The sequence below is a fragment of the Oncorhynchus nerka genome, linkage group LG10, assembly GCF_034236695.1.
Source record: "Oncorhynchus nerka isolate Pitt River linkage group LG10, Oner_Uvic_2.0, whole genome shotgun sequence".
NCBI lineage: Eukaryota > Metazoa > Chordata > Actinopteri > Salmoniformes > Salmonidae > Oncorhynchus > Oncorhynchus nerka.
In genome coordinates this window covers 78,144,229-78,216,317 of record NC_088405.1, presented here as the reverse complement: position 1 = coordinate 78,216,317, position 72,089 = coordinate 78,144,229, and the positions used below count along the sequence as shown (strand labels likewise).

The 72,089-nt window shown below is 41.5% G+C and overlaps 1 protein-coding gene across 4 annotated transcripts; it reads left to right on the top strand.

Moving 5' to 3' along the window:
* Positions 1-25,258: 25,258 nt before the first annotated feature.
* On the top strand, positions 25,259-71,527 carry LOC115136033 (HMG box transcription factor BBX-like). 4 transcript variants are annotated; one of them, XM_029671372.2, is made up of 17 exons: positions 25,259-25,386; positions 27,345-27,426; positions 48,196-48,352; positions 49,608-49,844; positions 58,682-58,883; positions 59,012-59,079; positions 59,371-59,451; positions 59,748-59,828; positions 60,195-60,275; positions 60,393-60,470; positions 61,551-62,337; positions 62,493-62,625; positions 63,468-63,619; positions 63,824-63,913; positions 64,400-64,615; positions 64,784-64,976; positions 66,964-71,527. In XM_029671372.2, the coding sequence occupies exons 3-17, from the start codon at positions 48,209-48,211 to the stop codon at positions 67,040-67,042; spliced, it is 2,622 nt and encodes an 873-aa protein (XP_029527232.1). In that variant the 5' UTR covers positions 25,259-25,386; positions 27,345-27,426; positions 48,196-48,208; the 3' UTR covers positions 67,043-71,527. The 4 variants fall into 4 exon arrangements, with proteins under 4 accessions (XP_029527232.1, XP_029527229.1, XP_029527230.1 ...); XM_029671369.2 differs by having other exon boundaries at positions 60,390-60,470; XM_029671370.2 differs by lacking the exon at positions 25,259-25,386 and adding an exon at positions 25,724-25,968 and having other exon boundaries at positions 60,390-60,470.
* The last annotated feature ends 562 nt before the right edge of the window (positions 71,528-72,089 follow it).

The following is a 72,089-nucleotide window of genomic DNA, read 5'->3' as shown; positions in this document are numbered from 1 at the left end:
TATATGAACAGTGGTGGACTCCACTTTGATATGAGAACAAAACAGAAACACATCTGATTAAAATACATGACATTATGCTTATTTCTCTTCTCTATATTGCAAAAATTGTTACTGTAAGTGCCATTTTTACTTACAGTAGGGTGAAACATGGTTCCGTTTCCTTGAATTCTGGTTGTCCTGTCAGGGTTTGGCATTTCCACATGACAATAATACACCTGGTTGTGCTTGGGTCAGAGTCTCTTAATGGTATGGGAGTTTGTACAGACTAGCAAGTATTTTGCTGAAACAGCATCTGCACAGATGATATCTTCAGTTCCATTGACATCCTTCCTGGTTGGTGCTGAATTTCTTAAATATAGCTTCAGGTCCTTTTCCAGTGTAGTTGAATTGGCAGTGTAAAGTTACAGAGGCTCCAATTCTAGCTCTGATATGTGCAGGTTGATATACAGTCAACATGGTATCTTGCTGACCAAAATAATACATTTCATTAAGTTCTGTCACATTTTGGTAAGAAATAGCCTAAACATTACCATTCCTAACAAGCTTTACTGAGAATTTCAGACAGTACAGTAAATAATCAGTTTGCTTATTTCTTATTTTGGGAGAAATCTATATTAATTCACTTTAATGATCTACCAATGCTTGTCAACCTGAAGGGTATAAAATAGCATAGTATTATTTTAAAAACGGACCTTTACTTAGTCTAGGCAGATAGAGGCAGAAGAGAACAAGGGCACGACCATGTCTCAATCATGGTGTCTGTTTAAGCAATAAGGCCCGATGAGGTGTGATATATGGCCAAGATACCAAGGCCAAGGGATGTTCTTATGCACGATGCAACGCGGAGTGCCTGGACACAGGCCTTAGCCATAATATATTGGCCATATACCACACCTCCTTGGGCCTTATTGCTATTATAAACTGGTCACCAATGTAATTAGAGCAGTAAAAATAAGTGTTTTGTCATACACGTGGTATATGGTCTGATATATCATGGCTGTCAGGCAATCAACATTCAGGGCTTGAATCACCCAGTTTATAATAACAAACATCACCTGATGAATGTGTTCCTACTTTCTACCCTTCCTTCGCTGTTTCTTTTGTTGGGCTAACTTGTCAACAGACGAAGGTAGTTCACAAACACTAGTGTAAAATAAACAAAAAACGATTGGGACATAAAAAGGAAATATCAATTTGTGTTTTATGATTTCCAAAGCAAATTGACATGAAAATTACATTTATTCAAACATGCAGATAACTTTCTTGTATTTAATGTTTGCGTGTTGAAAATATGTTTTTTGTCGAGATAGGCCTAAGTGACACTCGTCAAGAAGGAAGTGAAGTGATGATACAGCCACAGACCAGACCCCATTGATTCCTTCAGTTTCATGTGGTTCTTGACATTGCTATTGTCCTACAAAACTTGATAGAGTTGTGATAGAGTTGTGAGGGGGACCTTGCATAAAGAAAGTACAGTATGTGGAGGCCATTAGTTAAATGATTTATTGAGCATTAATTTAAACATCATAGGTACAGTAAATGAGACTGAGAGACAATAGACCTACAGCAAGATGGACAAGATTTTCCTCGCCACACATTTGTGATTTTAATAGTATATAGGACACCAATAACGTCTACATGTCTAATAAAGCAGCTCCACGATGAAAACTCTCTTTTCATGACCACGCTATTTAATTCTGAGAAAAAGAGACTTATGACCTATTTTGACCTTAATTCCACCCATGCAGAAAACCAGACATTCAAGTCAGAGAGACCTGATCAACTGCATTATAAACACTCACTGGAGAGATTGTGTGCCGTATAGTAACTGTGCCGTATAGTAACTCTCTTCTTGTACTAAGTCCACATGTCACACCGTTCTCTGTTTCACAACATTATTAATTCATTTTAACAGGCACATACGTTTCAGGGGGCAGGTGCACAAAATGAAAAAAGGGCACCCCCCGTGAAAAAAAAAAAAAAAGTTTAGCATATGCCTTTTTATTTCTGCAACACATTCACTCATCACAAATTGTAACCAAGCTAGTTACATTTCCTCCTAAAGACATGATTGACATCGGGAAAAGATCTAGAGGGTGGGGTATCAGCTAATCATTGATGTTGATCATTGATGTACAGAAGGAGATGAAGAATTGTGGCCTGTCATGGAAAACCATCCCCAAACAGGCTGAAGATGGGCAGCAGTGGCGCTCTCTCGTGGAAGGCTTAGGTTTCACTTAAGAATTACAAGGATTAAGTAAATAGGTTCATGGCTCAGGGGATGTCCTTTTCTTTGAAACGCTTAATTTGGCCATCGATAAACATTTTGCTGATCTGTATTGCCAAAGAGGTCTAATTTTGTTTAATCAGTCCACACCTCCAGGATTTAGGTTTGTTTTCGGGAAGTTCAGTCAGGCTTTCTTGTGTCTCTTTCAGCAGTGGGGTCTTCCTATGTTACCAATGACCAAATTAAGCATTCAAAGAAAAATAACACCCTTCCTAGAATCAAACACGGAGAAGGATCCAATAATTCTGTGGGGTTGCTTGGCTGCCTTTGGTACTGGGGACCTTGAATGTGTGCAAGTGTTTTGGAGTGCAATGTTTAACCCATTGTCCATTGAAGATTGTGGGCTGTCCAGCCAGACAACAACCCCAAATGCATCAAAAAATCACCCAATGGTTCAAAAGGAATTGTGGGACTGCTCTGGAGTGGCCAGTGATGAGTCCAGATCTAAAAACCTAAGGCGAGATCTGAAAACTGCAGTTTGTGGAAGATACCCCTCAAAAATTGAAGAATTAGAGCAGTTTGCAGCTGAAGAGTGGGCCAAATTGCTAGTAGAAAAATGTAGCAAGCTCATTGATGGCTACAAGAAGCGTTTATCGGCAGCTATCTTGGCCAAAGGCTATGCAAGCAAGTACTAGCTCCGTGGTTCCAATAATTTTGCCAATGCCATTTGTTTTTATTTTCTAAATTAAAGTGGTGCTGAACTGACTGATTTCACCTCGGTTGTTCTCCTCATAAAGAAAGGCAACTGAGAAGACAAAGTTTGTGTCTTGGGGGATTGGTTTGATGTGGGTGTTTCTTGGATTAATTAACTCTTTGGGCTGCAATCCCATTAATGGGATGATATGACAACAGCCAGTGAAAGAGCAGGGCGCCAAATTCAAAACAACAGAAATCTCATTATTAATATGTCTCAAACATACATGTATCTTATACCGTTTTAAAGGTAGTCTTGTTGTTAATCCCACCACAATGTCCGATTTCAAATAGGATTTACGGCGAAAGCACCACAAACGATTATGTTAGGTCACCACCAAGCCACAGAAAAACACAGCCATTTTCCCAGCCAAAGAGAGGAGTCACAAAAAGCACAAATAGAGATAAAAATGAATCACTAACCTTTGATGATCTTCATCAGATGACACTCATAGGACATCATGTTACACAATACATGTATGTTTTGTTTTATAAAGTTCATATTTAAATTTAAATCGGGATTTTATATTGGCGTGTTACATTCACTAGTTCCAAAAACATCCAGTGATTTTGCATAGCCACATCGATTCAACAGAAATACTCATCATAAATGTAGATGATAATACAAGTTATACACATGGAATTATAGATATACCTGTCCTTAATGCAACTGCTGTGTCATATTTCAAAAAAACTTTACGGAAAAAGCAAACCATGCAATGATCTGAGACCGCGCTCAGAACAATCAAGTCAAAATAGCCGCCATGTTGTAGTCAACATAAACCATAAATTACATGCTAAATATTCCCTTACGTTTGATGATCTTCATCAGAATGCACTCCAAGGAATCACAGGTCCACAATAAATGCTTGATTTGTTCGATAATGTCCGTTATTTATGTCCAATTACCTACTTTTGTTAGCGTGTTTGGTATACATACGAGTCATCCATTCTATGATTTTACTGAGTTACAGTTCATATAAGGAAATCAGTCATTTGAAATGAATTTATTAGGCCCTAATCTATGGATTTCACGACTGGGCCAGCCACTGGGGAGCCAGGTCCAGGCAATCCGAATTAGTTTTTACCCCAAAAAGAGCTTTGCTGCAGACAGAAATACTCCTCAGTTTCATCAGCTCTCCGGGTGGCTGATCGCAGACGATCCCGCAGGTGAAGAAGCCGGATGTGGAGGTTCTGGGCTGGTGTGGTTACACGTGGACTGCGGTTCAGAGGCCGATTGGTCGTACTGACCTATTCTCTAAAATGGCCTTGGTAGAAAAATTAACATTCAATTCTCTGATGGACATCTCTGCAGTCAGCATCGCAATTGCACGCTCCAATCCCGTTAACGGGATGATAAGACAACAGCCAGTGAAAGTGCAGGGCGCCAAATTCAAAACAACAGAAATACATCAAACATACATGTATCTTATACCGTTTTAAAGGTAATCTTATACCGTTTTAAAGGTACTTACCTTCTCAAAGAGCCATGGACCTCCGGCCGAGAGGCAAGAAGGTTGACCAAAACATAGTTGAATCCCAAGATAATAATAACTCCACAGCTAGCAAGATTGGCATTAGTCCTGATAACTCAGATGGCAGAAATTGGTTGAACATTCTTCCATTGACGGCCTGAAATCCTCCCTGAATGCCTTCCTTTTGAGAACCTCTGAGGCTGACTTGTGATTTAGCATGGTTGAAGATACCATCACCTGACATGACCAGGTTATCAAACAGCTGCAGAAAGACAATGCCTATCTCACAAACAAGTTGGACCAGATGGAGAACCAGAGCAGATGTAGCAATAAGCGTGTGGTCGGATTGAAGGAGGACAGCGAGGGCGGTGATCCCGTCCTTTTCTTCACTCAATGGATCCCTGATGTTCTGGGCATAACCAACTTTACAAAGCCATTGGAAATCGAACATGCCCACAAAACCTTAACCACACCAGATAAGCCCCCACGGGACGTCCTGACCAGGTTCCTCTGTTTCCAGGACAGGGAAAGATACTGGGTTTTGGTGGCATGTCTGGTGGGGTAAGTGTGTGTGTCAGAGCTGTGAGTAAATTGACTATGCAAACAATTTGAGATTTTCAACACATTAATGTTTCTCACAAAAATAACAAGTGATGCAGTCAGTTTCTCCTAAACACTTATTTATATCAGCTCTCTGATTACAACGAAGAGCAAGACATGCAGCTCTGTTCTGGGCCAGCTGCATCTAAACTAGGCCTTTCCTTGCAGCACCCGACCACACGACTGGACAATAATCAAGATAAGACAAAAATATATTCTGCAGGATTTGCTTTTTGGAGTGTGGTGTCAACAAAGCAGAGCTTCTCGTTATTACAGACAGACCTCTCCCCATCTTTACAACCATTGAATCTATATGTTTTGACCATGACTGTTTACAATCTAAGGTAACATTTGGAATTTGGATCTGTTTACCGCTACAAATAATTTGGACATTTTCAACTAAGAGTTATTTTTCCTGTGGTGAGTTCTATTACATTTACAGGAGAGTATGTTTTGGTTTTGACAATATCCATTGGGCAAAGAAAATTAGTAGGCCTAGGCCCATTGCTTTTCCCCCCATTTATGTTTATCTTCTTCTCCTGAAAAGAGACTCAAGCAGCCCTTATTGTTGACAGTAAAATGTTTAGCCATAAAGGTCTATTCACAACATTTGTTTTCAATATAGAGATTTTAGTTGTTTTTTTGTAGGTTTTGGTTTTAGTTTATTCCAAACTTCAGCTAGTAAGAGCAAAATGGAGAGCCAGCAACAATGTGTCTCTACAAGTGTTTTCATGTATGATTGTTGGGGAATGTGATTTTAGTCTGACAATCAGGGTGGGTGGGGTTCATATTTTTTCTTCTTGTCACGATCTTCGTAATAACATTCGGACCAAAGCGCAGCGTGATATGTTTTTCGAGTGAAACGCACAAAAACAATAAAGACCGACCGAAACGTGACGCAAATGAATTGCTCACAGGCAACTACACTTAAACAAGATCCCACAACACACAGTGGGGGAATGGCTTCCTAAATATGATCCCCAATCAGAGACAACGAGACAACGATAAACAGCTGCCTCTGATTGGGAACCATACCAGGCCAACATAGAAATAAACACCCTAGATTTCCGACCCTAGTCACACTCCAACCTAACCAAAATAGAGAATAAAAAGGCTCTCTATGGTCAGGGCATGACAGTACCCCCCCCCCCACACACACACACATTTTGGAACGTTACAGCCTTATTCTAAAATAGAATTTTAACAAATATCCCTCATCAATCTACACACAATAACTCATAATGACTAAGCAAAAACAGGTTAAAAAAATACATAAACGGAGTGTCACTGCACAGCTATTTTCAGGTCTCTTCAGAGATTTTCAATCAAGTTCAGGTCCGGTCTCTGGCTGGGCCACTCGATGACATTCAGAGACTTGTCCCAAAGCCATTGCGTTGTCTTGGCTGTGTGCTTAGGGTCATTGTTCTGTTGGAAGGTGAACCTTCGCCCAAATCTGAGGTCTTGAGCGCTCTGGAGCAGGTTTTCATTAAGGATCTCTCTGTACTTTCTCCGTTCATCTTTCCCTCGATCCTGATTAGTCTCCCAGTCCCTGCCCCTGAAAACCTCCCCACAGCATGATGCTGCCACTCCCATGCTCACCTTAGGGATGGTGCCAGGTTTCCACCAGAAGTGATGCTTGGCATTCAGCCCAAAGAGTTCAATCTTGGTTTCATCAGACCAGAGAATCTTGTTTCTCATGGTTTAATCAATTTTAGAATAAGGCTGTTATGTAACAAAATTTGGAAAAAGTTAAGGGGTTTGAATACTTTTCGAATGCACTGTACAGTAGGTCACTTCAGTGTCCAAACTAAAGTTGAAACATTAACTGACTATTTACATATGAGTAATTACCATTCGGTTATATATTTGAAACCGAACCCATGCTTAATCCACTAAAATATGTCACATTCAACATTAAAGGCCGTAACAGCCCGGTTCAGAGGAAAAGAGTCTATACATACCTTAAGAAATTAAAGGCTGACATTGTGTTCGTACCAGAAACACATCTTACAGCCAGTGAACACAAGAAATTAAAGCGGGAATGAGTGGGAAAACTTTTTCCGTTGTCTTTGAACTCCAATGCAAGAGGAACTGCAATTTTGCTAAATAGACACAACTCCTTTTTTTATCAGCAACACCATATCTGATCAGGTTTGTTTGTTGGTGCAGGGGCATATGTATTCGGAGTCTTGGACCGTTTTGAATATGTATGCTCCTAACTTCGATGTCCATACATTATGTTTATTCATAATATCTTCCTTCAGGTTGCTCAGGCACCACCAGGATGGCTATTGGCTGTTTAGATACAGTTCTTGATAGGTTCTCTGATAAAATCTCCCCTCTTACCAAAGCCGCCAAGGTCACCATGTCATTCATGAAGGATCTCAATTTACTAGACGTCTGGAAACAGATGCACCCACACGGTGCTGAACTGAATGTCCTTGAATCTGAAATCTTTGAGCTAGAGAAAACTTACCAGTGTCACGTTCTGACCTTTATTTCCTGTGTTTTGTATTTAGTTAGTATGGTCAGGGTGCGAGTTGGGTGGGCAGTCTATTTTTGTTTTTCTATGATTTGGGTATTTCTATGTTTCGGCCTAGTATGGTTCTCAATCAGAGGCAGGTGTCATTAGTTGTCTCTGATTGAGAATCATACTTAGGTAGCCTGGGTTTCACTGTGTGTTCGTGGGTGATTGTTCCTGTCTTTGTGTTTGCACCAGATGGGACTGTTTTAGGTTTTCTCACGTTTGTTGTTTTTGTTAGTTATCTCATGTGTAGTTTCTTTATAAATGAAAGAACATGAATAACCACCATGCTGCATTTTGGTCCGCCTCTCTTTCACCAGAAAACCCTTACAGAATCACCCACCAACCAAGGACCAAGCGGCGTGGTAAACAGAGGCAACAGCAGCAGCAGGAGAAGCGACAGGTGCAGCAGGAGCAGCAGCAGCAAAGGCAGCAGCAGGAGAAGCAACAGAGGCAGCAGCAGGAGAAGCAACAGAGGCAGCAGCAACAGCAACAGGAGCAGCAGCAGCAGTAGCAGTGGGAGAGGCTGCACTATTTGGAGAGATGGACTTGGGAGGAGATCCTTGACGGGAAAGGACCCTGGGAAGAGCCAGGGGAATATTGCCCGCCCAAAGCCGAGCTGGAGGCAGCGAAGGCAGAGAGGCGGCATTATGAGGAGCTAGCACGGCAGAGCGGCTGGAAGCCCGAGAGGCACCCCCAAAAATGTCTTGGGGGGGGGGGACAGGGAGAGTGTGGCAGAGTCAGGAGCCAGACCTGAGCCAACTCCCCCTGTTTACCGTAAGGAGCCATGGATGTTATCCGAGCTGTCGGCGAAGCTGAGGGCTGAGTCTGAGAGGGTCGAGGAGTTATTGGACAGAATGGAGGAGAGTGAACGGATGGGAGATGAGGAGACACTCGAGGAGGTGTTAATAGAATTGGGGGAGTGCGAAGAGAGAGCAGTTGATTTGGCGTAGTATGCAAGGCATTCGCCCTGAGGTGTGTGTCCCCAGCCCGGTACCACCAGTGCCGGCACCCCGCACCAGGCTGTCTCTCCGTTCCATCAACACAGGTGTTCCCTCCTGTCCGGCGCTGCCAGAGCTCCCGCTTCTCAGTCCAGAGGCGCCAGAGCTTCTCAGTCCAGCACTGCCAGAGCCTTCCTCTCCAGCGCCGCCAGTCTGCCCAGCGCCGCCAGTCTGCCCAGCGCCGCCAGTCTGCCCAGCGCCGCCAGCGCCGCCAGTCTGCCCAGTGTTGCCGGAGTGTCCCGCCTGTCCGGCGCCGCTGCCGGAGTGTCCCGCCTGTCCGGCGCCGCTGCCGGAGTGTCCCGCCTGTCCGGCGCCGTTGCCGGAGTGTCCCGCGCCAGAGCCCCTCAGCCCAGAGCCCCTCAGCCCAGAGGCGCCAGAGCCCAGAGGCGCCTCAGCCCAGAGGCGCCAGAGCCCCTCTGTCCCGAGCTTCTGCCCCTCTGTCCAGTGGGGTCATTGATAAGGATGGCCATGGTGAGAAAGCCACGGAGGCGGACAATAAGGCGGACTAAGACAATTGTGAAGTGGGGTCCGCGTCCCGCGCCAGAGCCGCCACCGCGGACAGACGCCCACCCAGACCCTCCCCTATAGGTCAAGGTTTTGCGGCCGGAGTCCGCACCTTTGGGGGGGGGGGGGGGGGGGGGTACTGTCACGTTCTGACCTTTATTTCCTGTGTTTTGTATTTAGTTAGTCTGGTCAGGGCGTGAGTTGGGTGGGCAGTCTGTTTGTTTTTCTATGATTTGGGTATTTCTATGTTTCGGCCTAGTATGGTTCTCAATCAGAGGCAGGTGTCATTAGTTGTCTCTGATTGAGAATCATACTTAGGTAGCCTGGGTTTCACTGTGTGTTTGTGGGTGATTGTTCCGGTCTTTGTGTTTGCACCAGATGGGACTGTTTTAGGTTTTCTCACGTTTGTTGTTTTTGTTAGTTATCTCATGTGTAGTTTCTTTATAAATTAAAGAACATGAATAACCACCATGCTGCATTTTGGTCCGCCTCTCTTTCACCAGAAAACCCTTACAACCAGAGGCTTTCTATCAAGCTGAGAGGGCCATTACTAGATCAAAACAGTGTTATTACAAACTTGGAGAGAAAGCACACAAAGTATTGGCATGGCAACTGAAAGCAGAGGAAAATAAGAGGACAATTAATGCTATAGAAACTCTTACTCATGAGATATATTTCGACTGTACTGAAATTAATGATGCTTTTAAGAAATACTATGAGGACCTCTAAACTTCCCAATCAAGCAATGATCTATCAGAGATCGACTCTTTTCTCTCCTCTCTCAACCTCTCATGCCTGTCAGAGGAAGACAGCACCGGAGTAACCAATTCTCAGTCCCTGAATTGTTGGAGGCCATTAAATCTTTACCTTCTAATAAATCTCCTGAGAAGGATGCCCCCCAGAGTTCTATAAAGAATTTAAAGGACCTGTTGGTACCCTACCTTATGGAAGTACTTTAAAAAAGTTGGGGAGTACAACTGCTTTCCAGAGTATCTCTCAAAAGCTGTGATTACAGTAATTCACAAGAAAGGGAAAAACCTGCTAAAGTGCACCTATAGACCACTCTCTCTCCTTAATACAGACTGTAAACTGATCACCATGATGCTATCTAAAAGACTGGAGTCATTGCTCCCTCTGCTGGTCAACCCAGATCAGACCAGCTTCATAACTAATAGATTGTCCTCCAATAATCTTAAACGGTTCTTTGATATGATTCACCCTGTTAACAAAAATAAATTACCTAGTATCAGTCTCCCTTGATGCTGAAAAGGCCTTTGATAGGGTCGAATGGCCATATCTCTTTCAAGTTTTGGAAAAGTTTGACACTGTATTTGTAAACTTGCGAAAATCACTCTACAAATGTCCTAAAGCTAGGATTGCTACCAACAGGATTACTTACTCCTGTTTCCCTCTCTATAGGGGGAACAGACCGCATTGCCATATTAGCCCCCACCTCTTAGCCCTCGTCATCAAACCGTTGGCTGAGGCCCTTAGAACGTGCCCTGACATACATGGCTTTCAGGTGGGCCCCCATACTCCTAAATCATCACTTTTTGCAGATTACCTTATCTTATTTCTAATAAACCCAGAACATTCCCTCTCTCACTTATAGAACCTATTACAGCATTATAGTTATTTCTCTTGATATAAGGTCAATTTTGATAAAAGTGGGATCTTATCATAGTCTGTCTTTGACCATCATACCATCAAGCATAAGTTTCCTTTTAGATGGTTGCCTATGGGCTTCACAGATTTGGGAATAATGGTGGATGGTAACCTGAAGAACCTTTATAAACTCAATCTGTCCGGTTTGTTGCAAAAGGTAGAGGGTGACCTGTGTAAATGGATGGACTTGCCTGTCACTCTACTGGGTCGGGTTAATGTTATTAAAATTAATGTCCTGCCCAGATTTCTATATTTGTTTCAATCTCTCGCCATCCCTGTACCCGCAGCATTCGTTTCCTCCCTCGACAAGCTGACCAGACGGTTTATCTGGCACGGCAAGACTCCTAGGGTTAGTTTGGACAAACTGGTCAAGGGGCCTAAACCTGGTTTGACAATGGTCCTTCCCCCTCATGGTTGAACATTGAAAAGTTTGAGGAATATGAGAAAACTGGGGCAGATTTGTTATACAAATGGGACATCTATAAAATCTATAAAAACCATCACAGACAACCCTTTAACTATACATTCTGTCCTGGCATGGTGCAAACTGCATGAGCTGTTCAGATGAGATGGATTTATTTTCCCTAAAACCCCTTTATGGAACAATAGATTGATTCCTATGTTTTTCCAGAATGGTAACTTTAGACCATGGTCTGACAAGGGTATCACTCTTCTGGAAAAATTGATTTGAGGAGGGAATGCTGATGTCCGTTGAACAGCTGAAAAAGAAATACCACTTTTCTAACAAGGACTTCCTTAGTTACCTTCAACTACGACATTTTATTAGGGTGAATCTCAAGGGCCAATGAAACCTTCCTAAAATGTCACCTATTGAACAACTCTGCCATGCAGACCAACCACTAATCAAGACCATTTCCCATATTCATGATGCTCTTATGTCAGGATTACCACTGCCTGAGTTAGATGAGGAAAAGATTTAGGTATTAGTCTTGATGAGGAACTATAGAGTGACCCACAGTATCTTATTTATTTTTTACCTTTATTTAACTCGGCATGTCAGTTAAGAACACATTTTATTTTCAATGACAGCCTAGGAACAATGGGTCAACTGCCTTGTTCAGGGGCAGAATGACAGATTTCTACCTTGTCAGCGCGGGGATTAAATATTGCAACCTTTCAGTTACTGGTCCAACACTCTAACCACTACGCTACCTGACGCCCCAAATACAATGCTTTTAGTTTTAGAAATATTTAGGACTAACTTATTCCTTGCCACCCACTCTAAAACTAACTGCAACTCTTTGTTAAGTGTTGCAGTCATTTCAGTTGCTGTAGTAGCTGAAATGTATAGTGTTGAGTCATCCACATACATAGACACTCTGGCTTTACTCAATGTTATGTCATTAGTAAAGATGGACAGGTTGTTAGACAAGTAACTCTTTATCCATAATATAGCAGGGGGTGTAAAGCAATAACACATTACTTTTTCCAGCAGCAGACTATGATCGATAATGTCAAAAGCCACACTGAAGTCTAACAAAACAGCCCCCACAATCTTTTTATTATACATTTATCTCAGCCAATCATCAGTCATTTGTGTAAATGCTGTACTTGTTGATGTCCTTACCTGTAAGCTGAAAGTCTGTTGTCAATTTGTTTACTGTAAAATAGCGTTGTATCTGGTCAAACACAATTTTTTCCAAAAGTTTGCTTAGGGTTGGTAACAGGCTGATTGGTTGGCTATTTGAGCCTGTAAAGGGGACTTTTGCTTCCCTCCAAGCCTGGGGCACACACATTCTAGGAGGCTTAAATTGAAAATATGGCAAATAAGAGTGCAATATCATCCACAATTATCCTCAGTAATTTTCCATCCAAGTTATCAGACCCCGCTGGCTTGTCATTGTTGATAGACAACAATAATTTTTTCTTCCACACTCACTTTACGGAATTCAAAATTACAATGCTTGTCTTTCATAATTTGGTCAAATATACTTGGATGTGTAGTGTCAGCGTTTGTTGCTGGCATGTCATGCCTAAGTTTGCTAATCTTGCCAATTAAAAAATCATTAAAGTAGTTGGAAATATCAGTTGGTTTTGTGATGAATGAGCCATCTGATGTGGCTCAGATGAAGGAACATTCCTACATTCCATTTGGCAGTGTTCAAAACTACACCGTTTCTGGCAAGGAGTATGCAATACCATATCCTCAATTCATGGGGCTGCATTCCCTGTAGACCCGGAGGTCTGTCTACTGGGTAACTTTACTAATTCCAATCTTAGGCAAAGACAGACACACTATAAAGCTAACAGAAATGTTCCTAGCTAGCGATTTTAAAGAAATGTATTGCCTTGAAATGGAAATCAGATACCCCCTGCCAATTGCCATGTGGCTATCTGAAGTTAATAGTTGTATCCCACTGGAGAAAATTACTTACTGCATGAGGAATAAGTGAGAGACATTCTACAGAATTTGGCAACCCTTTATTGATTATATTGGGAATCTCCTCTCACATCATATTGATTGCATCTCTGTATAATCCTCATGTAATGTTTCACACTTAATGTATAATATGTAGCCTACTGCAGGTGATCATATCATCCAATGTCTCTTATTATTACATTTTTTGTATTTACATTTTTTTGGCCGCCATACACCACACTCATACAATACTCACAGTCAATAAACACATCTGTTGGATTCTGTTAATAATGGTTTGGTTTGGTGGGAAGAGAGCTCATGAGTGCAGGTGCGAGGCATTTAAAGGGATAGCCCTGCCTTTTTCTAGGTGGTTTTGATTTGGTTGATGGTGTTGACTGTGGTGTGTGGTTACCAATAAGGGGCAAGCTGGTCCATGGTGGGGAGGAAGTGTGGATTTTGAACAAGCTGTTTTAATTATAAATGATTACACTTGGCCATGGCCTAGCTAGCTTGCTAGCAGTAGTTTTGGTAGCAGATTTAATGGAAAAATCAAGATTACAATGTGCATAAGTAATTGTCAGCTACAGAGAAATCTATAACAAACACTGAACAATGCCTATTTTAATGGTCACCATATCCTCCTACCTGAGTGTAACATGCTTGCTTCCTTTGAAAACTGTATGAAGGTCCATTGCTTTAGCCTCGCGAGCCAGCCTGATCTTGTGTGCTAACATGAATGGTTTGTGGTAGCGAACCATTTATGTAAGTTCGCGAGATCAGGCTGGCTCGCGAGGCTACACTGTACAGGCTTACAGTATACAGGTATGGCAAAATGACACAATGAACCTAAATGTCCTGTTTCTCGTCTTTCGTTTTACCACCCAGAGACGGATAACCAATGATAATAATTCTACCTGAAAACACGATAAATGAAGACAACTGAGACTTAGCTGCTTTTGAATGGCTTCTTTGTATGAGGAAGATAATTCACAACCCCTTTTGTTGTAGCGCTGCAAATGTCTCCCCCTAGTGGTAGAGGTAAATATACGGTGCAGTCGGAAAGTATTCAGATGTCACCTATGGACGCTACTAGCACAGCTAACTAGCTACCTCTTCCACATTGGCTACACAAAGACTTTAATTCAAGAGAAGTAGACCAGTCCAGGCTACAACACATGAAAATATATATATGTATATATATGCTTGTTTGTTTTACCTGTCGGCCCCGTGGCCTAGTCAACGCCATTTTACCTGCTGTTTGTTGTGCTGCTGTTTGTTGTGCTGCTGTTTGTTGTGCTAGCGGATTAGCCTCGCCTACTGTTTTTAGCTAGCTTTCCAAATTCAACACCTGTGATTACTGTATGCCTCGCTGTATGCCTCGCTGTATGTCTCTCTCAGATGTCAATATGCCTTGTATACTGTTGTTCAGGTTAGTTATCATTGTTTTAGTTCACAATGGAGCCCCTAGATCCACTCTGCATACCCCTGTTACCTCCTTTGTCCCACCTCCCACACATGCGGTGACCTCACCCATTACAACCAGCATGTCCAGAGATACAACCTCTCTCATCATCACCCAGTGCCTGGGCTTACCTCCGCTGTACCCGCACCCCACCATACCACTGCGCATTATGCCCTGAATATATTCTACCATGCCCAGAAACCTGCTCCTCTTATCCTCTGCCCCCAACGCTCTAGGCGACCAGTTTTGATAGCCTTTAGCCGCACCCTCATACTACTCCTTCTCTGTTCCGCGGGTGATGTGGAGGTAAACTCAGGCCCTGCATGTCCCCAAGTACCCTCATTTGTTGACTTCTGTGATCGAAAAAGCCTTGGTTTTATGCATGTCAACATCAGAAGCCTCCTCCCTAAGTTTGTTTTACTCACTGCTTTAGCACACTCTGCTAACCCTGATGTCCTTGCCGTGTCTGAATCCTGGCTCAGGAAGGCCACCAAAAATTCAGAGATTTCCATACCCAACTATAACATCTTCCGTCAAGATAGAACTGCCAAAGGGGGCGGAGTTGCAGTCTACTGCAGAGATAGCCTGCAAAGTAATGTCATACTTTCCAGGTCCATACCCAAACAGTTCGAACTACTAATTTTGAAAATTACTCTCTCCAGAAATAAGTCTCTCACTGTTGCCGCCTGCTACCGACCACCCTCAGCTCCCAGCTGTGCCCTGGACACCATTTGTGAATTGATCGCCCCCCATCTAGCTTCAGAGTTTGTTCTGTTAGGTGACCTAAACTGGGATATGCTTAACACCCCGGCAGTCCTACAATGTAAGCTAGATGCCCTCAATCTCACTCAAATCATCAAGGAACCCACCAGGTACAACCCTAACTCTGTAAACAAGGGCACCCTCATAGACGTCATCCTGACCAACTGGCCCTCCAAATACACCTCCGCTGTCTTCAATCAGGATCTCAGCGATCACTGCCTCATTGCCTGTATCCGCCACGGAGCCGCAGTCAAACGACCACCCCTCATCACTGTCAAACGCTCCCTAAAACACTTCTGTGAGCAGGCCTTTCTAATCGACCTGGCCCGGGTATCCTGGAAGGACATTGACCTCATCCCGTCAGTTGAGGATGCCTGGTCATTCTTTAAAAGTAACTTCCTCACCATTTTAGATAAGCATGCTCCGTTCAAAAAATGCAGAACCAAGAACAGATATAGCCCTTGGTTCACTCCAGACCTGACTGCCCTCGACCAGCACAAAAACATCCTGTGGCGGACTGCAATAGCATCGAATAGCCCCCGTGGTATGCAACTGTTCAGGGAAGTCAGGAACCAATACACGCAGTCAGTCAGGAAAGCTAAGGCCAGCTTCTTCAGGCAGAAGTTTGCATCCTGTAGCTCCAACTCCAAAAAGTTCTGGGACACTGTGAAGTCCATGGAGAACAAGAGCACCTCCTCCCAGCTGCCCACTGCACTGAGGCTAGGTAACACGGTCTCCACCGATAAATCCATGATTATCGAAAACTTCAATAAGCACTTCTCAACGGCTGGCCATGCCTTCCGCCTGGCTACTCCAACCTCGGCCAACAGCTCCGCCCCCCCGCAGCTCCTCGCCCAAGCCTCTCCAGGTTCTCCTTTACCCAAATCCAGATAGCAGATGTTCTGAAAGAGCTGCAAAACCTGGACTCGTACAAATCAGCTGGGCTTGACAATCTGGACCCTCTATTTCTGAAACTATCTGCCGCCATTGTCGCAACCCCAACCCCGTCTGAGATCCCCAAGGATTGGAAAGCTGCCGCAGTCATCCCCCTTCAAAGGGGGAGACACCCTGGACCCAAACTGCTATAGACCTATATCCATCCTGCCCTGCCTTATCTAAGGTCTTCGAAAGCCAAGTCAACAAACAGGTCACTGACCATCTCGAATCCCACCGTACCTTCTCCGCTGTGCAATCTGGTTTCCGATCCGGTCACGGGTGCACCTCAGCCACACTCAAGGTACTAAACGATATCATAATCGCCATCGATAAAAGACAGTACTGTGCAGCCGTCTTCATCGACCTCGCCAAGGCTTTCGACTCTGTCAATCACCATATTCTTATCGGCAGACTCAATAGCCTCGGTTTTTCGGATGACTGCCTTGCCTGGTTCACCAATTACTTTGCAGACAGAGTTCAGTGTGTCAAATCGGAGGGCATGCTGTCCGGTCCTCTGGCAGTCTCTATGGGGGTGCCACAGGGTTCAATTCTCGGGCCGACTCTTTTCTCTGTATATATCAATGATGTTGCTCTTGCTGCGCGCGATTCCCTGATCCACCTCTACGCAGACGACACCATTCTATATACTTTCGGCCCGTCATTGGACACTGTGCTATCTAACCTCCAAACGAGCTTCAATGCCATACAGCACTACTTCCGTGGCCTCCAACTGCTCTTAAACGCGAGTAAAACCAAATGCATGCTTTTCAACCGATCGCTGCCTGCACCCGCATGCCCGACTAGCATCACCACCCTGGATGGTCCCGACCTTGAATATGTGGACATCTATAAGTACCTAGGTGTCTGGCTAGACTGCAAACTCTCCTTCCAGACTCACATCAAACATCTCCAATCGAAAATCAAATCAAGAGTCGGCTTTCTATTCCGCAACAAAGCCTCCTTCACTCACGCCGCCAAGCTTACCCTAGTAAAACTGACTATCCTATAGATCCTCGACTTCGGCGATGTCATCTACAAAATGGCTTCCAACACTCTACTCAGCAAACTGGATGCAGTCTATCACAGTGCCATCCGTTTTGTCACCAAAGCACCTTATACCACCCACCACTGCGACTTGTATGCTCTAGTCGGCTGGCCCTCGCTACATATTCGTCGCCAGACCCACTGGCTCCAGGTCATCTACAAGTCCATGCTAGGTAAAGCTCCGCCTTATCTCAGTTCACTGGTCACGATGGCAACACCCATCCGTAGCACGCGCTCCAGCAGGTGTATCTCACTGATCATCCCTAAAGCCAACACCTCATTTGGCCGCCTTTCGTTCCAGTACTCTGCTGCCTGTGACTGGAACGAACTGCAAAAATCGCTGAAGTTGGAGACTTTTATCTCCCTCACCAACTTCAAACATCAACTATCCGAGCAGCTAACCGATCGCTGCAGCTGTACATAGTCTATTGGTAAATAGCCCACCCATTTTCACCTACCTCATTCCCATACTGTTTTTATACTGTTTTTTATTTATTTAGTTTTCTGCTCTTTTGCACATCAATATCTCTACCTGTACATGACCATCTGATCATTTATCACTCCAGTGTTAATCTGCAAAATTGTATTATACGCCTACCTCCTCATGCCTTTTGCACACATTGTATATAGACTGCCCATTTTTTTCTACTGTGTTATTGACTTGTTAATTGTTTACTCCATGTGTAACTCTGTGTTGTCTGTTCACACTGCTATGCTTTATCTTGGCCAGGTCGCAGTTGCAAATGAGAACTTGTTCTCAACTAGCCTACCTGGTTAAATAAAGGTGAAATAAAAATAAATAAATAAATAAATATTTCTAGTAGCCTATATGGCTGTGTGCAGAGTTGGGGAGTAACAGATCACATGTAATCCATTACATGTAAGGGATTACAAAAACGTTAACTGTAATCCATTACGTTACCAGTTAAAGTATTGTATTCAGACGACAGATACTTTTGAAAAACTAGATGATTACTTTGAGGATGACATTTAAATTCAGAAAGGATGTTTGCAAAGATTATCCAACTTGAATAAACGTTTGAGGTCAGGATGACAGCAGTGGTGTAGTCTATGGCGATACGAATATAACTTATTATTGATATCTACATAGCGCATTGATGTGAATCACACTGCTGCTCTCTCATTTAGTTATTTGCACCTTGGTTGTTGTGGTTGGCTGCTCACAAATCTAAATGTGTATTTCAACCCAATACTGGTTGAATTCAAGAAGTTTAAGCTGCCTATCAATCATTGTTTTTGAAACCTGTGAACATACAGTGAAAAATGCGCTCTTGCAATAGCTGCATAGTGCAGATCCAAGACTATGGAATAAAAGTGGGGCTTTAATTGCTCAATCTAATTCATGCTGATCAAATAAAATCCATAGGCCTAATGGACACAAACTTGCACACTTTTGATAGACTTAAAAGGTGCAATCTCCAGTTGCTACATCAGTTTTTGGACTTATAAATGATATATATATATATATATATATATATATATATATATTGATTCTAGTTCAACTGTCACACTCCATGAGAACCCAAAATATGAACTTGTTTTACTCCAATGTTTTTTAAACATTGTAAATGTAAACAAACACAGCCTCATGACATGGTTAAAACAATCATTTTTATATCATGGATGGTCAGTCCTTGCATCCATTGCTCTGTCTATTAATCTGAGAGTGGTTACATTTCTTCTGGCCCATCCCACAGCTTTTTACCAAAACAGAGGCAGGGTGTCCACTTTGTTATTGTTTCATCTGTAAATGTGCCCTTTAAACAGCTGCATATTGTGAAGTTATCAAAGTGTCACCAACAAAAAAGGTCAATAATAGGCCTATAGCAAATGCAGCATATGGCATTCATTTTTCACATGTAAATGGGACGTTTCAGGAGTGCTCAAAGCATGCCATTACATGAGAGCAGCATTTATTTTTCAACTCGAATAAATGAGCCCAGTCAGTTTTCCATGACAACAAAATCATAAACAACAGTATAGGGCTGGCTAATGAGTCATTAGTTTTGAGGTCATGCTCAGGTAAAACAATTTGGCTAATCTCTACTTCCATATTTCCAAGTCCTATTCTTGAAGACCAAGGGCTATAACATTTATTGCAATGTCTGGAATTCTGATAGACTTCGGTTTATAATGTAACGATAGAATTGAATCATATTATTCAAAATCAAATCATATTGTATTGGTCAAATACACATGGTTAGCAGACGTTAATGTGAGTGTAGCGAAATGCTTGTGCTTCTAGTTCCGACAGTGCAGTAATATCTAACAAGTACTCTAACAATTCCGGCAACAACTACCTAATATACACAAATCTAAAGGGATGGAATAAGAATATATACATATAAATATATGGCTGAGCGATGACCGAGCGGCATAGGCAAGATGCAATAGATAGTATAAAATATAGTATAGACATATGAGGTGAGTATGTAAGATATGTAAACATTATTAAAGTGACTAGTGATCCATTTATTAAAGTGGCCAATGATTTCGAGTCTGTATGTAATCAGCAGCCTCTCTGTGTTAGTGATGGCTGTTTAACAGTTTAATGGCCTTGAGATAGAAGCTGTTTGTGAGGGTTTTAGGTGACAAGACAAATTTCTTCAGCCTCTTGAGGTTGAAGAGGTGCTGTTGCGCCTTCTTCACCACACTGCCTGTTTGGGTAGACCATTTCAGTTTGTCCGTGATGTGTACCCAGGGGAACTTAAAACTTTCCACCTTCTCCACTGCTGTCCCATCGATGCAGACAGGGGGATGCTCCCTCTGCTGTTTCCTACTATATTATATATAGTAAAAAGCAATGGGTTAGAAGAAGCCTACACAACCAACCAATAAAGTACAATTTTACATCCATATATGGCTAGCTATGTAAACTTTAACATTGATTTATCCTGCAATAGATGTCGTTCAATTGGTAACATACATTTTTGTCTTCTTCTAATGCCTCTTAAACTTGTTATGGCTGGGGGCAGTATTGAGTAGCTTGGATGAATACGGTGCCCAGAGTAAACTGTCTGCTACTCAGACCCAGTTGCTAATATATGCATATTATTAGTAGATTTGGATAGAAAACACACCGAAGTTTCTAAAACTGTTTAAATGATGTCTGTGAGTATAACATAACTCATATGGCAGGCAAAAACCTGAGAAGAAATCCAACCAGGAAGTGGGAAATCTGAGGTTTGTTGTTTTTCAACTAATTCCCTATCGAATACACAGTGTCTATGGGGTCATATTGCACTTCCTAAGGCTTCCACTAGATGTCAACAGTCTTTAGAACATTGTTTGATGCTTCTACTGTGAGGTGGGGGCGAATGAGAGGGGAATGAGTCAGAGGTCTGCCAGAGAGGCATGAGCTGACCACGCGCATTCATGTGATAGTTAGCTTACGTTCCATTGCAATTCTACAGACATACGAATTCTCCGATTGGAAAATTATTGAAGATTTATGTTAAAAACATCCTATAAAGATTGATTCTATACATCGTTTCTACGGACTGTAACGGAACTTTTTGACTTTTCGTCTGCACCTAGTGATCGCGTGTCATGAATTTGGATTACTGGGCTAAACACAACATGGCGGATATCTGTTTGGGTTGTTTTGGTCTCTGAGAGGTGTACTCAGATTATTGCATGGGGTGCTTTTTGCGTAAAACTTTTTTGAAATCTCACACAGCTGTTGCATTAAGGAGAAGTGGATCTATAATTTCATGCATAATAGTTGTATCTTTTATCAATGTTTATTTTGAGTATTTCTGTAAATTGATGTGGCTCTCTGCAAAATCACCGGATGTTTTGGAACTACTGAACATAACACGCCAATGTATACTGAGATTTTTTTCTATAAATACGAACTTTATCGAACAAAACATACATGTATTGTGTAACATGAAGTCCTATGAGTGTCATCTGATGAAGATCATCAAAGGTTAGTGATTAATTTGTCTCTATTTCTGCTTTTTGTGACTCCTCTCTTTGGCTGGAAAAATGGCTGTGTTTTTCTGTGACGAGGCACTCACCTAACATAATCGTTTGATTTGCTTTCGTCGTAAAGCCTTTTTGAAATCAGACACTGTGGTGGGATTAACAAGAAGTGTGTCTTTAAAATAGTGTAAAATACTTGTATGTTTGAGCAATTTTAATTTAGGGATTTCTGTTGTTTTGAATTTGGCGCTCTGTACTTTCACTGGCTGTTGTCATATTGATCCCGTTAGCGGGATCTCAGCCCAAAGAGGTTTTAAGGAGAAAGTAATCTAAAAGTAACGGAATGTAATCAGATTACGTTACTGAGTTTGGGTAATCCAAAAGTTATGTTACTGATTACAATTTTGGACAGGTAACTAGTAATTGTAGTGGATTACATTTGGAAAGTAAACCTACCCAACCCTGGCTGTGTGTGAAAGTTAATGCAGCCCTTGTATTCCGATCATGGAATTCCAAATGCACCAGCGTGTATACACTTTTTTTATGTGCCAGTGAGCATTCTGGAAACCGTGGCAAAGCTAATGTTACGATGACTCAAGAACTTATTGCAGTAGCTAACTACTGTAACTAGTTGGCTAACTAGTGTAGCTAGCCAGCAAGGCTGCTAGAAAAGCTAATTGCAATGGATTAGCAGAACCATCTGCATCCTTTTAACCCCCCAAAATGTTGTTCTTCAAAAATTAGCTGGCTAGCATTTTTGAGGCCATCCAAACACTTTCCTCACGTTAGGACGTATGTCTTTAACTCATGGAAAGGCGCCTCTCGCTCGCAAAGCACAGGTGGGTGGAATGGTGATGACGTCAGCCCCTGTATATGCTTTTAGTAGCCAATATTTTGGTAGCTACTATGTCATTTAAAAGCGAACTCTGTGCTCAGATGTCTCAGCACACGTAACTGTCAAGGGTAGATAGGGTCTATGAATCTCAGTGACCATGTGGCTAGTCTCTGCCCTGAGATTGGAAGGTTGGGGGTTCAATCCCCAGTCGAGAAATACCAATGACTTCCTCTCTGCTTGGCTACTGCCAGAGATTTTTTGTAAAACAATTTGAGATTGAGACAATGGTTTTGGAAATAATTGTCCATTGGCCTTTGTGTGCCTGCAACTCATCCCAAAAAGTTTACTATAGTTCAACTTTTGACAGACAATGATGAATATGTATCTGTTTTCATGAGTCTCTGTATTGCCACAGACTAATGCCCTGCGACAAGCTAGCATCCTGTCTAGGGTGTGTAATTGTACAACAAGCTGCCTCATACTACAGAAACAGGAGATCCTGCCCTTTGGGCCATACTGGCTTGGACAAGGTTTAGTTAGGCCATACAAATGTAATCAAAAAAAATTATCTGAAAAAGTTTTACTGGAAAAATGTCACGATTATAGCAAAAATATGTCCTTAGGTTTCCAGTAAAGAGATACACAACTTCCTCTATGCCTCTTTTAGCCTCCCGAGAGGTTAACATCTCTTGATTTGGTCGCTAGATGTTGAACTAAGGTTGCTACAGTATTTAAACAAAAGGGTCAACTATTTTATTTTTTATTTGCTTGCTTGCCTCACTTTCAAAAAATGAAATCTGGATCCGATTTATTTGTATATTCCATGGCCTGTGACCTCAAAAAAAAAATCTGGATGTATTTTCATCTGGTTTTTGCCTGCCGTATCGGATGGGGCCGCATATCGGATGGGGCCACAGTGTCTCCTGACCCCTCCTGTCTCAGCCTCCAGTATTTATGCTGCAGTAGTTTATGTGTCGGGGGCTAGGGTCAGTTTGTTATATCTGGAGTACTTCTCCTGTCCTATCCGGTGTCCTGTGTGAATTTAAGTATGCTCTCTCTAATTCTCTCTTTCTTACTCTGTCTTGGAGGACCTGAGCCCTAGGACCATGCCTCAGGACTACCTGACATGATGACTCCTTGCTGTCCCCAGTCCACCTCCAGTTTCAACTGTTCTGACTGTGATTATTATTATTTGACCATGCTGGTCATTTATGAACATTTGAACATCTTGGCCATGTTCTGTTATAATCTCCACCTGGCACAGCCAGAAGAGGACTGGCCACCCCACATAGCCTGGTTCCTCTCTAGGTTTCTTCCTAGGTTTTGGCCTTTCTAGGGAGTTTTTCCTAGCCACCGTGCTTCTACACCTGCATTGCTTGCTGTTTGGGGTTTTAGGCTGGGTTTCTGTACAGCACTTTGAGATATCAGCTGATGTACGAAGGGCTATATAAATCAAATTGATTTGATTTGATATCTGTTCTGTTATACTCACAGACATTATTTTAACAGTTTTAGAAACTTCAGAGTGTTTTCTATCCAATGCTATTATATGCATATCCTAGCTTCTGGGCCTGAGTAACAGGCAGTTTACTTTGGACACGTCAGTCATCTGAACTTTCGAACACTGTCCCCTAGCCTTAAGAGGTTTAAATAAAATATGTTTGGCCCTACATACTTTATTGCCAAAATCAAATCAAATTTTATTTGTCACATGCACTGAATACAACGGGTGTAAACTTTACCATGAAATGCTTGCTTATGAGCCATTCCAAGCAATACAGTATATAAAAAATAATAATAAGTAACAAGAGGAATAAAATACATATAACACACATAATAAATCATTTAACTATATACAGGGAGGACCAGTACCAGATCAATGTGTATGAGCTATTTGAAGTAGATATGTACGTAAAGGCAGGGTAAAGTGACAAGGCATCAGGAAAGATAATAAGAGTAAGAATACAGAACAGTAGCAGCAACATATGATGAGTGTGAAAGTGTGCGCGCCTATGTCTGTGTTGCCCCCTTACACTCAATAACTAGTTTTGTATTTGTATTGGTGGTGGCTCCATCATGTTATGGGTATGCTTGTCATCGGCATGGACTAGGGATTTTTTTAGGATAAACAGAAACAGAATAGAGCAAAACAACGGCAAAATCCTCAAGGAAAACCTGTTTCAATATACTTTCCAAAAGACACTGAGAGAAAAATTAACCTTTAAGCAGGACAATAATCTAAAACACAAGGCCAAATATACACTGGAGTTGCCTACCAAGACAAAATGGAATGTTCCGAGTGGCCTTGGTTACAGTTTTGACTTAAATTGGCTTGAAAATCAAGACTTGAAAATGGCTGTCTAGCAATGATCAACAACCAACTTGACAGAGCTTGAAGACTTTTCAAAAGAATAATTTGAAAATATCGTACAATCCAGGTGTGTAAAGCTCAGAGACTTGCCCAGAAAGACTCACAGCTGTAATCGCTGCCAAAGGTCATTCTAACATGTATTGGCTCAGGGGTTGAATACTTATCTAATCAAGATATACTTTTTTAATTTTTTTTTACAAATGATAGAATTTTTCATCCACTTAGACATTACAGAGTATTTTGTGTAGATTGTTGACAAAAATAATGATAATTGAATCCACGTTAAGACCATCTTGTAATACAAAATGTGTAAAAAGTAAATGGGTGTGAATTCTTTCTGAAAGCACTGCATGGAGAATTCATGTCTGAAAGGGAAACTTTGACTTTTTTCATTAAATTAATGATTGCAAATAAACATGTGACATGAAAGGCTTATTCCATGAAACACAATAGCTGCCTGTACTGTCAATTTGTATGTGCCGTTATTCATGCTTATACGGTGCACATTTAATTTAAAATCTGATTACATCTGCATTTAAAAGTATGGCCTTCTGTGCATTTGTTTTTATCGCTCTACAGTACCTGGTTATGCAGTGTAACTGTACATGTCCTGAACATTATGAAGACGTTATATTAATCTTGCTGTCTCAGAACAATACACAAATGTAATGTTCTCTCTGTGTGGTTGTTTTGGGCTGTCTTTCAAACTATCGTCCAATCACGACCAGCCTTACATGGTAAGGATATTTTCACTCTGCATGTACAGTACTGTGTGTTGCAAAAACTGTTCTGATCAAAGAAGCACACTAAGAGAGAGTGAATGAGGTGGACAACGGCTCAGTTGGAGCACCACCATTTACTTATTTAGCTTGCTTTACATTCTGGGTGGCCTGTTGCGGGTGAGTGCTGGCATAATTTTACTTTATTTTTTTTTACACTTTATTTTCCAAACACTCCGATCCCTACAGTAACGCAACACCCAGGAAGCTAATATTAAGTAGTCACACACGACTGAGACACAGGCATGGCTTTTTGCTTAAACAGTCATCAGTTTCTCTCCAGTCACATCTTTTCAGTGACCTGTTTCAAAAATGTTGCAAGAACAAAGTTTGTTTAAAATATGTGTGCTGTAAGGCCAGAATCTGAATAGTTTATGATGAAATGGCTAGGCCAGTCAGTACTGGCTATGAACATCATAGCCTACTGCACAAGGCTTCGCAAGAATACTTTGCGAACGGGGGAGGGTAGATTAGACACGAGTATACATTTGTCCGAGGAAAACGAAAGTACTGCGACCTGATGTAAATGATAATTTATCTTATTTGTTGTGTTGAGCCTCGCGCTGACTGTAGCGTTCATCCGGTGAAGTGTTCCTATTTGTGTTATTGTACAGCCAGTGCCGAACTGTTATGTGTCAATAAGTTTTAAGAAGGACGCTGATGGGGATGAGAGGGCCCTTGTATTCGAGCTGGGTATCAGAGGTATGTTTTAATATGTATATGCCGTCATGACAGAACGTGTTGGTATTTTATCCCTTATAAATATCCCTGTCGTTTTCCCCAAAATGACTCAGTCATCCAGTGTGAGATCTGTGCTGGTTATCGCTGCTCTGGAAGTGGTCAGCGTGGTGCTTTTTTTGTTTTTCGTGAATTATTGTTTGTCAAATAGGGGATTTCATTTATAAAGTTGTTGTTTTAATCGTGAATTCCATTCATCGAAGGCGTTTGGTGTACATTTTAAGTCACTGTTCTGTAAAAAATATATTTTGAAAATCGACTATGCAAAAGCCTGAGACAACATGTACGACATGGCTAAGCTGGAGCACTTCCCCCATGAAATGCACGGCTACATTGTTACTAAGCGAATTATGGCAGTGTTCGAATGCGTGAAAACCATCAAATGAGTGAAGTTTGCGTACAATTCCATGGATGCTTGTCACTTAGTGGCTCGTGGGCTTTTGGACCCATTGCAGGTTTTGCATAATGACACATTCAGCGGACGGACTGGTGCCATTCGCGTTTGAGAGCTAGCAAGCTAACAAGCTACTTTTATTCCTAATAACTGGTAGGAAATGGGAGACCATGCACATCAAACGGTTTGCCGCAATTTTCTGGACGGAAAATCCCTAGTTTAAGTAATGGAAGGTGGCGATTTGTACATGTGGAATACCTTTTTCAATGAATGCATATGAGTTTGACAGGAGTGATATTTTCATTTTCACCAAAGCAAGATGGACTCTCATTCGCTTGTCTGTCATGTCAGACCTTAGATCGACATTTTGCACGAATATGCACATTTGAGTTTAACATAAAGAACGTTGGGCTAGATCAACAAAATATAATTAGTATAAACTGATGTTCATAGAATGTTTACCGTGGGTACACTTTTATTGATTCCGTGACAGCTTAATCGGGTTTGCAGCCAGCACCGGTTTTACCTGAAAACAAACGCTGCAATACTGTAGTATATAATCTCTACTGATCTATATCTACCAGATATTGCATATTTTATTGTGTACTGAACGTTAATTACTCCATAGTTGTCAACGTTGCTGGAAGTGCATTTATGTCCGATAGGTTGCACGAATTTAGGATCGACACTACTTCATCAACAACAAATAATGTCCCACCATAGTTTTATCACATATCGAAGACTTGAAGCTTTATCACATATCGAAGACTTGACTATATACACTTTTTAAGTTATTGTGATGATTAATACAGTGATGATTAATACGCATGTTTACTATGCCTGCTGAAGAATAAAACTAGAACGCTAGCCTCTGTGGTTGTTTGGTGCATTAACCAAGCATTGCAAATGAATCGCTTGACTGAGAGAAGTGTCTTGTATTTTATAGGTCATCATCATCGCATGAAACAGCCTGACTGACAGATTCATCTTCATCTTTCAGATACAACATTTCCATAGTCTGTGCCTAAGTAAGTATGCCTGCAATCCATCCCATATTTTCAAAGTCAAGGATTATTGTCTTTTGTTGACCAATTTTTGTTATTAATGGCCCATGGTATCCACTCATTGATATGCCATGAAGCCCCATGTTATTATATCCTTACATTAACAAGCATAGCTCTCATGATGCATACATTACATAATTGATTGCCATCCCTGATTTGATAGCATCTAGCAAAAGCACAATAACCATTTCTATGGTTTTATGTAGATATTTGTATCAGTGACTGAGATGTACCCTTATAATTAAAATGATTAGGATACGTTTCAAAATGAATGAATTACTTTATTTGAGTGATTCCTAGTTGCATAACCTGTGCACACTAGCTAGCTGTTTCACCAACTGGGAAACTGTGACTCGGTGTCAGGTGTATATGCACGCTATGCATGCTTTCCCCATAGCACACCCCTCATAGAGCTCTGAGTTTTTCTTGACAAAGTTAAAGATGGTACATGTCACATTTTCCGCCTGCAAATAGAGACAAATGTCAATTACAGTATAATGGGGGATAATATTGCACATTTAGACAATTTTGTCTGTCTGGCTTACTAGCGCTCAAATCATTTTTGTTAATGGCAAATGTCATTTATTTGTTTATTTTATCACCTTGTTACACCACTCGCATCACGCTCCATGATGTCCGAGAAATTAATCAAGGTGCTATCAAAGACTTGAGGGTTATACAATGACGCTAGCTAAATCTATGCAGGATTTTCTAAAGCTAGCCAGCTTTAGTTAGCTTCACATTCCAACTCAGGTTTCATCCATTTTAGGGAGGTGAATATTGATCCTGTACCTGCTGCTAACTCAAGCCAGGCTTGTAACTGTGTGCAAGTCACAGGTGGATATCCCAGCGAACAACGAAATCTTCATTGAGTCAATGCTGAAACACCAATCCATTACATTTTTTGTCGAAATCAATGCGAAAGAAAGGTTATCCTGCAATTTCAGACTGGTGTTAATTAGGTTATTAGAAGTGCTTTCTTTTTCATTACTAGTATCGTTGTTTTTTGTGTAAAACAATTTCCGCTCAAATCGTTAAAATAGTTGTAGTCATATGAACGTTTTACTGCACGTGAAGTTTCAAATGCATCCTGTCACTACTAAATGTATGTGATAGGTATTTGAACATTACAATGTTTAACACAAGAACATGTGATTAATAAAATATGTAAGGGTGGTGAGAAAATACAGTATAAAAGAATGAGTTGCATGTACAGTACATTCGGAAACTATTCAGACCACTTCACTTTCTCCACATTTTGTTACGTTAGATGTATTCTAAAATGTATTAAGTAAAACATTTCTCATCAATCTACACACAATACCCCATAATTACAAGGCAAAAAAAATGTTTTTAGAAATGTTTGCAAATGTATTAAAGAGAGAAAAAGTATTCAGTCCCTTTGCTATAACACTTGAAATTGAGCTCAGGTGCATTCTGTTTCCATTGATCATCCTTGATGTTTCTACAACTTGATTGGAGTCCACCTGTGGTAAATTCAATTGATTGAAAGTCACACACCTGTCTATATAAGGTCCCAAAGTTGACTGTGCATATCAGCAAAAACCAAGCCATGAGGTCGAAGGAATTGTCCATAGAGCACCAAGACAGGATTGTGTCGAGGCACAGATCTGGGGAAGGGTACCAAAAAATGTCTGCAGCATTGAAGATCCCCAAGAACACAGTGGCCTCCATCATTCTTAAATGGAAGAAGTGTGGAACCTTGAGCTAGCAGCCTGGCCAAACTGAGCAATCGGGGGAGAAGGGCCTTGGTCATGGAGGTGACCAAAAACCAGATGGTCACTCTGCCATAGCACCTGAGTTCCTCTGTGAAGATAGAACTTTCCAGAAGGACAACCATCTCTACAGCACTCCATCAATCAGGACTTTGTGACCAGATGAAAGCCACTCCTCAGTAAAAGGCACATGACAGCCTGCTTGAAGTTTGCAAAAGGCACCTAAAGGACTCTCAGACCATGAGAAACAAGATTCTCTGGTCTGATGAAACCAAGATTGAACACTTAGGCCTGAATGCCAGGCGTCATGTCTGGAGGAAACCTGTCACCATCCCTATCGTAAAGCATGGTGGTGGCAGCATCATGCTGTGGGGATGTTTTTCAGTGGCAGGGACTGGGAGAATAATCGGGATCGAGGGAAAGATGAACAGAGAAAAGTACTGAGAGATCCTTGATGGTAACCTGCTCCAGAGCGCTCAGGACCTCGGACTGGGGCAAGATAATGCAGTAGTGGCTTCGGAACAAGTCTCTGAATGTCCTTGAGTGGCCCAGCCAGAGCCCGGACTTGAACATCTCTGGAGAGACCTGTAAATAGCTGTGCAGCGACCCTCGCCATCCAACCTGATAGAGCTTGAGAGGATCTGCAGAGAAGAATGGGAGAAGCCTGTAGCGTCATACCCAAGAAGACTCAAGGCTGTAATCGCTGCAAAAGGTGCTTCAACAAGGTACTGAACAAAGGATCTGAATACTTATGTTAATGTGATATCTATTTTATATTCAATACATTTGCAAACTTAAAAAAGAAAACTGTTCTTGCTTCATCATTCTGGTGGTATTGTGTGTAGATTGAGGGGGGGTAAAAAAAATCTAATAAATACATTTTAGAATATGGCTGTAATATAACACTGTGGAAAAAGTGAAGGGGACTGAATACTTTCCGAAAGCACTTGATCTTTCAAATTTTGGAATTTTCTCAAACCGTTACAGGCCATGATATCGACAATTTGGGGATGCAAAAAGCCACCCCCCAGTTCGTAAGGCATGCCATTTTGATTTCCAGTTAAATTGTTTTTCAATTATGTGCCAAATAGAAATTATGTGAGCAATATAGAACCAAAGCATTGTTTAAGGAATATAGTGAAGACTTTGGCTGTATTCCAATCACTTAACAGACACACCCTCTCCCCGCAGCCCTCAAATTAAGTGGACACTTCTGATGACGTCTGACGAGTATATACTTGCAGGGCGAGGGAGGAAGGAACGATTTTTAAACGGACTGCCCTTGGCTGGAAATTCGTTATCCCTCGATGATTGTGTTTTTACTCACCGTTAGCTTGTGGGTGCTTTATATGCTCTACAGTCAATTATGATTGCATGTCTACTTATATTAACTATATAATTATTAATATACGCCTTCCAGCCTGCCTAGCTGGAACTTCTGAAGAAGGAACGTGTTTTATTTCTTAGGAAAAATGTAGGGGAGTGGATCAGAAAACCAGACAGTATTTGGTGTGACCACAATTTGCTTCATGCAGTGCAACACATCTCCTTCACAGAGTTGATCAGGCTGTTGATTGTGGCCTGTGGTTTGCTGACCCACTCTTTTTCAATGGCTGTGCAAAGTTGCGGGAACTGGAACACGCTGTTGTATACGTCAATCCAGAGCATCCCAAACATGCACATTGTCTAGTGAGTATGCAGGCCACAGAAGACTTGGGACATTTTCAGCTTCCAGGAATTATGTACAGATCCTTGTGACAAGGGGGCGTGCATTATTTTGCTGAAACATAAGGTGATGGTGGCGGATGAATGGCACGACAATGGGCCTCAGCATCTCGTCACAGTATCTCTGTGCATTTAAAATCCCATTGATAAAATGCAATTGTGTTCGTTGTCCGTAGCTTATGCCTGCCCATACCATAACCCCACCGCCACCATGGTGCGCTCTGTTCACAACGTTGACATCAGCAAGCCGCTTGCCCACAAGAAGCCATACATGCTGTTTGCCATCTACCCAGTACAGTTGAAACCGGGATTCATCTGTGATGAGCACACTTCTCCAGCATGCCAGAGGCCATCGAAGGTGAGCATTTGTCCACTGAAGTCAGTTACGACGCCAAACTTCAGTCAGGTCAAGATCCTGGTTAGGATGACGAGCACGCAGATGAGCTTCCCTGAGACTGTCTGACAGTTTGTGCAGAGATTCTCCAGTTGTGCAAACCCACAGTTTCATCAGCTGTCCAGGTGGCTGGTCTCAGACAATCCCGCAGGTGAAGAAGCTGGATTTGGAGGTCCTGGGCTGGCGTGGTTACACGTGGTCTGCGGTTGTGGTCTGGACATTCCTGCAGTCAGCATGGCAATTGCACGCTCCCTCAACTTGAGACATCTTTGGCATTGTATTGTGTGACAAAACTGCACATTTGAGTGGACTTGTATTGTCCCCAGCAGAAGGTGTGCCTGTGTAATTGATCATGCAGTTTCTTTATATACTTTTCCACTTTTTTTTCCTAAACCCAAAAATATACATTAGACAACAAAATACCAAAGTGACATTAACCTTACAAAACGCGAAAGTGATATGGCCATTCAACCCTATCAAAGGCCTTTTTGGGATTGAGGGAGAGGGCGACACTAGGTATTTTGTTTTTGTTAGCAAGGTGAATTATATCAAAGAACCTTCTGAGATGAATTATGAAGCCAGTCTGATCTGGGTTGGCCAGCAGAGGGAGCAATGACTCCAGTCTTTTAGATAGCATCATGGTGATCAGTTTACAGTCTGTATTAAGGAGAGAGAGAGTGGTCTATAGGAGGTGCACTTTAGCAGGTTTTTCCCCTTGTGAATTACTGTAATCACAGCTTTTGAGAGTTACTCTGGAAAGCAGTTGTCCTCCCCAGCTTTTTTTAAAGTACTTCCATAAGGTAAGGTACCAACAGGTCCTTTACATTTATAGAAGTCTGGGGGGGAAGGCATCTCTGATAGATCATTGCTTGATTGGGCTGTATAGAGGTCCTCATACTTTTAAGAAATACTATCATTAATTTCAGTAGGGTTGAAAGATATTAGAGTTTAGTAAGAGTTTCCATAGCATTAATTGTCCTCTTACTTTCCTCCGCTTTCAGTTGCTATGCCAATACTTGTGTATTGTGTGCTTTCTCCAAGTTTGTAGCAACACTGTTTTGATTTAGTAATGACCCTCTCATCTTTATACGTGTTCCAGGTATTATGTTTCAGTTTTTTATTTACCAAGAGCCTGTGTGGAAGAAAAAAAATGTATAGCATTTTAAGATTCAAGGACATTTTAGTTCGGCCCCTTTTCTCTTCAACCCTTTAGTATAGGCAATGCTTTATCCCCTCAGATAGGCTTTCAATGCATCTCAAAGAACGAACCTGTCAGGAGCAGAGGGTTTGTTTTTCAAAGTAAGAATATTGATCTGCTCTTTGAATGTACAAAATTCAGGTTGTTTCAGGAGAGAATAATTTAGTTTCCATCTATATGCTCCATTTATCTTGGTAGGGATGGAGATTGATAATACCAGAGGAGAATGGTTACTAAGCAATCTGGGGAGGTAATCGGTATCTTTATGAAAAAGTTTTTGATTGCAAAAAAAGTTTATATGCATGTGTGGGTGAAAAGAGTAGTCCCTATCCTGTGGGTGCATCTGTCTCCAGACGTCTAGTGAATTGAGATCCTTTATGAATGACAGGGTGAACTTGGTGGCTTTGGTAGGAGAGGGGTTATCAGAGTACATATCAAGAACTCTATCTAAACAAACATTTACATCTCCTTCAGCCAGTAGCCAGCCTGGTGGTGCTTGAGCAATCTGAAGGAATACGTTCTGAATAAACATATGGTCATCGAAGTTAGGAACATAAATATTCAATTGGGTCCAAGACTCCAAATATATATGCTCCTGCACCAAAACAAACCTGCTGATACAAAAGGATGTCTATTCATCAAATGTGAGAGGATGCAAAACGTTGTCTCACCCATTTCCTCTTTAATTTCTAATGTTTACTTGCTATAAGTTGTGTTTCTTGTAAGAACACAATGTCAGCCTTTAAATTCTTAAGGTATGTATAGACTCTTTTCCTCTTAACCAGGCCGTTAAGACCTTTTTTATATTGAAAGTGACCTATTCTAGTTGTTTAAGCGTGGGTTGGGTTTCGAATGTGTAACAGAATGGTAATCACTAATTAGAAAAAAATCTGGTAATGTTTCAACTAGTGATGCACCGACATAACATTTTTGGCCGATACCGATATCTAATATTTTCCCTGTTAAAAAATAAAATAACCGATATTTTAGCAGCCTTTTAAGCATTCTAGTGCAGTTAAATAGTTAACACACACGCATGGACGCAACGGTCTAAGGCCCTGCATCTCAGTGGAAGATGCGTCACTACAGTCCCTGGTTCGAATCCAGGCTGTATCACATCCGGCCGTGATTGGGTGTCCCTTAGAGCGGCGCACAATTGGCCCAGCATTGACCAGGGTAGGCCGTCATTGTAAATAAGAATTTGTTCTTAAGTTCTTAACTGACTTGCCTAGTTAAATAAAGGTTACACACACACACCACACTGACCAAAAAGTAATTTTGTTGGCATTCACGCATGTCCCCATTACTAGTAAAACATAATCAAAACCCATTTCTTTCACTTACTTACTGTGCTGTTTCGTCGTTCAGTCGTTTCATTCTCAACCAGGATTTCTCATACTATGGAACACTGTTTGGGTTTTTGCGCGTCAAATAACACGATTTGACGTGTCAAATAAGCTTGTTGACCAATCAGGACCTGAATATGACTGCACGTCACATAATTTAACATGTTCATATTATTTTACGTAGTTATTAGACATTGATTACACTATCACTCGTATTTCATATGTCACAACGATTAATTGATACGTATGCTATGATGCTGGTAAAGTTGTCTCACCGTACCTACAGTGCTGGTCATTAAAAAAAGCAAGCTAGCTCATGGTTGTTCTTCCCCAAAAACATAGCAGAATGACAATCTGTTTCAGAAGCTATAGTTAGCTAGCAAACTATATATAGCAAGGTGTCATCATCTAAAATGACCCTAATTTATACGACCGTTCTTATTTGATTAATGGTGGTCGGACCCATCTATGTGAAACTAGCCACAATAAGGATTAGTCACAATAGTGGACTTTGCGGTTAGCCTTCAAAATAAAAGTTTGTCATTGACAGTGATGCAAATGAATACAAATAGTAGAATTATGCCATAATAGAATAGATCATTAATTTTCCAAAAATCTGTTGAAATCACACCGGATGTATTATACTTAAGAATTGCATTGGGGGCACAATTATTTCACTACAGCCTTACCTATGGATTTTGGATCAATGACATGGGGTATCAGTCTACTCAGTGACACCCAGAGAACATTAGCATCGTAGCTCTTATTGCAAAACTCTCGAAAAACTGAATTAAGCTACATTTATTGTCAATCTATGTTTATTGAACACTATTCCCAAGGAAAAACAATACTACATGGATGTTTTCGAGTCTGATAACTCTGAGGACATTGGGAAAAAATATCTTGGGTATTGAGTAAACTGATACCACATTTCATTTATCCCCAATCTTCAGGTAAAGCTGTAGAAAGAAATATGAATGTCAATACATACAATAGGCTGACTGGGGAGGTGATTTCCCACCAGTCCCGCGATAAGAGCTACAATGCTAATATTTGCATAAACTCTAAACAGTTGTGTTTTGTCTGTGTGTGTCACCGAGTAGACTGATACCCCATTTCACTTCACATTCCAACCTTGTTTAACATGATCTAGTTTAAATATGGCATGATTTCACCAATTGTAACCTTCTGCATCACTTTCAAAGAGGTACTTTTATTTTGAAGGCTAACCACAAATTCCACTATTGTGGCTAGCTTCATATAACGTTAGCTTTGGGCAACAGGGTTAAGTAGCTGGCTAGCTATTTATTTTCATGAACTGAAGTTCAATTTCAATAGGCGAACAACAAGTAGTAGTTACCTAGCTAATACACTGCTCAAAAAAATAAAGGGAACACTAAAATAACACATCCTAGATCTGAATGAATGAAATATTCTTATTAAATACTTTTTTCTTTACATAGTTGAATGTGCTGACAACAAAATCGCACAAAAATGATCAATGGAAATCAAATTTATCAACTCATGGAGGTCTGGATTTGGAGATGCACTCAAAATTAAAGTGGAAAACCACACTACAGGCTGATCCAACTTTGATGTAATGTCCTTAAAACAAGTCAAAATGAGGCTCATTAGTGTATGTGGCCTTCACGTGCCTGTATGACTTCCCTACAACGCCTGGGCATGCTCCTGATGAGGTGGCGGATGGTCTCCTGAGGTATCTCCTCCCAGACCTGGACTAAAGCATCTGCGAACTCCTGGACAGTCTGTGGTGCAACGTGGCGTTGGTGGATGGAGCGAGACATGATGTGCTCAATTGGATTCAGGTCTGGGGAACGGGCGGGCCAGTCCATAGCATCAATGCCTTCCTCTTGCAGGAACTGCTGACACACTCCAGCCACATGAGGTCTAGCATTGTCTTGCATTAGGAGGAACCCAGGGCCAACCGCACCAGCATATGGTCTCACAAGGGGTCTGAGGATCTCATCTCGGTACCTAATGGCAGTCAGGCTACCTCTGGCGAGCACATGGAGGGCTGTGCAGCCCCACAAAGAAATGCCACCACACACCATGACTGACCCACCACCAAACCGGTCATGCTGGAGGATGTTGCAGGCAGCAGAATGTTCTCCACGGCGTCTCCAGACTGTCTCGTCTGTCACGTGCTCAGTGTGAACCTGCTTTCATCTGTGAAGAGCACAGGGTGCCAGTGGCGAATTTGCCAATCTTGGTGTTCTCTGGCAAATGAAAAACGTCCTGCACGGTGTTGGGCTGTATGCACAACCCCCACCTGTGGACGTCAGGCCCTCATACCACCCTCATGGAGTCTGTTTCTGACCATTTGAGCAGACACATGCACATTTTTGGCCTGCTGGAGGTCATTTTGCAGGGCTATGGCAGTGCTCCTCCTGCTCCTCCTTGCACAAAGGCGGAGGTAGCGGTCCTGCTGCTGGGTTGTTGCCCTCCTACGGCCTCCTCCACGTCTCCTGATGTACTGGCCTGTCTCCTGGTAGCGCCTCCATGCTCTGGACACTACGCTGACAGACACAGCAAACCTTCTTGCCACAGCTCGCATTGATGTGCCATCCTGGTTGAGCTGCACTACCTGAGGCACTTGTGTGGGTTGTAGACTCTGTCTCATGCTACCACTAGAGTGAAAGCACTGCCAGCATTCAAAAGTGACCAAAACATCAGCCAGGAAGCATAGGAACTGAGAAGTGGTCTGTGGTCCCCACCTGCAGAACCACTCCTTTATTGGGTGTGTCTCACTAATTGCCTATAATTTCCACCTGTTGTCTATTCCATTTGCACAACAGCATGTGAAATTTATTGTCAATCAGTGTTGCTTCCTAAGTGGACAGTTTGATTTCACAGAAGTGTGATTGACTTGGAGTTACATTGTGTTTTAAGTGTTCCCTTTATTTTTTTGAGCAGTGTAGTTACTCACAAGGATTCTTAAATCATTGCTAAGAATCGGGAAGTTTATACTCGTCATTGTTTTCAGGCTGGTTGTATTGGTGCTAGCTAGGTACCAAGATAAAGCTAGCTAGCTACCCCAGAAGTTGCGGTCGAGCAAATAATGCTTTATTACCATTGCGGCATTGTAAACACATCATTTGTGGCCGGTGTTTGCTTGTTTGCAATCTTTCTTTGTACAGCTTTGACAGTGCTACTGATAGTAGTGGTGGCGCTTGGCTTGCACGTGCAAATTCCGAACACACAACATTCTATAATAGAACTGTGTTATTTGACGTGTTAAATGAAAAGTTTACATTGTGGGCTCTAGGTTAGGAATGCTGTTTTGCACGTGTAGTGCAACATTTTACGTGGCGTCATTACGTCATGTACCTACGTTTATATAGGTATGCAAGTCAGCTTTGACATCGTTTTTTCACATCAGTGTTAACCTCTCTAGGGTATGTGGGACAATCGCGTCCCACCTGGCCAACATCCAGTGAGATTGCAGAGCGCCAAAGTCAAATACATAAATACTCATTATAACAATTCAGAAAATAATCAACTATTTTACATAGGTTTAAAGATTAACTTCTTGTGAATCCAACCACGGTGTCAGATTTAAAAAATGCTTTACGGCGAAAGCATACCTTACGATTATTTGAGAATATAGCCCATCAGACAAATCATTACAAACAGTAACCAGCCAAGAAGAAGAGTTACACAAGTCAGAAATAGAGAGAAAATTAATCACTGACCTTTGATGATCTTCATATGGTTGCACTCAGAAGACATTAATTTATTCAATAAATGTTCCTTTTGTTCGATAGTCTCTTTATATTGTCGTGGAAATTTCCTGTATTACCAAATCATGAGAGAGCAAACCACAGCAAACCTCTGACCACTAGTCAGAGTTATTATAAAGTCCATCTTTAATTATATGAGCTTCACCATAGCCCTGTGACTCTCAGATCAATTCGGTGTCTATAAATTAATTCTCTGAGAGTGCTTACAAAACAGTTCTTAGTATCATTTATAGCATCTCCACTCACATGACAAATAACAGATCTTAGGAACATTACACAAAGGAAGATTTACTTGAAAGAGGAGTATCCCATAGCTAGATAGCATCAGCTATAAATTATTGTTCAGCTTGGTCTCCTAAACGAAGTTCTTATCTCGTTCTTGGTACCACTTAGGACCAAAACATTACCTCATCCAGTAGCATATATCAAATGTCAATTCTAGATACTCCCATCAAAAATACAACGCCTCCTGGACAAGCTTACGGAGAGGAGTGACTGTCTCACAGACATTGTGGAGCCAACTAACTGGTTCCCCATTAATCACACCATCCCTTCACATGGTTTAGGAATAGTTACAGACACATTCACAGATAAGACAAACCTGACCTCTCCCCTCTCTGGGCCCCAAGTAACTGAGCCCTAGGAGAGAAGGGATAACTGAAAACTGCCAACAGTATTAACATTAAGAAGACATTCTAATGACCATTATCTCACATAAGCATGATTATATGATTAAAACATCTTATTTATCAATGTTACCTAACTAATTCTGATTCTGCTACCACAATATCCAAAATCGTCCGTTTTGTTTGCGCGTTTTCTTCAGTAATCCACAGGCTCAAACGGAGTCACAACAGGCAGACAATTAATCAAAATAGTATCTGTGAAGTTCGTAGAAACATTTCAAACGATGTTCATAATCAATCCTCAGGTTTTTAGCCTAAATAATCGATAATATTTCAACCGGACAATAACGTACGTCATCAACATAAAAGGTAAACAAGAAAGGCACTCTCTCGGTCGCGCGCATGAAAAAGCTCTGTGACACGGCAGTGTCCACTCATTCCGACTGCTCTTACTCCCTCATTTTTCAGAATACAAGCCTGAAACCATTTCTAAAGACTGTTGACATCTAGTGGAAGGCATAGGAACTGCAATTTGAGTCCTAAGTCAATGGATACTGTAATGGTATTGAATAGAAAACTTTCTTTTTTAAAAAATCCTACTTCCTGAATGGGTCTTTCTGAGGTTTTCGCCTGCCAAATCAGTTCTGTTATACTCACAGACACTATTTTAATAGTTTTGGAAACTCTATCCAAATCTACCAATTATATGCATATCCTAACTTCTGGGTCTGAGTAGAAGGCAGTTTAATTTGGGCAAGCTTTTCATCCAAAATTCCAAATGCTGCCCCCTACCCTAGAGAAGTTAAACTAGACATCGGCCGATACCAATGCTGGCATTTTTAGCTAATATGGTCCGATTCTGATATGTTCACTGATATATCGTGCATCCCTAGTTTCAACTTTAGCTTGAACACTGAAGTGACCTTTGTCTCTTTAGGAAGGAAACTACATATAACATTGAAAAATTGACATAAACCCATTGCATCCCGATTGTCGGACTAAAACAACAATCCCAACAACCAAACATGAAAACACTTGTAGAGCTACATTGATGCTAGCTTTCCATATTGCTCTTGCTAGCTAAACTGTGGATTCAACTAAAACCAAAATCTATGAGTTCTCTGTTGAAAACAAATGTTGTGAATACACATTTATGGCTGGAATTTGGATATGTTAAAATCACCTCTGGCAGTGATGATTACAGCCAAGGGCGTCATTGTGGGGGAAAACATGAATGATTCATGGGGCCCTATCCTGATAGACAAAAACATCTGTGATGAAAATTAAAACATATAACCATAATCTGATCAGGCATCTCTACCCAACCATCCCGTTTGTCCCAAAAAAAATACAGCTGATCAGACAGTTGCTCCGGGATGTAGCCTAAGCATTCACAAGAGATGACCACTATGCCCCCCTCAAAAAACAAAATTGGGTTTCCAGAAAATGAAAGAAAGACCGATGCAGATGTCTTTCAGGAAAAACTATTTACACTACAGTAAGTCAGAAAACGGAAGAGATGTTGCAAAGAGACTGCCTTATTTATATATATTAAGAGTGTAAAGGCATATTACTTTTCGTGTATTCTTTTTTCCTCATGAGCAAAGTAAACCATCACCCAGTTCTCCGAATATTAAGGATGGCTATAAGATATCATCATTGAAATGGAGGAGGAATGTATGGCAAACTACCAGAGCATGAACTGTTACTAGAAATGAAAACATCTGCAGCATACTATAACAACAGCTAGAGGTATAGACGGTCAGCTGCAGAAAGAAATCTAGTCAGAAAAGATGCAAACTATTACTCGGTTATATGTGATGCAACTCCAGACATTTCCCATGCTGAGCAAAATGTATTATTGGTGAGACATGTACACAAAGGTAAAGTTCAGGGAACAGGCAAATGGAAAATAATTGAGCGTTTTCTTGAATTTGAAGACATTGCTAGAAAGACAGGCAGTGACATTTCTGAAATGATTTTGAGTGCATTGGAAGGGCCTGGTATTGACAGCCTTGACCATGGCAATCTGCTATGATAATTGTGCAAATATGTCAGGGAAAGTGAAGGGAGTTCAAGCACACATACTGCAAAATAATCCACTGGCCACATACTCACCTTGTGCCTCCCATACTCTTGTTCTTGTGGGTGTACATGCAGCTCAGTCGTGCCAAGAAGTATCAACTTTTGTGAATCATCTTCACAATCTGTTCAGTGCCAGACCAGAGTGATGGGCCATTCTCAAGGAAAATACTGTCTGCTGTCTTATCCGCCTTTCAGACACGCAATGGAGTGCGCGTATTGCTGTGGTCCAACTAGTGGCAACTCATTACTGTCGATCATCAAGGCCCTAGACATGCCTCTTGCTGCCTGACAAACGAAGCAAAAGGTCTGAAAAGCTACTTCATGTCTTTCAAGGCAATCTTCCTGCTCACTTTCTGCGTAAAAGTTTTGCAGTGTATTGAGAATAGAAGCCTAATTCTTCAGTCAGGAATTATTTCTCTGGACACTGAAGCAGCTCACATTAAGGCACTACAGGAAGAAATACAGGCTCTGCATAATCAATGGGACACTGTTCTGGCAGAAGCCTCCATGGTGGCAAAAGAAATCGGTGGATCTACTCAGTTTCACAGTGAACAGAGGAACCACCAGAGAAAAATTGTTTCCCTGATGAGACTGAAGATGACATAGCAAATGAACAGATGTCAGACACTGGATTTCGTAACACACTGTTTTATGTGGCTCTGGATAGTATAATCAGACATTTGGACATGCGGCTCCACACGATTGCAGCTACATGCGAGGAGTTTCACCAATACTTACATTTAGGAAAATGTGTATCTTGTGTATCTTGCCACGAATTGAGAAACAAGTACTCCAAATATCTCCCAGATGGATTTGAAAATGAAGTGTGACATCTAAAGACATTATATGGTGCCACTTTTTCAGATGGTCTTTCTCCTTTAGAGATCCTAAATGCCATCCACAAGATGTAGCTACAGAGCCTTTTTTGGAGAAGTGTGCATTACACTGCGAATCTTCTGTACAATGCCTGTAACAGTTAATGGAGGTGAATGTGTCTTCAGTAAGCTGAAACTTATAAAGAACTATCTAAGATGTACAATGTGCCAAGACAGGTTGAACAGCCTTGCCATCCTTCCAATTGAAAACCATTTAGCTAGAAAATGAAACTTTAAAGACATTATAAATGAGTTTGCTCACAAGAAGGCTCGACGCTGGGCTCTTGGTGCAGTGCAACCTCTGAGTTTTTTTGTTTACAGGGAATAAACATGAATAAACAAGGACAAATGCCCGTTCTACCCAAGCCTGCCCGGGGATGGGCAAAAGACTGTTTCAGAGTATTATCTTCTATGGTTTATCTGCTGTTGAACTCAGGAATTCCCACATAATGTCTTGACACTACAGTTGCAGTTTCACAGATGCTTGTTCTCCGTAGGTACCACATTTATTCCTGCAGTCCACATAGTTCAGGATTTATTTTTATTTTGGTTATGTTATTTAGGCATATATTTAGGAATTATGCATAGTGCAGAAGAGGGTTAGCCTTGTTTAAGAATTGGTAATAAAGTATTTCATCTGAATTATGGATCACTGGTCATTTCTAAATTAAAACTGACAACAATACCATATATTAAAAAATAAGTCACCAATTGTGTAGTTATTTATAATAAAGCATCATAAAAATCTCATGACACAGACAGCTTTTTGTTAACATTAGGAACCAAACATGTTTGCAATACTGTTAGTATAGGCAAAGGATGAAGGTGGAAACTAGAATCTGCACAATTGTAGTATAGAGCAGCAGAAGCTTATAGTTAGTACATTTAATAACACATATTGTTCAGTATGTTATTTTAATCTGAAACATTCTGATTTCTATGTTTCTGGGTAAATCTCTAAGAGCTTTGCACACCTGGATTGTACAATATTTGCTCATTTATTCTTTAAAAAAATCTTACAGCTCTGTCAAGGTGGTTGTTGATCATTGCTAGACAGACATTTTCAAATCTTGCCATCGATTTTTCAAGCTTAATTAGATCAAAACTGTAACTAGGCTACTGAGGAACATTCAATGTCATCTTGGTAAGCAACTCCAGTGTATATTTGGCCTTGTGTTCTAGGTTATTGTCCTGCTGAAAGGTGAATTTGTCTTCTGATGTCTGTTGGAAAGCAGACTGAACCAGGTTTTCCTCTAGGATTTTCAGTTTATTTTTATCCTAAAAAACTCCCCAGTCCTTGCCGATGACAAGCATATCCATCATTGCATGATCCAGCCACCACCATGCTTTAAAATATGAAGTGATACTTAGTGATGTTTTATTTGCCACACAATGCTTTGTACGCTTTTTGCAGTTTTATCTTAGTGCCTTATTGCAAACAGGATGCATGTTTTGGAATATTTTTTATTCTGTATAGGCTTCTTTCTTTTCACTCTGTCATTAAGGTTAGTATTGTGGAGTAACTACAATGTTGTTGATCCACCCTCAGTTATCTCCCATCACAGCCATTAAACTGTAACTGTTTTAATGTCACCATTGGCCTCATGGTGAAATCCCTGAGTGGTTTCCTTTCTCTCCGGCAATTGAGTTAGGAAGGACGCCTGTATATTTATAGTGAATGGGTGTATAAAATGTCATTAATAATAACTTCACCATGCTCAAAAGGATATTCAATGTCTACTTGCTTTTTTTACCCATGTGCCTTTCTTTACGAAGCATTGGTAAACTTCCCTGTTCTTTGTGGTTGAATCTGTGTTTGAAATTCACTGCTCGACTCCGGTATCTTACAGATAATTATGTGTGGGGTACAGAGATGAATGAGGTAGTCATTCAAAAATCATGTTAAACACTATTATTGCACACAGAGTGAGACCATGCAACCAATTATTTCACTTGTTAAGCACCTTTTTACTCCTGAACTAATTTAGGCTTGTCATAACAAAGGGGTTTTCATTTTTAATTCCCCCCAAAATCTGAAAACATAATTCCACTTTGACATTAGGGGTATTGTGTGTAGGCCAGTGACGAGAAATATCTATTTGATCATGTTTAAGTTCAGGCTGTAACACAACAAAATGTGGAAAAAGTCTAGGGGTATGAATACTTTCTGAAGGCACTGCACATGTAACAATTTTGATTTCCTCTTGGTTTTTTAAGATTATGACTTACAAATACCTGCAATAGTTTAGTAAGATACAGTAAGATAAAGTATCACCCCCCCCCCCCCCCCAAATGTTTTCTTTTTAAGGTTAATTAGGTAGTATTATATAATTAATGTTTCCAACATACGGTAGCATTCTTTCATATTTGATGTCATTGGATTGATGTCTGAAATGGGTGTTTCAGGTAATTGGATTCCCTCAACCAAGCAGATACACAAACTGCTGTCTTAGTTCTCACAGTGCCACTTTGCAATGAAGTGCGTGTGTGCGTCAGTGGTGGTTCGGTCAGCTGTTTGTTCACCCGGTACCCGCCCGCAATTGCTATTAACCCATCCGCAACCACCCGACTATATGTGATAAAGTGAAAATCGGAGGCCAGCACTTGACCCTAACCTGAAAATATAGACCATGCACTGTAGGCTACAGTCGTAGATGGAATCATGTAATAACCAAAAAAGTGTTTAACAAATCAACATATTTTAGATCCTTCAAAGTAGCCACCCTTCGCCTTGATGACAGCTTTGCACACTCTTGGCATTTTCTCAACCAGCTTCATGAGGTAGTCACCTGGATTGCTTTTCCAGCAGCCTTGAAGGACTTCCCACATATTCTGAGCATTTGCTGGCTGCTTTTCCTTCACTTTGCGGTCCAACTCATCCCAAACCATCCTCAATTGGGTTGAGGTTGGGTGATTGTGGAGGCCAGGTAATCTGATGCAGCACCCCATCGCTCTCCTTCTTGGTCAAATAGCCCCTACACAGCCTGGAGGTATGTTTTGGGTCTTGTCCTGTTGAAAAACAATTGATAGTCCCACTAACCGCAAACCAGATTGGATGGAGCATTGCTGCAGAATGCTGTGGTAGCCATGCTGATTGTGTGCCTTGAATTCTAAATAAATCACAGACAGTGTCACCAGCAAAGCACCATCACACCACCTCCTTCATTCTTCACGGTGGGAACAACACATGCTGAGATCATCCTTTCACCTACTCTGCGTCACAAAGACATGGTGGTTGGAACCAAAAATCTCCAATTTGGACTCATCAGACCGAAAGACAGATTTCCAACAGTCTTCTAATATCCATTGCTCATGTTTCTTGGCCCAAGTGAGTCTTTATTCTTATTGTGTCCTAGTGGTTTCTTTGCAGCAATTCGACCATGAAGGCCTGATTCACACAGTCTCCTCTGAACAGTTGATGTGTCTGTTACTTTAACTTTGTTAAGCATTTATTTGGGCTGCAATATGAGGTGCAGTTAATTGCCGATTTCTGAGGCTGGTAATTCTAATGAACTTATCTTCTGCAGCAGAGATAACTCTGGGTCTTCCTTTCCTGTGGCGGTTCTCGTGAGAGGCAGTTTCGTTATAACGCTTGATGGGTTTTGCGACTACATTTGAAGAAACTCAAAGTTCTTGAAATGTTCCGGATTGACTAACCTTCATGTCTTAAAGTAATGATGGACTGTCATTTCTCTTTGCTTATTTGAACACATTTAAGGAAAGAAATTCTACAAATGAACTTTTAACAAGGCACACCTGTTAATTAAAATGCATTCCAGGTGACTCCATTATGAAGCTGGTTGAGAGAATGCAAAGCTGTCATCAAGGCAAAGGGTGGCTACTATGAAGAATCTCAAATATAAAATATATTTCAATTTGTTGGTTACTACATGTTTCCATGTGTTATTTCATAGTTTTGATGTCTTCCCTATTATTCTACAATGGAAAAATGAGTAGGTGTCCTAACTCGACCGGTCCTGTATGTTTCTGCTTATGTCCGACATTTTGGTAGGATATTTGTTTATCAATTTCCTATAATTAGATACATGCAGCTTCTCTTCTGTCATATGATGCTCTAGAAGAAGTCCTGTGTGGCTAAGTTGGTAGAGCATTTTAGTCATTTAGTCATCACTCTTATTCAGAGTGACTTGCAGTAGAGAGTGCATACATTTTCGTACTTTTTTCATACATTTTCCAAATGACATCAGTTTGACCGGTTGTAAAGAAATAGAAAGCTGGGACCCAACATTCTGATAAGATGTCAGTTCGGCTTGCATGCATTGATGATGTGGTGGAAATAAGCTACTATCAGTTTTTATGATGCTGGTAAAGATAGCACCTCTACAGAGAGTATCTAACTGCGCATTCACATTATCTCAAGATCCTGAAGGAGAACTCTAATCTCCACTCCTCTAGTCAAAATGTACATTTTGGTGTAGAATTTTACTGCAAGAAATGCTTAATTCTGCAGGAGTTAATATTAAGACTGTGAGAGGTTATAGACCTACAGTCAGTGTCCAGATTTCAGTTTCCATTTAACCTATCTGAACAGTATGCAACAGTAACCTTGACATGCCATAGGCTTATTTGAAGTCATCGCCTGGTGACTGTCGAATTTGTATAGCACCTCACAATCACACATAACATATGCACTGCCATCATCCTCTTTTGCCACCACCAACTCTTTCCCAAACATTACTTTTCTGGCTCTTTTATTTTCAACTCTCCATTTCACAGCTATTTTCTTATTGAATTAAACTCAGACATTGTAATTTTTCCTTAGTGGATCTATTTTTTTCTGCCCGTTCCCAAAAGCGTTTCGCGGTTTTGGCGCGCGTAACGTTTAGGCTTTACAGAAAGCTTTCGCACTAATGCCAGACAGCCTAAAAATAATGAAAGAAAAACCTCAATGTTAGCCTATCAATATAAATTGCACAATAAGTTGTTTAAATATATTGTTTTCCTCTATTTAACCTGCCCAACCCGTGTATACAGTGAGGCAAAAAAGTATTTAGTCAGCCACCAATTGTGCAAGTTCTGCCACTTAAAAAGATGAGAGGTCTGTAATTTTCATCATAGGTACACTTCAACTATGACAGATGAAATGAGGGGAAAAAATCCAGAAAATCACATTGTAGGATTTTTAATGAATTTATTTGCAAATTATGGTGGAAAATAAGTATTTGGTCAATAACAAAAGTTTATCTCAATACTTTGTCATTGCCAACAAAGGGTGTATAGAACAGAGGTCCAATGTTTTCTGTAAGTCTTCACAAGGTTTTCACACACTGTTGCTGGTATTTTGGCCCATTCCTCCATGCAGATCTCCTCTAGAGCAGTGACGTTTTGGGGCTGTTGCTGGGCAACACGGACTTTCCACTCCCTCCAAAGATTTTCTATGGGGTTGAGATCTGGAGACTGGCTAGGCCACTCCAGGACCTTGAAATGCTTCTTACGAAGCCACTCCTTTGTTGCCCGGGCGGTGTGTTTGGGATCATTGTCATGCTGAAAGACCCAGCCACATTTCATCTTCAATGCCCTTGCTGATGGAAGGAGGTTTTCACTCAAAATCTCACGATACATGGCCCCATTCATTCTTTCCTTTACACGGATCAGTCGTCCTTGTCCCTTTGCAGAAAAACATCCCCAAAGCATGTTTCCACCCCCATGCTTCACAGTAGGTATGGTGATCTTTGGATGCAACTCAGCATTCTTTGTCCTCCAAAAACGACAAGTTGAGTTTTTACCAAAAAGTTATATTTTGTTTTCATCTGACCATATGACATTCTCCCAATCTTCTTCTGGATCATCCAAATGCTCTCTAGCAAACTTCAGATGGGCCTGGACATGTACTGGCTTAAGCAGGGGGACACGTCTGGCACTGCAGGATATGAGTCCCTGGCGGCGTAGTGTGTTACTGATGGTAGGCTTTGTTACTTTGGTCCCAGCTCTCTGCAGGTCATTCACTAGGTCCCCCCGTGTGGTTCTGGGATTTTTGCTCACCGTTCTTGTGATCATTTTGACCCCACGGGGTGAGATCTTGTGTGGAGCCCCAGATCGAGGGAGATTATCAGTGGTCTTTTATGTCTTCCATTTCCTAATAATTGCTCCCACAGTTGATTTCTTCAAACCAAGTTGCTTACCTATTGTAGATTCAGTCTTCCCAGCCTGGTGCAGGTCTACAATTTTGTTTCTGGTGTCCTTTGACAGCTCTTTGGTCTTGGCCATAGTGGAGTTTGGAGTGTGATTGTTTGAGGTTGTGGACAGGTGTCTTTTATACTGATAACAAGTTCAAACAGGTGCCATTAATACAGGTAACGAGTGGAGGACAGAGGAGCCTCTTAAAGAAGAAGTTACAGGTCTGTGAGAGCCAGAAATCTTGCTTGTTTGTAGGTGACCAAATACTTATTTTCCACCATAATTTGCAAATAAATTCATAAAAAAGAACTTGCACAATGGGTGGCTGAGTAAATACTTTTTTGCCCCACTGTATAACCACGTGGACTGTGGGTTATGGGTGTGCATTACTAGTGTGTTTGTGTAACAACTAGTAATTCTTAGGTTATTGCTGAAACAATATTTTCTTAGTAATTACCTTGTCATTTAAAAATAGTGCTGCTGAGTTTTCAGTGCTACTAGGTATGCAACACTTCAGTGAGTCATCTGCTTCTGTAGAAGTACTTGAGGTTAGCTTCTATCTTGTATTCTAATCACTTTTCATGACCTTTAACCTTTACTCTCCGCTACCACTATCCCTACCACCAACAGTTGCTCAAGAGACTAAAGAATTCAGTCAGTAATCAATCCAATGTATTTGTATAGTGCTGCTTACTTACAAAGTCATTGATCATAGTGCTCAACAAGACCTGAGAAGTTTCCCCTAGGTAAAGATCTAGGATCAGCTTACCCAATCCTATTAGTGGGGGAAAAGCAAAAAAGATCAGCGTCTAGATGTTTCTGAGTGAACTCCCTTTCTGCCCTCTCCAGGCTCGGCAGCGCCATGAAAGGTGGAGGAAGGGGTAAGGAGCCTCCGGTGGAGGTGAGCTGCAAGCGGCCCAAGCGCAAGTGTCTACAATGGCACCCGCTACTCTCCAAGAAGGCCCTGGACTTTTCGGAAGAGGAGGACGAAGAAGAACTAGAGAAGGTGACTGTCCTCTTTTGCAGGTGTTGCGTTCAGTATGTACGTTCTGAAATGAAAGAGCATTTCCTATTGGGCAAGTTCAGATGGATAGTTTCGGGTTTCTACTGAACATAACTCTGGACATCTCTTGCTGCATTCCCACTTGCCTATTGCCCCATGAAACATTTACGACAGTCTATTGTTAGTTCACTGTATATTATGCAGTGACCTCTCACTCCAGTATAGAACCACCAGCCAAGGGCACTTTACCCCCTCTATGAAGTATCTCTCCCTGCCTGGCTGTGGGGGCAGAAATACCATGTTGAAAATATGATTTGAACATTTGAATTTCTAAAACACACATCATTTTGATAACTAAGTCTGTAGTCTAGAAGTATTCACTTTCATGTTCTATGATATAAAAAAAATACACTGAACAAAAATATAAACACAACATGTAAAGTGTTGGTCCCATGATTCATGAGCTGAAATAAAACCTCCAAGAAATGCTCCATATACACAAAAAGTTGTTTTTCTCAAATGTTGTGCACAAATGTGTTTACATCCCTGACAGGTATGGCATATCAAGAAGCTGATTAAACCGCATGCTTATTACACAGGTGCACCTTGTGGTGGGGACAATGCACTTTAAAATGTGGAGTATGCCACACAACACAATGCCACAGATGTCTCAAGTTTTGAGGTAGCGGGCAATTGGCATGCTGACTGCAGAAATGTCCACCAGAGCTGTTGCCAGAGAATTTAATGTTAATTTCTCTACCATAAGCTGCCTCCAATGTGGTTTTAGAGTATTTGGCAGTACACTTAACCGGCCTAGCAACCGCAGACCACATGTAACCATGCCAGCCCAGAACCTCCACATCCGACTTGTTCACCTGTGGGATCGTCTGAGGGGGAGTTCGGGGGATGCTGAGGAGTATTTCTGTCTGTAATGATGCCCTTTTGTGGGGAAAAAAACTAATTCCGATTGGCTGGGCCTGGCTCCCCAGTGGGTGGGCCTATGCCCAGCTATGGCTGCACTCCTGCCCAGTCATGTGAAATCCATATGCCTTAATCTAATTGACTGATTTACTAATATGAACTGTAGCTCAGTAAAATTAAAATTGTTTTTATATTTTTGTTCAGTATAAAACACATTTCTGAATTACTTCCAAATTGAGAGAGATTTGAGAGCCTAACCATTGTTGTGATAATAATGGTGGTGGGGGTAGTGATGATGTAGATTAAAACATCTATCACTGGATGCGTCTGTCCACAGGAGCCATTGTTGGTTAGGGAGACCCGGGGGCCGAAGGTGCCAGGGGAAGAGGACTCTTCAGAGCAGCGGGCCCGCCGGCCCATGAATGCCTTCCTGCTTTTCTGCAAGCGCCACCGATCGCTGGTGAGGCAGGAACACCCTCGACTGGACAACCGCGGTGCCACCAAGATCTTGGCTGATTGGTGGGCCGTGCTGGAGCCCAAAGAGAAACAGAAGTACACTGACATGGCCAAGGAGGTGAGCATCACCAAAATCCCGTTCTGGAATTGTCAAACGTCTCTTATTCTCTTAGGGGCGAATTCTAACCAATTCAGTAAAATGTTCACTTAGTCTCCCTGTGATATCAATGCATGATGACTAAGTGAACATTTTCTTAAGATGCATGCTGACCAGACCGCTCGCTCACCATTGCGCATATGTTGATTTTGGCCACCCACACCAGATGCGATCAGGACACACAACTATATTAATGTTGGAGACAAGTCGAAAAGCATTAAACATTTATGGCCATTTAGCTAACTAGCTTGCTGTTGCTAGCTAGTTATTCCTGGGATTTAAACATTGGGTTGTTATTTTACATGAAATGCACAAGGTCCTCCAAGGTCCTCCACAATTAATCCACAGATAAAAGGGTAAACAGAGTTTGTTTCTAGATATATCTCCTTCAGGCTTCTTCTTCTTTGGACTTTATATGGCGGTTGGCAACCAATTTAATAAAAAAAAATGTTGTTTTTTTCACCCCTTTTTTACTCCCCAATTTTGTGATGTCCAATTGGTAGTAGTTAGTCTTGTTTCATCGCTGCAACTCCCGTACGGACTCGGGAGAGGCGAAGGTCGAGAGCCATGCGTCCTCCGAAACACAACCCAACCAAGCCACACTGCTTCTTGACACAATTCCCATCCAACCCAGAATCAAGCCGCACCAATGTGTCACACCTGGCGACCGTGTCAGCGTGCACTACGCACGGTCCGCCACAGGAGTCGCTAGTGCGCGATGAGACAAGTGTATCTCCCTAACCCGGACGACGCTGGGCCAATTGTGCGCCGCCCCATGGGCCTCCCGGTCGCGGCCGGCTGCGACAGAGCCTGGACTCGAACCCAGAATCACAGCTAGACCACTGCGCCACTCGGGAAGCCCTGCAACCAACTTTTAGGTGCATTACCACCAACTGAACTAGAGTGTGGACCTCAGTTCATCTTTAATCACCCACGTGGGTATATGCTCCTAAAAACTAATGAGGAGAAGGGAGAGGCGGGACTTGCAGCTTGTGAAGCGTCACAAATAGAACCAAGTTCTATTTTAGCAGACGCTAAACGCTCAGTGATGTGTGCAAGCAGTGTGGGTGCAATGATTGTACGAGTAAGCATATGTGTACATTATTTTGCTGCGCACATGACACGAGCGGTGTGGTCAGCATGTTAGGGTTCACCCCTTACTGTTTCTCTAAGCAAACAATATCATTTGATTTAGAATTCAGATAGAATTAACCCTGAAGCTGATCAAGAGTTACAACACAGGATCACAATCAAACTCATTTGAAACTGGAGTGTTGTAGCCATAGTAAGACATGTAAGACATGCATTATCTATCTTTCTAGTACCTTTTATCGGTCATGAAACTAAAGCCACAATGTATGCACACTACTGAATGAGTCTACCGTAGCTTGTTTTGGATTGTCTCTATGCAAATGAAGTCCAGCAAAATATGAAAGTTCTGTTATGTAACACTTCTTCAGCAGTGGCGGTCGGTGACTTTTAAGATTAGGCAGGACGATTGTTTTTATTTTTATGAGCATGATCTTATTTCTATTACAGCATATTGGATGGCTGGCATTTATATTCCATTCACCCAGCTCAATGTAGCATCGATAGGTTTAGGCTACTACATGATACTCAAATTTGCCCTATACCCGTCATGAGGTTGCTACAACCTAGCCTACAAAGGAACATTTATAACAGGTACACAAGTCGAGAGAAAAATTGGGAGTAATTAAGGTGACAGACAGTGACACATTTAATACCACCTTTCATACTCTTGGCTGATCTGGGGTGTAATCGTTAGTCCAACCAGTTACGTTTTGGAACTAAAACAAATTCAGGTAGGTCCCTCTACGTTTCATTCCATTTGCTTCCATATTTTTCAACAGAATCGTTAGAATGAATACACCCCTGATCACCTCCACACACAGTTCACTTTCATAGCAGCCACATACAGCATCATCACTTAGCTCATTGCATAGATGCGAAAATAAATTATACACTCTTCTCTTACCTTTTCCCATTGCTTGTGGACTTCAGTGCACAACACAACAGCTGTCTGTGACCAGTCACAAAAACTTCCCCAAGCCAAACCTTCATACCATAACCGCTACACAGCCTACATTTTTGTCACCATAACGTTATAGTCAACAAAGTTTAACTATCGTGTTAGTAAACATCCAATCCATGTGCACAATCACACAGTACAGTGAGTGTACATTTAGTGGTTACACCGGCGGGCCCGGTGGCAATAAATGTATAAAACCAAAGCTTACCTTGACCTGGAAGAGTTGCTGTGTTGGACAGTCTAAGCCAACTAGCTAACATAAATTATATTTATCTCTCTGTGAGTCAGGTTGTTGAGTAACATTAGGCTAAATTAGCTGCTTTAACTCAGTAAATGAAAGGTAAAATATGAAGAAAAATACAATGAAATATAGCTAGCTCTCTCTCAGCTGCTTCAAAATGTTTTGAAGGAAGGGATATATTCAAAACTTTTCAATTATTGTCTTTCTCTCTCTTTGAGTCCACTACCGAACCACCACATTTAGTCACGGCAATATGACTGGGAACATGGATGTGTACAGACCAGCTATGACCTCTGTAATGCAATCAAAGAGGCAAAACGACAATACAGGGTTGTCTCTATGCAAAAATTGAGTTGCTATTCAACAGCTCAGACAAGAGACATACACTGGGGCAAAAAAAGTATTTAGTCAGCCACCAATTGTGCAAGTTCTCCCAGTTAAAAATATGAGAGAGCCCTGTAATTTTCATCATAGGTACACTTCAACTATGACAGACAAAATGAGAAGAAAAAAATCACATTGTAGGATTTTTTTATTAATTTATTTGCAAATTATGGTGGAAAATAAGTATTTGGTCACCTACAAACAAGCAATATTTCTGGCTCTCACAGACCTGTAACTACTTCTTTAAGAGGCTCCTCTGTCCTCCACTTGTTACCTGTATTAATGGCACCTGTTTGAACTTGTTATCAGTATAAAAGACACCTGTCCACAACCTCAAACAGCCACACTCCAAACTCCACTATGGCCAAGACCAAAGAGCTGTCAAAGGACACCAGAAACACAATTGTAGACCTGCACCAGGCTGGGAAGACTGAATCTGCAATCGGCAAGCAGCTTGGTTTGAAGAAATCAACTGTGGGAGCAATTATTAGGAAATGGAAGACATACAAGACCACTGATAATCTCCCTCGATCTGGGGCTCCACGCAAGATTTCACCCCGTGGGGTCAAAATGATCACAAGAACAGTGAGCAAAAATCCCAGAACCACACGGGGGGACCTAGTGAATTACCTGCAGAGAGCTGGGACCAAAGTAACAAAGCCTATCATCAGTAACACACTACGCCGCCAGGGACTCAAATCCTGCAGTGCCAGACGTGTCCCCCTGCTTAAGCCAGTACATGCCCAGGCCCATCTGAAGTTTGCTAGAGAGCATTTGGATGATCCAGAAGAAGATTGGGAGAATGTCATATGGTCAGATGAAACCAAAATAGAACTTTTTGGTAAAAACTCAACTTGTCTTGTTTGGAGGACAAAGAATGCTGAGTTGCATCCAAATAACATCATACCTACTGTGAAGCATGGGGGTGGAAACCTCATACTTTGGGGCTGTTTTTCTGCAAAGGGACCAGGACGACTGATCCGTGTAAAGGAAAGAATGAATGGGGCCATGTATCGTGAGATTTTGAGTGAAAACCTCCTTCCATCAGCAAGGGCATTGCAGATGAAACGTGGCTGGGTCTTCCAGCATGACAATGATCCCAAACACACCGCCCGGGCAACAAAGGAGTGGCTTCGTAAGAAGCATTTCAAGGTCCTGGAGTGGCCTAGCCAGTCTCCAGATCTCAACCCCATAGAAAATCTTTGGAGGGAGTTGAAAGTCCGTGTTGCCCAGCAACAGCCCCAAAATATCACTGCTCTAGAGGAGATCTGCATGGAGGAATGGGCCAAAATACCAGCAACAGTGTGTGAAAACCTTGTGAAGACTTACAGAAAACGTTTGACCTCTGTCATTGCCAACAAAGGGTATATAACAAAGTATTGAGAAACTTTTGTTATTGACCAAATACTTATTTTCCACCATAATTTGCAAATAAATTCATTAAAAATCCTACAATGTGATTTTTGCCCCACTGTGTGTGTGCATATATATATATATATATATATATTAAATAGTATCAGTCAAAAGTTTGGACACCTACTCATTCAAGGGTTTTTCATTATTTTTACTATTTTCTACATTGTAGAATAATAGTGAAGACATCAAAACTATGAAATAACACATGGAATCATGTAGGAACCAAGAAAGTGTTAAACGATTCTTCAAAGTTTTTTCTTTATTTATTTTTATTTCACCTTTTATTTAACCAGGTAGGCTGGTTGAGAAAGTTCTCATTTACATTTGCGACCTGGCCAAGATAAAGCAAGGCAGTTCGACACATACAACAACATAGAGTTACACATGGAGTAAAACAAACATGCAGTCAATAATACAATAGAAAAATAAGTATATTTACAATGTAAGCAAGTGAGGTAAGATAAGGGAGGTAAAGGCAACAAAAAAAGGCCATGTTGGCGAAGTAAATACAATATAGCAAGTAACACACTGGAATGGTCGATTTGCAGTGGAAGAATGCAAAGTAGAAATAATGGGGTGCAAAGGAGAAAAATAAATAAATACAGTAGGGGAAGAGGTAGTTGTTTGGGCTATGTACAGGTGCAGTAATATGTGAGCTGCACTGACAGCTGGTGCTTCAAGCTAGTGAGGGAGATAAGTGTTTCCAGTTTCAGAGATTTTTGTAGTTCGATCCAGTCATTGGCAGCAGAGAACTGGAAGGAGAGGCGCCAAAGGAGGAATTGGTTTTGGGGGTGACCAGAGAGATATACCTGCTGGAGCGCGTGCTACAGGTGGGTGCTGCTATGGTGACCAGCGAGCTTAGATAAGGGGGGACTTTACCTAGCAGGGTCTTGTAGATGACCTGGAGCCAGTGGGTTTGGCGAACGAGTATGAAGCGAGGGCCAGCCAACGAGAGCGTACAGGTCACAGTGGTAGGTAGTATATGGGGCTTTGGTGACAAAACGGATGGCACTGTGATAGACTGCATCCAAATTATTGAGTAGGGTATTGGAGGCTATTATGTAAATGACATCGCCGAAGTCGAGGATCGGTAGGATGGTCAGTTTTACGAGGGTATGTTTGGAAGCATGAGTGAAGGATGCTTTGTTGCGAAATAGGAAGCCAATTATAGATTTCACTTTGGATTGGAGATGTTTGATGTGAGTCTGGAAGGAGAGTTTAGTCTAACCAGACACCTAGGTATTTGTAGTTGTCCACATATTCTAAGTCTGAACCGTCCAGAGTAGTGATGCTGGACGGGCGGGCAGGTGCAGGCAGTGATCACTTGCAAAGCATGCATTTAGTTTTACTTGTATTTAAGAGCAGTTGCAGGCCACGGAAGGAGAGTTGTAAGGCATTGAAGCTTGCCTGGAGGGTTATAAACACAGTGTCCAAAGACGGGCCAGAAGTATACAGAATGGTGTCGTCTGCGTAGAGGTGGATTAGATACTCACCAGTAGCAAGAGCGACATCATTGATGTATACGGAGAAGAGAGTCGGCCCAAGAATTGAACCCTGTGGCACCCCCATAGAGACTGCCAGAGGCCCAGACAATAGGCCCTCCGATTTGACACACTGAACTCTATCAGAGAAGTAGTTGGTGAACCAGGCGAGGCAATCATTTGAGAAACCTAGGCTATTGAGTCTGCCGATGAGGATGTGGTGATTGACAGAGTCGAAAGCCTTGGCCAGGTCAATGAATACGGCTGCCCAGTATTGTCTCTTATCGATGGCGGTTATGATGTCGTTTAGGACCTTGAGCGTGGCTGAGGTGCACCCATGACCAGCTCTGAAACCAGATTGCATAGCGGAGAAGGTACGGTGGGATTCAAAATGGTGGGTAATCTGTTTGTTAACTTGGCTTTCGAAGACTTTAGAAAGACAGGGTAGGATAGATATAGATCTGTAGCAGTTTGGGTCTAGAGTGTCTCCCCCTTTGAAGAGGGGGATGACCGCGGCAGCTTTCCAATCTTTTGGAATCTCAGACGACACAAAAGAGGTTGAACAGGCTAGTAATAGGGGTTGCACCAATTTCGGCAGATAATTTTAGAAAGAAAGGGTCCAGATTGTCTAGCCCGGCTGATTTGTAGGGGTCCAGATTTTGCAGCTCTTTCAAAACATCAGCTGACTGGATTTGGGAGAAGCAGAAATGGGGAAGGCTTGGGCGAGTTGCTGTGGGGGGTGTAGTGCTGTTGACCGGGGTAGGGGTAGCCAGGTGGAAAGCATGGCCAGCCGTTGAAAAATGCTCATTGAAATTCTCAATTATAGTGGATTTATTGGTGGTGACAGTTTCCTATCCTCAGTGCAGTGGGCAGCTGGGAGGAGGTGTTCTTATTCTCCATGGACTTTACAGTGTCCCAGAACTTTTGAGTTTGTGTTGCAGGAAGCAAATTTCTGCTTGAAAAAGCTGGCCTTGTCTTTTCTAACTGGCTGTGTATATTGGTTTCTAACTTCCCTGAAAAGTTGCATATCATGGGGGCTGTTTGATGCTAATGCAGAACGCCATAGGATGTTTTTGTGTTGGTTAACCTCTCTAGGGTATGTGGGACGCTAGCGTCCCACCTGGCCAACATCTAGTGAGATTGCAGAGTGCCAAATTCAAATACAGAAATACTCATTGTAAAAATTCATAAAACAAAACATATTTTACATAGGTTTAAAGATGAACTTCTTGTGAATCCAACCACGGTGTCAGATTTAAAAAATGCTTTACGGCGAAAGCATACCTTACGATTATTTGAGAACATAACCCAGCAGACAAGTCATTACAAACAGTAACCAGCCAAGTAAAAGAGTTACACAAGTCAGAAATAGAGAGAGAATTAATCCCTTACCTTTGATGATCTTCATATGGTTGCACTCAGAAGACATTCATTTACTCAATAAATGTTCCTTTTGTTCGATAAAATCTCTTTATATCCAAAAACCTCCTTTTGTTTGACCGTTTTCTTCAGTAATCCACAGGCTCAAACGCAGTCAAAACAGGCAGACAAAAAAATCCAAATTGTATCCGTGAAGTTCATAGAAACATGTCAAACGATGTTTATATTCAATCCTCAGGTTGTTTTTAGCCTAAATAATATTTCAACTGGACAATAACATCGTCAATATAAAAGGTAAACAAGAAAGGCACTGTCTCGGTCGCGCGCATGAAAAAGCTCTGTGACACTGCAGGGTCCACTCATTCCAACTGCTCTTACTCCCTCATTTTTCAGAATACAAGCCTGAAACCATTTCTAAAGACTGTTGACATCTAGTGGAAGGCATAGGAACTGCAATTTGAATCCTAAGTCAATGGATACTGTAATGGCATTGAATTGAAAAATACAAAACCAAAAATAAACCTACTTCCTGAATGGATTTTTCTCAGGTTTTCGCCTGCCAAATCAGTTCTGTTATACTCAGACACTATTTTAACAGTTTTGGAAACATTAGTGTTTTCTATCCAAATCTACCAATTATATGCATATCATATCCTCTGGGCTCGAGTAGAAGGCAGTTTAATATGGGCATGCTTTTCATCCAAAATTCCGAATGCTGCCCCCTACCCTAGAGAAGTTAAGGGCAGTCAGGTCTGGAGAGAACCAAGGGCTATATCTGTTCCTGGTTCTACATTTATTTAAGATGGTGAGGAAGGCATTAAAAAAATAAAAATAACCAGCCATTCTCTACTGACGGGATGAGGTCAATATCCTTCCAGGATACCCGGGCCAGGTCGATTAGAAAGGCCTGCTCACTGAAGTGTTTCAGGGAGCGTTTGACAGTGATGAGTTGAGGTCGTTTGACCGCTGAACCATTATGGATGCAGTAGATAGCAACACCGCCCCCTTTGGTCGTTCTATCTTGTCTGAAAATGTTGTAGATAGGGATGGAGATTTCAGAGTTTTTGGTGGTCTTCCTAGGCCAGGATTCAGACCTTGCTAGAACATCCGGGTTGGCAGAGTGTGCTAAAGCAGTGAATAAAACAAACTTAGGGAGGAGGCTTCTAATGTTAATATGCATGAAACCAAGGCTATTACGGTTACAGAAGTCATCAAAAGAGAGCGCCTGGGGAATAGGAATGGAGCTAGGCACTGCAGGGCCTGGATTCACCTCTACATCACCAGAGGAACAGAGGACGAGTAGGATAAGGGTACAGCTAAAAGCTATGAGAATTGGTCGTCTAGGACGTCTGGAACAGAGAGTAGTCACCCTTTGCCTTGATGACAGCTTTGCACACTCTTGGAATTCTCTCAACCAGCTTCATGAGGAATGTAAGTCTATGGAAGGGGGTGAGAACCATGAGCCTCCTAGGTTTTGTATTGGATTCAATGTACCCAGATGAGGTTGGAAAATCCCCTCCGGCTACCCTAGAAGGTGCTGTTAAGACTACTGTAGACCTTCATTGCAAAAGTGTTTTTTTTTCATTAATTATTATTATTATTTTCACATTATTATTTGGTGATGTGTATACATGTATGTATTTGTGATGTATAATATTATTTCATGTTTATTATTATAGTTTAATCTATGTTTCACTATTTTTATCAAATTCACTGTGTAGGAAGGTCCTCCCCATCCTCCTCTGAGCCTCCACTGTGTTTTTCAGTATATGCTGCTTTTTGCTATAGTATGTATTATTTCCTGTGTGCTTTTACTGATAACCTTTCTGGCGTTGTCGTTTTCCAGTACAAGGATGCCTTCATGAAGGCTAACCCGGGCTACAAGTGGTGCCCTGCCACCAACAAGCCAGTCAAGAGCCCCTGCCACACTGTCAGCAACACCCGCAATAAAGTGTGGTCCTTCCCTTCCAACTCCCCTAAGGGCTGTGCCACTGCCAAGAAACTGCCCAAGACTGACAGCACACCACAGCTTAATTTCGCCATGGCAGGTGCGTCAAGTTTCCATTTCTGGTAAAAAGGCTAATCAAATGTGTCATGTCTCGGCATAGCTGCCACTAAATGAATGTCAAATTTGTAAAAATATATCCTAACTAGCTTTTATTTTGTGCCTTCTCAGATCCCACGAAGATGGGTGGCCTAAGCATGCTACTGTTGGCTGGGGAGCATGCCCTTACTTCCAGAGAGGTATGTCATGTCATATCCACTAAATCCTGGACTGTAGTGCAGAAATTAACCACCGGAGGACTTCAGATGGTTATCTAAGGGTCTTTGAGACAATTTATGAAAAGGCCCATTCTAGTGAGTTTATCATTGTTGTTGTAGTACAATTTTAATCTAGAAATCATAGTTTTAGTGGAAATATATCTGAGGCACTTAAGTAATTCTCATATGTGTTCTAAAAGCACTGTGAGATATAAATTTGAAGATCACATTATTCAAATGTTTATGCTGAATGTGTGAATTGAACCTCCACAGATTTCCTCCAGCTCATCACAATCTGGAACCACAGATGTCACTAAGTACCCTGATAAATCCTCCCTATTCCAACTTGCTGAGGTAAAACCACCTGAAATGGGAATGTTTTCTCTTTAACCTCTTGTAACTATTACATAGGGCTGTTACGGCAAATACGCTCTGATACAACAGTTTATAGATTTGCCTAAATGCACATGTGTATCGAAAATAGCCTACATTAGATGTATTGTCTATTTGCATATAAATGGTTTGGTTTGCTCTTACAATACCCAACACATCACATAAAATTATACCATTCCCTAAAATAGTGGCACAAGGAAGTGAGGCTCATCCCTGTTTAAATGGGTCAGCCAACCCTCAATTGTGTCCCTTTTCAGATCTCTTCCAGCACGCGTCAGCCGAGTTTAATGGACACAGCTGGCAAAGGGAAGCCCTTGAGTTTGGGGGACCAGGCTGACGTGGGTATTCTCAGGGAAAGGCTTGTCTACACATGATTTAGCTCAATGTTATTGGCCTGTAACATTTTTATAGGCGATCTGCCAACTGCTAAGCATACTTGCATATTGTAATGTACTCTTAAGTAGTTTGTTTTTAAACTAAGTGGGATATCTTCCTGCTTACTGAAATCCACAACAACAAAATTAAAATACTGACACTATTGGCTATTCCCAGTGCGGGTATGCCTGGTAAGGGAGGGCACAAATGAAAGCATTTACTCTCTAATAACCATACTATACTGTTTAGGACAAATATACACAAGTCACAAATATGAACATGCATAAGCCCAGGATCTTATCCATTTTCTCATTCACCTTTTTCCTCAGATGTGGTCTGGAACCTCACAGCAGGGAAAGCCTGACGTACCCACTGCCAATGTCAAGTCCCCTCTTTTTCAACTGGCAGAGGTATAGTCATTACACTGTCTCAAGTCTGCCACTCCACACTACTACATACTCCATAATGCTGTTGTATTGTCTTTTATGATGTATTGTCTAATTCTCCTCTGTTGTGTATCAAAGCAGATCTCCTCTGATTCGAGCCAGTCGACTGCACCAGGGGGAAAGCAGTGTGGCCAGTCCGCTCTCTTCCAGCTTGCTGAGGTACTGCAGGCCCTACCTCATTAAGGTTCCATTTAAGTCCATTTTGATACTATTGAACTCTTGAAATACCCTACAGTTGAAATGATTCATAGTTAGCTCCAGCACTTTCACATCGATGTGACTACTGAAATGTTAGTTTCATATCAAATTTTATTAGTCACATGTGCCAAATACAATGTGCCGAATTTCACCTTACAGTGAGATGCTTACTTACGAGCCCCTAACCAACAATGCAGTTTTTAAAAAATATGGATAAGAATAATAAATACAAGTAATTAAAAAGCAGCAGTAAAATAACATTAGCAATACTATATACAGGGGTGTACTGATACAGAATCAATAGGCGAGGGCACCGGTTATTTGAGGTAGTATGTACATGTAGGTAGGGTTATTAAAGTGACTATGCATAGATGACAACAGAGTAGCAGTGGTGTAAAGGGGGGGTGCACTGCAAATAGTCTGTGTAGCCTTTTGACTAGATGTTCAGGAGTCTTATGGCTTGGGGGTAGAAGACGTTTAGAAGCCTCTTGTTATTTTCCCTCTGGTTGCACATTTAACATGCTGATAGAAATGTGGTAAAACGTATTTAACGTTAAACGTATTTCCCTGTATTAAAGTCCCTGGCTACTAGGAGCGCCGCCTGGATGAACGTTTTCTTATTTGCTTATGGCGGAATACAGCTCATTCAAATCTGTCTTAGTGCCAGGCTCTGACTGTGGTGGTATGTAAAAGAGCTACAAAGAATACAGATGAAAACTCTCTCGGTAGGTAGTGTCGTCTACAGCTTATCATGAGATACTCTACCTCAGGCGAGCAATAGCTCAAGACTTCCTTAGATATTATGCACCAGCTGTTGTATACAAAAATACATAGACTGCTGCCCCTTGTCTTACCAGACACCGCTGTTCTATCCTGCCGGTACATCATATAACCAGCCAGCTGTATGCTGTCGTCGTTCAGCCACGACTCTGTGAAGCATAAGATATTCGTTTTTAATGTCCAGTTGGTAGTTTAATCTTCCACGCAACTCGTCGATTTTATTGTCCAAAGATTGCATGTCAACTGTTTTGTTTTGTGTAGATGTGCTTGGCCTCCGAGGCAGGGAAGATGGAAACACAGGACGATACCTGCACCCCACACATCAAAACTGAGACTGTGGTAGAGGAGGCTGGGGACAACACCCATGATCTTCCTCTCTCCTTTCCCCCGTCTTCCTCCATGCCGACCGATCCTAGTCTCCTGCTGCTCAGAGGCCAAGCAGCCATAATCAAAAGGAAGAAAGACGCCAGCACCAGAGAGCCGCCCAAAGTGGTGGACAAAGACAAGAGCCCTGGTCCCGGCTCACCCAAAAAGACCCTCAAGAAGCGACCTTCATCCGAGTCGGAGTTGGAGAGCCTCTTCTACACTATCGAAGCCGTGGCTAAAGGGGCCTGGGGCGATGCCGGGGAGGATATGCCCAAGAAGAAGGCTCGCACCGCCGCAGTTACCATTCTGGTAGAGTCCAGCTCACCCAAAAAGAGGGCCAAGCCCAAAGCCAAGAGGCCCCTGAAGGCTAAGGAAGATGAGAGAAATGTGAAGGACAAAGAGGACGACGGACGCACAGAGCTTCCATTGACCGTGGAGACGGTGGTGAATCCAGCAAGCCCCAAGATAGAGGCTAAGGAGGCCAATATTAGCAGCAGCACAGAGGAGCCCACCTCTCCTCCCAGCCCCCCGCACATCAAGCACAAAGTCGGGGAGAGGGAACTGGAGGCCAACACAGAGGGGTGTGGCTCCAGAAAGTCTGAGAGAAGCTGCAAGGGGGCGCTGTACAAGACCCTGGTGTCGGAAGGGATGCTGACCTCACTGAGGGCCAACGTGGACAGAGGTACGCATTAGTAACCCCCCCCTACCCTGTCTCCACAATTACTATCTTAATATGCTGCTGATTTATGCCCATTCCGAGCAAGACCCAGGGTTTTAATTTTACTGGTGGCTACTCTAAAGTAAGTGCGTGTATGTGTGTGTGTGCGTGTTAATTAGGCAAAAGAGGTTCTTTTCGAAGTGCATCTGATGAAGGAGGCTGGACTGACGAGACCTGGGCTTTCTCACAGATGGGACCCAGTAATTTCAAGAAGCTTAAGAAGTCCAAATCCAAAGACGAGACCGCGCCAGGGTGAGTTCTGTCCAAGACCAATTCACCCTAATTTACCCTTGTCACTGAAAGATCACTAGTGGGAGCAGAATATAGTGAACAGACAATAATCCCATTTCTCAAGGGGCACATTCGTCCTGCAAGGATTCACGTTTGTTGTTATTGAAGTGAGTGACGGAAGATTGGCTATGTGCACTCGTGGCTTGTTGCTCATTGAATTTACGCTGCAAGTCTGTTCTATTAGTGAATTGTTGGATGATGACAAATACTGAAATAAAAATGTGTCTTTCATCACTAGCTCCACTTTCTTTGTGGTGTGATGGAGTCCTCTGTGTCCAAGTTAACATCTTCCTGTGAGGAACCCCTGAAGAGAGAGCAAATAGCCGCTCAGTTTAAGTTATGGGCACCCCATAAGTGTTTGATATTTTTCATTTTGGCACCTCTATAAGCATTAAGAATATTAAGATTGGTTCAGCCCATTAATAGTTTCAGGGGTTCCCAAAAGTGAATGTTTAATTCAAGCCCTTCTTGGATAATGAGCCAGTTCTTAGGCTGATGAACCAATCTTCGTTTTTTGTTTCCTCTTCGGTTTAAGAAAAGTAGACAAACAAACAAAAAAGTTCCCACCACTCAGTAATTGAGAAACATAGCAACAGTGGAGCTTACTTATCTGATCAAAGCACTCTTGAAACACTCAAGAGGGAACTTGGAAAAAAGCTATTATTGTGTTGGCATTTCAATAGAAATATAACAATCAACTGGGACAAACAAATGGCACTGTGTTTCCGCATGATGAAGGCCTGGAAAATGGCGGTGGGCATGTTCCTCCTGTATCTAATCAACAACATGTATCACCTTTGCAGTTTGGGGAAACTAGAGGAGGAGTTTGAGAAGAAGTTCAACAGCCTGCCGCAGTACAGCCCTCTGACATTCGACAAAAAGAGCACCGTCGTCACCAAGAAGAAAACTGACATTAGCACCACACCGGAGGAACAACCTCCGAAACCTGCCAAGGGTGAGCACAAAATGTCACCGGAATGTTCACCAAATGTTTCAATATGTTTTAACTCCCCATTCCCATCCATACCCCATACCGCTCATTTTGCTCCTCACTTTCAGAAACTTGACCACTCTCTCATGAAAAAAAGAGATCTTGTTACCATTTAACATTGCATGCCATTCTCTGGTCTCTTTTTTTGTTTCTTTTTTGTTATATAAGGTCCATCTCCATCTCAGAAAAATACTTTATTCCACAAGATTGTTAGCAATTACAAGGAGAAAAAGAAGAAGCCCAATACTTTGGATAAAGGTGAATTAGAGCATCATGTAATGTAATATGTGTGTGCACTATTTAATCCAGTTGTGAATGTTCTTGGCATGATATTTACATATAGTTGGAGACAATGGATACATTACTCAATGTAAAAATGGACCATGTAAGTACCATACGCTTAGATTGCATTATGACCCCTGCTACCATATGCTTACCTCATACCAAAGCCATTATTTTTTAAAGATCACTTGACACAGTAAATCTAGACACTTTGATTTTAGACACATTTAAAACATTCTCTCTTTAGTTGTTAGCGTAAATGAAAAAGTCACATCCTATGCATGCCATCTAGCAGAACAGGGTTTCCGACCCAAAAAAAATTCAGTCAATTCATGATTTACTTTGATGTTTGGTGCCCAGATCTGAAGTTAGAATTTGAGTGGAAGAATTCTAAAATCCTTATTGAAAAGGAATGGCTCTTTAAAAAAAGAATTGTGCCCCATGTTTCCCCTCTCTTCTCAGACATAGCGATGCGTAGTGACTCCCCCATGTTAGACTCGGCTGCCAAGGCCAACAAGGCAAAGCCGAGCCCAGCCCCCTGTGCCACCGCCACGCTGAACCCAGAAGCCATGGGAACTAGCCCTAGCGTGCCTGTGGGCAGCCAGAAAAGGAAGGCCAGGAAGAGCAAGATCACCCACCTGGTGCGCTCGGCCGACGGCAGGGTATCCCCAGCCGAAGGTGAATGGTCTTTCCTAATAGTTTATTCTGCACATTATCAAATACATTGGATTTAAGTAAATAGGTGAGCTAGAAAATGCCAAATGTTTTTTTTAACCATTACAAATGACAGAAACGAGGTAGCAACGAGCGTTGTTCTATCCATACCATTTTGAATTATCTTCACAGAGGACAAAGCCAGGGACCTGACCCCGGAGCAGGATGACAAGCCATTATCCCAAGATACTTTATGCAATGAAACAGGGTGTTACAATGCATCCAAGCAAGAGGAAGCGGACAGGAGCAGTGCACCTGAAGACCTGCCTGCCTTCTTTAGCCTGGCTGCCCTTGCAGAGGTGGCAGCCATGGAGAACATTCACAGGTAGGCAGACATAAATATATTACATGGGATGCACCTTTGCTTCAAGGTTCTTATGCTTTTAAACTTTTTGAAACCCCCTGTGTTTAAAATGTTCTCTGTACACTTTGAATGTGCCATATTTTATTAGGGCTCCCAAGTAGCGCAGCATCTCAGTGTTAGAGGCATCACTACAGACGCTGGTTTGATTCCAGGCTGTATCACAACCGGCCGTGATTGGGAGTCCCATAGGGCTGCGCACAATTGGCCCAGCGTCATCCGGGTTAGGGTTTGGCCGGGGTAGGCCATCATTGTAAATAAGAATTTGTTCTTAACTGACTTGCCTAGTTAAATAAAGGTTAAATAAATACAATTATTACCTATCAATTTGTGTGTAATTGTAACCAAGATAATCAGTTGCAGAGTTCCTAACTAATCAATTATCTTAATATACCAATCAAGTACAATGGAGGAGCCAAAGCCTGAAGACACACGGGCCTCCAGGAATTGAGTTTGACATGTCTTCACTAACCAGACAACAAACCATTGGCCCAGCACAAATGCCACACCACAAGTCTTTGCCAAGAACAAAAAGTACATACCTTGATTTGTTAAAATGTCTTATGGCTGAGGGGCAGTATTGAGTAGCTTGGATGAATAAGGTACCCAGAGTAAAATGCCTGCTACTCAGGCCCAGAAGCTAAGATATGCAAATTATGGTAGATTTGGATAGAAAACACTCTGACGTTTCTTAAACTGTTTGAATGAAGTCTGTGAGTATAACAGAACTCATATGGCAGGCAAAAACCTGAGAGGAAATCCAACCAGGAAGTGGGAAATCTGAGGTTTCTAGTTTTTCAACTCATTCCCTATTGAATAGACCGTGTCTATGGGGTCATATTGCACTTCCTAAGGCTTCCACTAGATGTCAACAGTCTTTAGAACCTTGTTTCAGGCTTCTACTATGAAGGAGGAGGGAATGAGAGCTCTTTCAACCAGGTGTCTGGCATGAGCTGATCACGCACGCTCCCGTGAAAGCGACCTGCGTTCCATTGCATTTCTGAAGATAAAGGAATTCTCCAGTTGGAACATTATTGAAGATGTATGTTAAAAACATCCTAAAGATTGATTCTATACATCATTTGACATGTTTCTACGGACTCTAACGGAACTTTTTGACTTTTCGTCTGGACCTAGTGATCGTGCCTCATGAATTTGGATTTGTGAACTAAATGCGTGAACAACAAGAAGGTATTTGGACATAAATTATGGACTTTATCAAACAAAACAAACATTTATTCTGGAACTGGGATTCCTGGGAGTGCATTCTGATGAAGATCATCAAAGGTAAGTGAATATTTATAATGCTATTTCTGACTTCTGTTGACTCCACATGTATGGCTTGTATTTGTGTCTGAGCGCTGTACTCAGATTACTGCATGGTTAGCTTTTTCCGTAAACATTTTTTTAAATCTGACACAGCGGTTGCATTAAGGAGAAGTGGACCTATAATTCCATGATTAACACTTATCTTTTATTAATGTTTTATGAGTATTTCTGTAAATTGATGTGGCTCTCTGAAAAATCACTGGATTATCGAACAAAACATACATGTATTGTGTAACATGAAGTCCTATGAGTGTCATCTGATGAAGATCATCAAAGGTTAGTGATTAATTTTCTCTATTTCTGCTTTTCTCTCTTTGGCTGGAAAAATGGCTTTGTTTTTCTGTGATTAGGCACTCACCTAACATAATCGTTTGGTGTGCATTCGTCGTAAAGCCTTTTTGAAATCGGACACTGCGGTGGGATTAACAACAAGTTTATCTTTAAAATGGTGTAAAATACTTGTGTGCTTGATACATGTATGTTTGAGGAATTTTAATTATGAGATTTTTGTTTGAATTTGGCACCCTGCACTTTCACTGGCTGTTGTCATATCGATCCCGGTAGCGGGATCTAAACCATAAGAAGTTTTAACCTTTACCTTATTCTCTTCCTCCTATCTCAGAGGCCAGCATGTGATTGGTGACAGCCAGAAGAAGGACATGGCCAAGACCCCTTTGCTCATCTCCTGCGCTGACCAATGAAGTGGAGGAGCCTCTTGCCTCCGGCAAAACAAAATAGATGCTCGCTTGTTCGTTTAAACTTTTTAACCTCCAACTCCTCATCCTGTCCTGGAAGGAAGGAAAGAGACGGAATGTGACTCGTTGATGGACCCCTATGTGGTGAAACTAGCTCTAGAGCTCTGGTCTGAGGGGGAAAGAGTGGGTGAACTGACCTTCTCAGTGTTCTCCTGAACACTTCCCTTGGCAGTAGGAGGTCATATCGCCCCTCATTCCCAGACACTCCTGCCTAGAGGACCCTGTGGAAGAGGAAGACCAGTCCCTGAGAGCATGGCTTCCTTCTCCGTTAGAGGTAGTTGTGTTAACGTGTAACCTTTGTCTGATATTACGCCATTTTAAAGGTCAAGTTTTGCTAACAAAAATTGCATTTAAAAAAAGAAAGGAAATTTACACACGTACGATAACATCTTCCATTTCAACCACACTGTTTCGCGAAGATTCCACCTAGCATACCTCGACGTAGGATGAGTCAGATATTGTGTTTTCCCGCACGCCTTCATGCTTGAACTAACACAGCCTGAGTAGATAGTCCTCGTGACTGAAAGGGTTCCAAGATACACAGACCTTACTTGTGTACCTTAATTTTACTATTTAGTGTGGTCTATAGATACAGCAGACCTCTTAACCTTCCAGACCATTAGCTTTTAAGCCATGTAGCAGACACTCTTATCCAGAGCAATTGGGATTAAGTGCATTGCTCAAGGGCACATAGATTTTTCACCTAGTCGTCTTGGGGATTTGAACCAGCAACCTTTCGGTTACTGGCCCAAAGCTCTTAACTGCTAGGCTACATGCCGCCCATGCACGTTGTAACCACTGTCAACCATTAAGATGCCATCATCATGTATTCAATACTGATCTATCCCTAGCCTTCACGCCAGCTTAGCAACTGCTACTACGGTGGTCAGTTTGAACTCAACAGATTGAGGCTCTTGCATTTAAACTTAAGCTTGCGTTTAAGTTTAGATGGGAGGCCTTTGGTTAGCATATTTTCAGTCTTAATCTGCCTGTTTACCTGGTGTTCAACCCTCTACAGTGGGGCTCAATGTGATGACAAGCAAAGTTACTAACAGAATGAATGGTTCTCCATGGCCTTAACTCTCTCATCACGACCCTAACCGTACCACAACCTCTGCTCTTTATTTCTGACGACCATCCCATCCACTACGCAACCATTCACACAATTCTTACATCCGTTTGAATATACTTGAATGATGAAAATGCATTTTGTGTCAATACTTGATCTTATTGCAGTCTGCGTAGCATCTTCAAGGCTAATCCAAATGTGTGCTACTAGTTTCCTAAGAGTTTTTTAACAGACGCTGCACAAATTTTAGGAGTAGGAGACGCTTTTAAGATGTAACTTTTTCTTAGTAGGGTGATGTGTTTTCCCTCGTTTTGTTTTTCCTATTGGCCTTTTGATATTTTCTTATGCCAAGTAATGGTCCACTCTTAGGCAATCAGAATCATCAAGGTTTTGCTTTTGAACGTATTTCAATAACAAGACAATGGTCATTGCTTTTAACGCATTGTTTAAAAAAAGACGTTTTATTGCATGTTCTAACCGAGGTAGCACAGGCTAGCATCCATTCCATATCCAGATAGCAGATCCTTGTGTCCGTTCTTCTGTTTACAGTGTGTGAGCTGTAGTGGGGGACTCTTGACTTATGCTCTGGGTGTAAGCTAATCAGAAGGAGAAAGTAGTGTATGACGAACTCACATTGCAAGTCCCCACCGACATGTCCTCCATGAACTTACCATATTATTATTACTCTTTTGTTTCCAAGTTGACCAATGCTCCTTTTCTTAGGTTGTGCAGTAAATCACACTTCTCTCCTTGCCTTTTTCTCTTCGAGTTTCTCTTATTACATTGGAGCCTTCTCCTTCACTTAAGAGCTGTGTGCATTATGATGCTGTTGAACTAGATTTTGTATTTCTCCTTTATCTTGTGTTCCCAACCTCAGTGGTCTTTCCTGAGGCCTAGTTAACTGGATTAAGACTGTTGTGAAAAATCTCATACACAAAGTGATGCATCTATGCTTAATGTACCCGTTAAACAAATGTGCACTGAGATGAGGTGCACTACTAGAAAGGTAGTTTTCACCTTTTTGAGTTAGTATTCTTAAAGCAACTGCATTGCCATTTCTGGGCTATGTCTGAATGATGTGTGCTGTCGGCACAGCATGAACTTTAGAGGCTCTACCCTCTTATTGTCAATGGAGGTATTTAGTCTTGGCTAAGAGATTATAATGCCACAAAGTAGAATAAATTTAAAATATATTGAATAAATCTCTCCAGGATTGGGCTGACTTGTAGAGGGATATGCGCAATGCTGACTCTCTTCGCTGTATTTGTTCATTCATCCCTAAAAGCTGACAAACGGACTGTGAACGAGCAGACCTAAAACATGACTTTTGAGCTCAAAAGAAACTTCAACAAACTTTGGGGGGAAAAATGTGAGACTTTTCAGTTTTGAGAGAATAAATTCAAGACTGACTAAAATTGTCCAAGCAGTAAACTACACATAGTTATTCCACTGATGGACATCAGTGGTGTTATTTCACAGAAATTAAGACATTGCCTTCCCCAAAAAGAGCAGAGATGTACATGCTTATAACAAGTGGTTTTCAGACATTTGCCAAAGAAAGGGGAAAGTTGTCTTTCAATGACAATTCTATTGAAAACTAAGGTTAGCATTGCAGTTGCACTGCATTTTCATGGTGTATAGATTTTCAGGTAACAAATGTATTATATCAGCACAACTAATCCTATATATCTCATGGGTTTCCTAAGACTTAAACCCCACGTGGGAATGGTGTACACTGTACTGATACCTTTCAATGCCTCTTTTTAATAGACAATATTTATACCTTATGACCCAAACCAAAATGATATCATGATGATCTTAAGATTTTAATTTATCCCCCATTTCACATAATTCTCCTTTTAAGAGTGTTTAGCCTTCCTCCATATCATGAGGTAAATGTAAACGATTACACAGGTATTCATGTCTATCTTATGAAATTATGCAGTGAAGTATTCTTTAACTAAGTTGAAAACAAACCCCTTCAGAATCAGCCATTATGTATCACCCTCAGCCTTTTCTAACTAGTATTTTATTAGGATTCCCATTAGCTACTGCTAAAGCAGCACCTACTCTTCCTGGGGTCCACATCTAGAAGATGCCTCTATAAAATTCCTATATGATTAGTTATCAAATTAAATATAGACGATACCCCTTTGTGCTGGTACTGTCTCCTGAATGTAATCGATTTTGTACCTGTATTTTTATAATTCCAATTCAAGTCTTGACTCTACTGTGTATGTATGCGATGGTGGACTGTTTTCACAGGTGAATAGTTTGTTTCAACCTATGGGCCTCATGACGAGTCAGCTGCTGTGCTGTGAACTCTGTGGAGGTGTAATCAACCATGTATATAAACCCTGGATTGTTGATGTTATGGATTGGCCAATGAGAGGTTTTGAAGCCACCAGTCAGCCATATTGGCACTCCTCAGAAAAGCAGTACTCCATAGGAATTAATGGAATTCTACAATATTTAAAGGACACAATTACATGGGCTTTTGTTGTAGTGGGAACAGTAACATTAATACTTTCAAAGAATTGTACTTTAAGGATGTTTCTCACAATTTAAAAGTATGCATTCATGTGTCTGAATAGAATAAACGTGTCAAACGAATGTAGACATTAAATGTATTTCATTAGCTTCCAAAATATTTTTTACAATGGTGAGGGAGTGCCATGATGGAGGCGCAGTGGCTTCAAAACAGTTCCCTGTGTCAATCATCTAGATTATATATACATCATTGGTTGTAAGTAATTATGACTTACCTGCAAATGTCTTTTAGTAATATGAGAGAGTTTGTTTTTATAATTGTGAGGGACAGTGTCACCCCAGATGGTTTTATGTTTCTTCTCTGCAGTTCAATTAGGCTCTCACTTCAGGAAACGGTGAAACCAGGGACACTCACGCAATTACAAAGAACAATTGCCAAATCCTCTGTATTCAAGTTTATTTATTACAATTTCCTTTTTATAGTTGTTCCTTTAGTTACAAAAATAGAAAAACCGAATATGCACCCAGATAAAAAAAGACTATATAAATGTTCTCCCTTTACAGGAATGTAGATCACAGCTTCCCTTTTGTTCTTGTGAAGAGGTGACGCCAGATCTAAAGTATGTTTCCTCTGATAGTTTGTACAATGTGTGCTCGATCTTATTTATGTCAATAGTACTGTATCATGACATGTATGGACTTGATTGTTACAGCCCAGTTGTTCAATGCAGCCTTGCCTTACTGAAGCACCTGCTTAGTGAGGGATCCCTTAGCCATCGCCCTCAGCCCCTTCCACTGAGTCGTATGTCATAACACTGTCTGCTGACGCAACTATTATTCCTTGAACACCTATTAAAGTAACCTGTATTAAACCTTTTGTACATCAGCATAGTTTCTTCAACATCAAAATGTGATTTCTGGATTCTGTTGAACAATTCCTAAAGTAACCGTAAGCAGTCTATTGCAGCACGGCATCATCTATTTGAAAAAGCTTTGGACCGCAAATCATCTATTTGAAAAAGCTTTGAACCCTATAGGCACAGGCAACCCTGGTTCTGGTGTGCAGCAGGCACTTGACCAGATGTGTTGAATTTAAGTAATCACTGAACTGATCAATTAGCTAAGTAGCTCAGTGTGGTGCCTAGTTGGGACAAAATCCGGTAGTAGCTGTGAAACTCCAGGAACAGGGTTGCCTACCCCCTGCTATAGCGTAATCTCTAACCTCAGTGCCATAACTATCTGATTCTCTATTTTTGGACATTTCTGACTCTGAATGTTCTCAGATCAAAACCTAATATTAGATAAAGGGAACATAAACAATGTGGATAATTCTTCATTTAATTAACAAAGTTATACAACACCCAATGCTCCTGTGTGAAAAAGTTATTTCCCCCTTACACTCAATGACTGCAACCAAACACTTCCTGTGTGTTA

Bases quoted from the DNA above. Each gene is read 5' to 3' on its own strand.
- LOC115136033 (XM_029671369.2), top strand. From the start codon at position 48,209: ATGAAAGGTGGAGGAAGGGGTAAGGAGCCTCCGGTGGAGGTGAGCTGC. The intron at 49,845-58,681 runs GTGAGCATCACC...GTCGTTTTCCAG, and splicing joins ACACTGACATGGCCAAGGAG to TACAAGGATGCCTTCATGAA. The intron at 59,452-59,747 runs GTAAAACCACCT...GTCCCTTTTCAG, and splicing joins CCCTATTCCAACTTGCTGAG to ATCTCTTCCAGCACGCGTCA.